General features: G+C 56.6%; 4 protein-coding genes across 12 annotated transcripts; 2 read left to right on the top strand and 2 right to left on the bottom strand.

Annotated features, from left to right (window-relative positions):
- Positions 1-12,691: 12,691 nt before the first annotated feature.
- Positions 12,692-34,725, top strand: SMTN (smoothelin). Of its 3 annotated transcripts, none has more exons than XM_082852640.1 (21): positions 12,692-12,787; positions 14,495-14,625; positions 19,259-19,407; positions 19,781-19,874; positions 19,961-20,039; positions 20,147-20,244; positions 21,155-21,475; positions 21,564-21,636; positions 22,249-22,320; positions 22,401-22,922; positions 23,108-23,280; positions 26,375-26,527; positions 26,614-26,689; positions 27,764-27,928; positions 28,028-28,090; positions 28,295-28,361; positions 29,263-29,436; positions 29,632-29,749; positions 30,428-30,579; positions 31,541-31,609; positions 34,422-34,725. In XM_082852640.1, the coding sequence occupies exons 2-21, from the start codon at positions 14,575-14,577 to the stop codon at positions 34,570-34,572; spliced, it is 2,820 nt and encodes a 939-aa protein (XP_082708766.1). In that variant the 5' UTR covers positions 12,692-12,787; positions 14,495-14,574; the 3' UTR covers positions 34,573-34,725. The 3 variants fall into 3 exon arrangements, with proteins under 3 accessions (XP_082708766.1, XP_082708765.1, XP_082708764.1); XM_082852639.1 differs by having other exon boundaries at positions 31,541-31,704; positions 34,422-34,557; XM_082852638.1 differs by having other exon boundaries at positions 28,028-28,361; positions 31,541-31,704; positions 34,422-34,557.
- Positions 34,726-34,904: 179 nt separating this feature from the next.
- On the bottom strand, positions 34,905-37,410 carry SELENOM (selenoprotein M). Its single transcript, XM_082852474.1, has 5 exons — positions 37,231-37,410; positions 36,003-36,038; positions 35,763-35,797; positions 35,323-35,401; positions 34,905-35,239 (listed from the first exon to the last, which is right to left on the bottom strand). The coding sequence occupies exons 1-5, from the start codon at positions 37,348-37,350 to the stop codon at positions 35,081-35,083; spliced, it is 429 nt and encodes a 142-aa protein (XP_082708600.1). The 5' UTR covers positions 37,351-37,410; the 3' UTR covers positions 34,905-35,080.
- Positions 37,411-44,418: 7,008 nt separating this feature from the next.
- INPP5J (inositol polyphosphate-5-phosphatase J) lies at positions 44,419-53,854 on the top strand (the record flags this gene model as incomplete). 6 transcript variants are annotated; one of them, XM_082853561.1, is made up of 13 exons in its annotated part: positions 44,419-44,632; positions 46,276-47,363; positions 47,715-47,828; positions 47,953-48,061; positions 48,273-48,389; positions 48,733-48,908; positions 49,305-49,416; positions 49,557-49,666; positions 49,803-49,986; positions 52,555-52,692; positions 52,841-52,918; positions 53,045-53,149; positions 53,348-53,854. In XM_082853561.1, 13 exons carry the CDS (start codon positions 44,528-44,530, stop codon positions 53,852-53,854), a joined length of 2,943 nt encoding a protein of 980 aa, XP_082709687.1. The 6 variants fall into 6 exon arrangements, with proteins under 6 accessions (XP_082709687.1, XP_082709688.1, XP_082709689.1 ...); XM_082853562.1 differs by having other exon boundaries at positions 44,422-44,632; positions 46,294-47,363; XM_082853563.1 differs by having other exon boundaries at positions 44,528-44,632; positions 46,276-46,337.
- Positions 53,855-55,248: 1,394 nt separating this feature from the next.
- On the bottom strand, positions 55,249-59,859 carry PLA2G3 (phospholipase A2 group III; the record flags this gene model as incomplete). 2 transcript variants are annotated; one of them, XM_082853080.1, is made up of 7 exons in its annotated part: positions 55,249-55,593; positions 56,224-56,340; positions 56,449-56,608; positions 57,203-57,510; positions 57,805-57,939; positions 58,194-58,326; positions 59,346-59,859. In XM_082853080.1, the coding sequence occupies 7 exons, from the start codon at positions 59,857-59,859 to the stop codon at positions 55,380-55,382; spliced, it is 1,581 nt and encodes a 526-aa protein (XP_082709206.1). In that variant the 3' UTR covers positions 55,249-55,379. The 2 variants fall into 2 exon arrangements, with proteins under 2 accessions (XP_082709206.1, XP_082709207.1); XM_082853081.1 differs by having other exon boundaries at positions 56,449-56,578.
- Between the last annotated feature and the right edge of the window lie 993 nt (positions 59,860-60,852).

The following is a 60,852-nucleotide window of genomic DNA, read 5'->3' as shown; positions in this document are numbered from 1 at the left end:
CTGCCTTCCTTCAGCCAAGAAGATGAGCCCTTCAAAATAGAGTCCCCTAAGTAGGAATCCAGCAGCATACAGGGCATTCCCTCCAGGGTCTCGAGTAGTTTCCTCCTTGGCAAATCACAGGCCTGGGTTCCCCAGGACCATCTCCCACCTGAGGAGCAGGCTGCTGTGGGCTGGACTCCCGCCCAGCTAGCACCCAAGCAAGAATCGTTAACAGCAGCTCAAGATTGCCGATTTTACTGCCCTCTCCCCAGTGGACCCTGGGGAACAACCATCCCCTGGAGACCACCAAGGCAGCAGCTCTCCTAGGAACCTTCAGGTTTAAGAGACACCGTCCCACCATTACCCAGTTGATTCCTGTGGCCATGCACCCAAACTATAATGTACACATGAATCCCCTGAGAATCTTGTTAAAATACAGATCCTGATGCAGTAGGTCTGGGGCAAGCCCTGAGACTCTGCATTTCCAACAAGCTCCTAGAAGATGCCAGAGCTGCTGCTCCACAGACCACACTTTGAATGCAAAGCTCCAGACCACAGGATGATCAGAAGGGTCTGGAAACCAGAAAACAATGTTGAGTAAACAGAAACAACATGAGTTGTTGGGTCCCCTCTTTCTACCTTGAAATTTTTATAATCTTGATACCCCTTCTGATGGCCTCCCAATAAAGTCCCCATTTAACTCAGGTTACTCTAGGAGGTTTCTGGTATTTGCAAACAAAAGAACCTTTCCTAATATCCAAAGGTAAATCCCCCAAGTAGGAAAGGGTGACTCTTCCTCATCCCATCGCTTATTTTACAGGCCAGTTCTTCCAGACCCACCACCAGAGCCTGGCTAGACCCACCTGCTTCTTAAAGGGACCAAGTCCCCTTTTGGGGGGCTTCTGATCATTTAAATCTCCTTCAACAACACAGAAGAGGTTTTTCAAACATTACCCCGGGGATTCCTCATTGCCCTCTCTCAATATTTTCCCAGAGACCTGAGGCTCCTTTGTGGGCTTCAGTCCCTTGATTGCCTCCCAGCCCCTAAGCTGTCTTGTGCATTAATTAGCTGGTGACTAATTGCTACCTAATTGCCAACCGGCTCCCACCCACACCTGCATCAAGGAGTCATGGGTATCCGCCAGGGAAAGGTCTTTTGTGAGTCCAGTGGTTCATTTTTCCACAAATTTGGGCTGAACTTCTTCTGTGGTACCAGGTCACATTCGCAGCCCTGGGGACTCGGTGGTGAGCAAGACAGACCTGGTCCTTGCCCTCAGAGCTCACATCTAGTAGGAGTCAAATAGCAACACAGGGACTTCCCTGGTGGCGTAGTGGTTAAGAATCTGCCTGCCAATGCAGGGGACACGGGTTCGAGCCCTGGTCTAGGAAGATCCCACATGCTGCAGAGCAACTAAGCCCGTGTGCCACAACTATTGAGCCTGAGTTCTAGAGCCCATGAGCCACAACTACTGAGCCCAGCCCATGTGCCACAAGTACTGAAGCCCGCGTGCCTAGAGCCCGAGCTCCGAAACAAGAGAAGCCACTGCAATGAGAAGCCCGTGCACTGCAACGAAGAGTAGCCCCCACTCGGGCTTCCCTGGTGGCGTAGTGGTTAAGAATCCTCCTGCCAATGCAGGGAACACAGGTTCGAGCCCTGGTCCAGGAAGATCCCACATGATGTGGAGCAACTAAGCCCGTGTGCCACAACTACTGAGCCTGCGCTCCAGAGCCCATGAGCCACAACTCCTGAAGCCTGGGCACCTAGAGCCGTGCTCTGCAACAAGAGAAGCCACCGCAATGAGAAGCCCGCGCACCGCAACGAAGAGTAGCCCCCGCTCGCCGCAACTAGAGAAAGCCCGTGCACAGCAACAAAGACCCAGCACGGCCAAAAATAGATAACTAGAATTTTTTTAAAAAAATGAGTAGCCCCCACTTACGGCAACTAGAGAAAGCCCAAGTGCAGCAACGAAGATGCAACAATGAAGGTCCGACGCATCCAAAAATAAATAAATAAATTTATTTTTAAAAATAAAAAAAAAAGCAACACATAAATTTCAGATAATAACTGCTATGATTTAACAAATAATAAAAATACAAAAGGATAATACAATACAGAGTAATGCCTGGAGCTTCAGATAGGTGCCCTGGGAAGGCCTTTCTAAGGAGGTGACATTTGAGTTGAGACCTGAATGGTACTCAGGAGCCAGCCAGAGTGATGATGAAGAGAAAGAGCTCTCCAAGCAGAAAGCACGGGGAAGATCAAAGGCTGGTTGGGAGGGACCAGCTTGGCCTGTCTGAGTAACACGCACTGCATCCTTTCAGCCCCCAGGGATTCGGGAGTCAACAAGCAGGTTGGAGCTGGTTGTAAGAATTGGAGCAAAACCTTTCCTCTCCTCTTTTGCAGAGGCTGGGGGTGAGGCTTACTCCACATGGCCCCACCTCCAATCATGATTGGTCAGATTTCAGGATCCTGATTGGCCTTTGATAGTAACTAGGGCGCTCTTTCTTCAAGGTTCCAAACTCCACAGTCTTATTTCGGACTTAGGGCGGAACCCCTCGGAGGGTCCAGTTAGGGAGCACGCGGCTTCCCCTGGGGAATCCAGGCCCAGGGCTCTGCAGAGAAACAACAATGCAGATTGCCATGTGAAATTTCTTGATTTTTAAACGTTAGTGATAAGTTGGAAAAGCTTTTTAAAAGCTGTGCAGGCCAAACACGTGTCTATAGGCAGGACCTGGCCCCTGCACACCCACACCCACCCCCCGCCGCCCGGGGCGGTGCAGTGGGGCTTGGCGAATGCCTAGTGGTAGAGGTGATGGACAGAAGGAGTCAGGAAGGACACTAACTACATCCTGGATTCTGAAATACCCTGCCCTGGAGGAGGGACTCGCTGCCACAGACACATACTGAGCACCTATTGGTGCAAGTCTCTGTGCTAGGTTGGGGGGTACAAAGCACATTGTGAGGCTGCACCCTCCTCCAGGGCAGGGGGTTGCCTACCGCAGAAGACCTGGGTTCCGGTCCTGCCTTGGCCTCCTGTAATTACCGTGAGTCCTTGGGTTAGTTCATCAGCTCTGGGATTCGGCACATAGCCTTATGTTGATAGCAGGTTAACTAAATCAGGTGAGGGCAGATGATGAAAGGCCTTGAATGTCTAGGTAGGGAGTTTGGGCCGGATCTGTTAAGGGGGTGGGAGCCACTGCAGGTTCTTGATCAGGAGAGTGATATTCCAAGTAAAATATTTTAGGAAAATGAATCAGGCCACCTGTGCAGAAAGAAGAGGGTCACATACCATCCAGGTGTGGTATAGTGAGACAGCAGCTGGGTTTATGCAAATAAGATCTTACCACCCCTAGCTCAAAAGCCTTCGGTGGCTCCCTGCAGCCCTCACAGCAAAGTCCTTCCTTCTTACAATGGTCCAAGTGCAGGACCATTGTCCTGGGTGTATGACCTGTGCAATTGCACAGGGCCCCATACTTAGTTTAATGATTTACTGTCACCATCTTGAAATTCTTAAAGGGGTCTCATGTTTTTGCTTTGCATCAGGCCCCACAAATTATGTAGCCAGTCCTGCCCACAGGGACTGGTCCCTGCTGCCCTCTCCCTTCTCATTTGCACCCCGCTTCTCCCTAACCCTTCAAACTCCAGTTGCTTTAGTCTTCCATCAGTTCCTGGAGGTTGTTCCTTCCTGCCTCAGGGCATTTGCACAACCTGTTCCTTACCTGGAACACCACCCCTCATCCCAAGACCAACTCTGTTCAGCAAATTTCTTCTTATCCTCCAGATCTGAGCATAATTACCTCCTGAGAGATAACTTCTCTGACCTCCCAGGATTATCTCTTCAAAAACAAAAGTTTAAAAATAATTTAAAGTAGGCCCCCAGTACAAGCTCCCATAGTGCCATGTGGTTCCCACTTCAAAGAAATGACCGTAATCTGTAATGAAAACTTTATATGGCGCTCTGTTCGCTGAGTCTGTCTCCACCTCCAGACTGCGAGCGCCATGATGCTCACGAACCTGTCTGCCTGGCTCCAAAGGGAGGCTCAGAGATGGGTTAAATGGGGTGAAAGGAGGGGAAGCCATATCTCACCCATCTTGGACCTTTCCTTCAGTTGGGCAGAAATTTTCATAATGCCCAGACCACACACCCAGTAGTCTGCTCTGGCCCTGGCCCTGGCCTTTCCCCAGCTGGAGCCCATTAGCTACAGACCCTCTTGCCCCGATCCCAGTGATGGGACAATCCTAGGGGTGGGTTGGGAAGAGGATGCATTTTACAGAGCCAAGCTTTAGTCTAAAGGAAGCAATAATGAAATAGTTTCAGACCTCTGACAGCAGAACAGCCATGGGTGTTTGGGGGCTTTGTGCTTGTAAAGGCTCGAGTAACATATCCAATTGGGGGAAATTTTCCTTCTCTTAACCAAGTAAATAAAACCATTCATACCACAAGAGGTAGGAGGAAGGGACAGAATTTGCACAAAACATAAAAATTTGTTGACCCTGGCAAGATGAGAAAGAGCATCATGCCTGCCCAGGTAGCTCACATTTATTAAGTAGGTGCCATGTACCAGGATCTGAGCTAAGCTCTTGACACACATAAGCTCCTGAATGCTCACCCTAACCCTGTGAAGTTGCAACTATTCCCCTCCCCATTTTGTGGATGAGGAAACTGAAACGCAGAGAAACTGGGTACCTAGCCTAATGTCACACAGCAGGGAAACGACAGAGTTGGGATTTGCACCCAGATCTGTCCAACTCCAGATCTGTTCTGAGCTCTTCACTACCACAAAACAGCTACTCATTTGGCTTGCAGTGTGGTTTTGGCAAATTTGTCAACCTCTCTGAGCCCCATAATCTGTTTTTTTCTTTTTCTTGAACCCATGCCCCCTGCAGTAGAGCACAGTCTTTTTTTTTAAAATAAATTTATTTATTATATTCACTTATTTTTGGCTGCGTTGGGTCTTCGTTGCTGCACACAGGCTTTCTCTAGTTGTGGCGAGGCAGGGGCTACTCTTCTTTGCGGTGCGTGGACTTCTCATTGCTGTGCCTTCTCTTGTTGCAGAGCACGGGCTCTAGGGCGCACGGGCTTCAGTAGTTGCAGCACGCAGGCTCAGTAGTTGTGGCTCACAGACTCTAGAGCGCAGGCTCAGTAGTTGTGGCATATGAGCTTAGTTGCTCCGCAGCATGTGGGATCTTCCGGGACCAGGGCTCGAATCCATGTCCCCTGCATTGGCAGGCAGATTCTTAACCACTGTGCCACCAGTGGTTAAGAAGCCCGAAGCGCGGAGTCTTAACCCCTGGACCGCCAGGGAAGTCCCAAGCCTCAGATTCTTCACCTATAAATTGCCCCTTATTTAAGCCACCCTGTGCTAGGTACTGCCTGACTCCTCACGGTGCCTGGTGAGGGAGGGAATGTGGCAGAGCCAATGATTTGTGTTCTTCAACCTGTTTCCTCTTCCTGGGCCCTACAGTTAGCAGAGTCATGTGACTACGCTCTCGCCGGTGAAAATTACATGTCATCCCCGGGCCAAGGCAATTAAGAATGGGTGAGTCTCTTTTGATTTTTAGTCTCCCTTTCCACATGCAGAGGATTCAGGAATGGATTCCAGGGAGGGCCTTGGGGAGTCACTGCCTGGAAGAGAGCTGCCTTCCAAGGCAGATGGGTTAGGAGACCCCTGACCTATATCAGACTTTGCATGAGTGAGGAATAAACTATCATTGGGTTAAGCCACTGAGATTTTTGTTTTGTTACAGCAGTTACCATTAATTGCACTGAATGAAACTGTATCAGTTATTAATTTCCATAATAATGCTGCATAACAAATCACCCCAAGACTTAGTGCCTTAAAACAGCAACCAGGGACTTCTGTAGTGGTCCAGTGGTTAGGACTCCATGCTTCCACTGCAGGGGGCACAGGTTCGATCCCTGGTTGGGGAACTAAGATCTCGCATGCTGCACAGTGCAGCCAAAGAAACAAAACCAAAAAACCCCACAAAAAACAGCAACCATTTAGTTTGCTCATGATTTCATGGATTGGCAATTTGGTCTGGGCTCAGCTAAAGGTTCTTCTAGTCTTAATTGGCTGATTAGCACAGACTCAGCCAGGACAGCTCATTCCTGTTCCAGTGGTCTCTCATCCCGGAGCAGGATAGCTCAGGCCTGTTCACACGACAGCTGGGAGGATTCCAAGAGAATGGGCAGAGGCTACAAGACTTCTTACAGTCCAGACTCAGAACAGGTAGTGTCACCTCTGCTGTATTCTATTGGCCAAAATAGGTCATATGGCTGAGCCCAGGTTCAAGGAATGAGGAAACAGGCTCTATCTCCTGATGGGAGGAGTTCCAAAGTCGCACTGCAAAGGGGCTTGCATACAGGGAAGCAAAGCACTGAAGTTATTTTGCAACCAAACTACTACAGGAGGTATTAGTGCCCCCATTTGAAACTTCCTTCCCAGGTTCAGGAAGATGAAGTGGCTAGTGAATGGAAGAATCAGGATTTAAGCAAAACCCGAAGCTCTCTTCATGCCCCAAGCTTCCCGTATGACTCCGAAAACTGGTCCTCTTTGGCCAGAAGGAACCTCCCCACTTCTGCTAGCTGAACCAGGAATCCAGCACCCTGGGCTCACAGGGAAGGGGCCCCCAAATCTGGATCTCATTCTGGCCTTTGGAAGAACAGGGCATCTTTTCAGATATTTGAGTCTAGGAAACACCTTGAACTTCAAGCCTGGAGAAGCTGTGACTGCAGTGACCTGGGGCTGGCGGAAAGACCTTCCCCTCCTGGCCTTTACACATCAGATGGCCCTAGAGACCTACTTCACTCTGTGACCCAGGCAGAGCCCACACCCTCTCGGTGCCTCAGTATAAGGATGCAAAGTGTAAAGAGAAAAGTGCTCAGCCTCTGGACTCACAGCACTGGGCTCAAATCCTGACTCACTTGCTGTCATTTCCTGGGCAAGGCCCTTGCACTCTCTGAGCCTCACATTCTCTTCTGTAAAACAGGTGTGAGAGAAGAGGAGTCCCCATCTTGGGGGCTGTTGTGCGAACTGAATGAGAGAATGCACAACATAAATGCATGATGTAAATGACCTACTACCCCCAAGGTGGACTTAATAGCTGGCAGGTGGTGTTAGCATCGTGTCAACCAAACCCCCATTTTACAGAGGAGAAAACAGAAGGTCAGGCAGGTGATGTGACTTGCCAAGGCCACACAGCTAAAGAGCAGTGATGTCATCAGTGATGTACTCAGGTCTATCTGATTCCAGAAGCCAAGGTCTTACCCTCTCTAGAGTCCTAGGTTTGAGTTGCCTCTTGCAGCCATGTGACCTTGGGCAAGTCCCTTTTCTCTCTCGGTCTCATTTTTTTCATCATCTAAATAAATGATGATCTGCCTATGATGCCTTGTGCATTTTCCTCAAATGGGAAAATACATGGAAAGTGCTTAGCACAGTCCCTAGGACAGATTTGTGTGCTCAGCAATGAGAGGCTGCTATAACAGTCAGGAGTAAGTTGCTTAACTCTCCGTGTCTCGGTTTCTCTATCTGTCAAATAGAGCTAATGACAGGCTTATCTCATTGGGTTGTTGTGAGGAATAAATGAGTTACTGTGGGCTAACCTCAGCACAATGCCTGGCACATGTATGCACGTCATAAGCACTTGCTATTATTTTAAAAGTTCAGAAACCTGTTCCAAGCCAGCATGAGATGATGGGGATCCCAGCCCCCCACTGGCTGAGGCTCCAGGCACTGCCTTTGTTACCATTCAGCTATTATTAGGCCCAGCGTCCTCATCTCAAATCCAGATGGGGAGCTAGAAGGGCGGGCAGGGCTGGGCCTGGCTGGCGGATGGCTGGGAACACTGCTGGGAGGCCGGTTTGGGTTTGGGCCCCACCCCGCCTGCCCTCCCTCGCCTGCAGTGGGTCCAGCCTCCACGTCTACACTTGGCTCTGAGGTCTGCACCAAACACTCCCTCCCACCGTGGCCGCCTCCTCTGGGAAGGTTCAGAGCATTTCGCGGCCTCAGCACTTTTCTGCCCACCCCGGGGAGGCCAGGCCTGCGTAGAAACTATGAATTGGACACTGCATGCCTCTGGAGTCTGCAAAGGGGTCAACCACCCTCCTGTCTAGAGGTCTTCATACCTACAGTGAGGCCTACTGGGTCCACCAAGGGGAAAGGGTCCACACAACTGGGTTCAAATCCCAGCCCTACCACCGATATGCAGCGTCAACATGGACAAGTGACTTCCCCCTGAGCCTCAGTTTTTTTATCTATAAAATGGGTATAATCTTAGCACCTACCTCACATGGCTGTGGTGATGTATAAATGAATGAATAGCACATAGTAAGGACTCAGTATGTGCTAGTTATTGTTATTTCATGCTTGAGTGTGCCAGGCCCTGAGGGGGAAACAAGGATTTGGGGAGGCTGGGGATCTGGGGTACCAAGTGGCTCTACCTCCAATTGCTGTGTGACCTGAAGCCTGTTCCTTGACCTCTGTGGAACTCAGATTACCACAAGGTGGGCATCTAGGACTCTATGATGCCACAATTCAGCTGCTGGGCTCACAAGTAGTTAAGAAATATGACAAGGCCCCATGTGGGCAGAGATCCCAAATGGCAGGGTACCATGGTTAGGAGCAAGGGTTCTGGGGAATTCCCTGGCAGTTCAGTGGTTAGGACTCCACGCTTTCACTGCTGGAGCCCAGGTTCAATCCCTGGTAGGGGAACTAAGATCCCGCAAGCCACGCCATGCAGCAAAAAAAAAAAAAAAATCAAGGGTTCTGGGTTCTAATCCTGTGTGAGGTGCTGGTGTGGCTTGGCCTTGTTGAGCCTGTCTCCTCTTCTGTATAATGATGGTTCTACCTCACAACATTCAAGCTGTGAGGTTCATGATAATAACAAAACTGCCACTCATGTGTTTTTATGGTTCCAACCCACTAGGCAGCAATTATACAGGGCCGCTGCCATAAGCCTAGATTACGCCAGGCATCAGGGGACTCCCAGAAGTGATAAGTCCAGGCCGGCCCATCCAGAACCCTCTCCTTTTTCCATGAGACTGGTCTCCTGGGGTTCATCACAACCCATTGGGCATCTCAGATCCCCTTCTCCTTCCCAGGGCTCACTTGCCTCCAAGTTTCCTACATTGAAGAGTCACTCCTTTCCCATCCTTCAGCACCTAGGGCCGGGCCCCCTTCTCCTCCAAGGCCAGAAGTTTATCTGACACTGTCGCTCAGAGAACACAGCAGCTGGATGACATCATGGAGGAGACAGCCTTGCCAAACTGGTTTGCCAAACAGATCCCCAGCCCCACTCCTGTGGCTGCTGAACTTGGGGGCCTCCAGTTCTGCCCACGAGGGAGAGGGCCACAGCCCTTGGATCCAGCCAACCCCAGCAAGAACCAGTTCTTCTCCTCCAGGGTCCCCATGCTCCAGCCTCGCCTACCTGACTTTTCCCCAGCAAAGTCCTCAGAGTCCTACCTGATTTCCTTTGCTCTCATGCTATGCCCTCTCCAGGTTGCCTTTCCCCACCCCTTCCACATGCCAAACAGCAAGTGAGGGCTTTTTCTCCACAACTTTTAGAGTCCAGATACCATCTCTCCCCCTACCCTCACCAGGCTGTGAGACCCCAACAGCAGGCCCAACTCCCATCCAGCTCTAACCCCTCTACCCTTCCCACTGCCCAGCAGGCTCTAGACCCCTCATAGGCCCAAGGTCTTGGCCTTGGCTGGCCTCACAGCCACTTGTGAGCACATCCCAAGGTGGGGTCTCCCTGAAAGTCTTGGAATTTTATGTTGTCTAGTTTGGTGGGGAGAGGGCTTAGAAAGCTCAGGCCACAACTCCCCCATCTTGCAGATGAGGAAACTGAGGCTCCAAGGGGAACAAAACTTTGCCTGGGCTGGAGCCAGGCCTAAGACCCATCACTCCTCTTGCCTCCTGACCCAGGACTGGACTTTCTCTGCAGGACACCAGGGAGGGGGAGGGGAAGCCAGGGAGATTCAGGGATCTGGCACTGCCAGCTTGGTAAAAATATTTATTCTCAGACTGAGAGACTGGAGCAAAATATTACCCTTGGCCCCTGAGCTGCTCCAGCTACTCCCTACTCTGCCAGTCCAGGGTTGGACCTGGAGAAATCTGGACCCTTTCTGGGAGGGCCTGAAGTGAGCCAGTCCAAGCTCCTCATTTTATAAATGGACAGACTGAGGCCCAGGCCTCCCCAGTGCCCATAAGACATGTTCACCCTACTCACCTGTCACTCAGGGCCTTTCACAGATGGAAGGTCTTCCATCCCCATTTCCTGCTCCATCCACAGCCCATCTCTCCTCCTTTTCCCACTTACAAACCTCCTGGCCTTTATTCACACTGTCCCCCTGCCACTAATACTCTTTCATGTCTTTCCCCCTCTTCTCTGTGGGATGGATTTCTTTGCACCCTTCCTCAAGGATCAGTTTGCTCCTCCTCTAAGAAGTCTTCCAGGATTTCCTCCATCCTAGAAGCGGCAAGGTGGAGGAAAGGGGCTTTAGCATGGGGCAGAATTCCACTCAAGTTTGAATGCCATTACCAGCCAAGGTGCCTTCACCTCCCTGAGCTTCAGCTTCCACCTCTGTAGAATCCGGGTAATACTTATCTTGCACAGTGGTCAATTTGCATGCAACTGGTGCTCAGTAAACACCAGGACCCTCCTCATGGGACGTTTACTCCTTCCTGTGCTGTGGCTGCAAGCTTCTCCAGAACCACACCGGGCTGCCCTTTGATCTTTGTTTCACCACCATCTCGTCCCACCCCTTTCAGATAGGAAGGGAAAGCAAGTAGGTCTGGAGGAGGACCCCAGCCCTGAGGGCTTGATGGAGGGGCAGGACCCATGCTTATCTTCAGTACTACCAGGAACTAGTGAGCGCGTGTGTGACACAAAGTCCGCTCTCAGAAACTCACCTGTGCCGTTCCTCCCTCCTGGGGGGTGGGGGCAGAGCTAGTACGAAGCAGGCCATTCACTGGAGCCAAGAGCCGCCACTCAGGTGGCTTACGTATGTCCCGCCCCAGGAGGCTGTTCCAATGGGCGCGCGAGGTTTGAATAGGACCGAGTTGGCTTTGCAGGGCGCTGAACCTTGTTCTGGAGAATAAGATGACATCTAAGTTGGGAATTCCCTGGCGGTCCAGTGGTTAGGACTCAGCTCTCACTGCCAAGTGCCCAGGTTTAATCCCTGGTCGGGGAACTAAGATCCCACAAGCCACGTGGCCAAAAATAAATTAAAAAATAAAGTTTATTAAAAAAAAATGACATCTAGGTTAACCAGAGAGAACCTACATAGGGCCTTCTCAGGAGAAGGGGACCTCGAACTAAAGCCCCAAATTGGGCTCTGTTTGCTCCTCCTCCCGTGTGACCTTAACAAGCCCCTTCCCTCTCAGAGTCGTGGTTTTCCCATGTGTAAAACGGGACCACCTCTCAGGGATGTGGGGATGCAGTAAGATGACACCTTTAAAAGAGTCTCAGAGTGGATACAGGCCCTCGCTCTAGATGGGGGCAAGGTGTGGTAGTGGGTGGTCACAGAGGATCTGGACAGTGGGGCTGAGGGGCTCTGCTGGAGCAACAGGCTGAAACCACTTCCCCACAACCCCATATCACAGTGGTTAAAAGCACAGATTCTATACTCAGAAGGTGCTGGTAGGAACCACAGTTCCACTACCTATCAGCTGTTGTCCTCAACTGTAAAATGGGACAGTAATCCTGGGCTCAAATGGTCGTTATAGGGACTATATGCCTGGTACATGGCAAGTACAAAAAAATGAGTCTATATTATTATTGTTATTATTTGACAGACAGGATTCCAGACCCCACCTCCCAGGCTCCAACTCCCTTTGATGTCCATGGAGACCTTTGGGAGGCACCCTGACCTCTATCACAGGGGACAGAGTGGTTTTCTCCAGTGGGTCTGAGCTCTTGGGTCCCCTGGTTGATTCCTCATGCTGTCTTGGGCATGTTGGCTCTCTCTGGGTCTCAGTTTCCTCCATTTGTTGAATTCTGGACTTCGTGTTCCCTATTTAACTCCACAGCGCTGCAAGAGGCCGACGCTGAGGGGCTTGGAAGCGAGAAGCATGACAGATAAGGTCAGTATCTGTGCAAAAGTGTGTCGGCTGGGGAAGGGGAGCTGTGTGATTGACCCTGCTCCATCTGAGGTGGTCCCTGAGGTACTTCAACGTAGGGTCAAGGTGCTGCCGGCCACTTAGTCCCTGCTCTGAGGTGACCCGGACCAGGTGTGCCGAAAGCAGCCTGGGGACAGCGGCCAAGCCAGGGCACTGAAGCGAGGAGGGGGCGGAGTCGGGTGAGGGGACAGGGTCTCACGAACAAAGAGGAGGGCGGAGAGGGACAGTCCTGAAGGCTCCGCGAATAGTACGATCCCGGGCCACTTACCGCGGCTTTGGGCGCCCTCCCTGACTTTGGCGCAAAGCTGCATCCTCCTGGTGACGCCCACCCGACCAGCGAAGGCCGCTTGAACAGTGGCCCCAAGACTGCAAACCCCTACAACCTAGGCCCGTGAGGGGCGGGGCCTCTTCTAGGGGCGTGGCCGTCAAATTGAATTTCCCCAATGGGGCACGAGGGTGGGCGGGATCCTCCCCAGGATTGGTTGGCGCCATGGCGCGGGGCGGGACCCGCGGGGCTGCTGGCGCGGCTGGACGGGCGGCGCTTGCAGAATCCCGGGGACGGTTGCTGAGCGGGCTTGGCATCCCGGTCGCGGCGCCTTCCGCCTGACCGCTCCTAATCCATCTGTTGGATCCCGAACGACCTAAGCTGAGCCCGTGCCGGGCGGGCGGGCCGGACTAAGAGGTGGGTGTGCGGACCTCCGGGCGGCAGCAGGATCCCCGACGGGTCCGAGGGTGGAACCCGGATAGGTGGACTCCCAGGGTTATGGGACTCCTGAACCTGGGAGCCCCCACCCATCCACAGGGGCTCTAACCCATGCGATAAAGTTCTGAGGCCTGGGGAAAGGACGCTCACGGACCTCCAGGAGGCTCTACGACCCTCAGGGGTGCTAGTCTGTGGGGGCAGAAACCCTGAGGAAGCTCCTACGTTCCTCTGAGACCCCTCGCAATCTTCGGGGACCTCACACTGTGTGACAGGGAGCCATGGAACTGGAGTGGAGCAGCGGCAGGAATCCCTGAGGAGAAAGAGACTTCCCTGGGAGTCCTAGATTCTGCGTTAGGGACCCCTGCCCCTCAGAAGACATGGGGGAACTCAGAGTGTCCACAGAACCCAAGTCTGGTGATTGCTAAGTGAAGGACCCCAGCAGAGGGCGGCTGGGAGGTTGCTACCTGTCCGAGCCTACAAGGATGGGAAAAGCAAGCAGCGACTTGAACAGGCAGAGTCCGAAGAACCCCAACTGTGTGGACTAGGACCTTCCCCAGACCCATTCACTGGATGGGATGACTCGACAAGTGACTGGGGAGGGGGAAGGGATGACTGAGTGATGAATCAACAGGAGCGGGGGCAATCCAGGGGCCATTTCAGTCACCATGCATTAACTAAGCACCTACGGTGTGTCACGCTGTGGGCCCTCAAATTCCAGAAAGATATTAGGGCTGCAGGGGGAAGGAAAGAGCTACACTGGGAGGCTGGGCCAGGATTTAGGGGGCCATTTTGATAGGCAGTGATAGAGCAAGAGGGAGTGTCCTGAGCCCCTGAGGGCACTTTGGAAGGGGACTTCAGAAGCTAGAGGTGGCCAAGATTAAATCCATTCCCTGCCCTCTGGGTCTTTGGGATCCTCCTTCCCCCATGACAATCCTCTGGTCTCTCCAATCCTGTTTGCCTAAGTCCAGAAGCTGGACGGATCAGTTTCTGAAGGCTCTTCCAGCTGAATTGAATTCTAAGTGTGTGAACTGGCAGGAGGAGCGGGGTGCCTGGACACCTGGCTTCATGAGGTCAGGGCAGTTGGCATCAGGGGGAGGGTGGGAAAGGGAGGAGTGGAGAGGGGTGTGTACAGAGGGCTGTCCTCAAGAGTTAGAAGACAGAATGTTACCTCCAATGGCTTAAGTTACCTGGGGGAATGAGAGTGGCAAAGGCAGCAAGGACTTGGATATGGGTTTAGCCCATAGCCAGAGGCTGAGCTTTTGGGGTGAGTGGGGGCTGGGCAGGCCCTGGGGATGGGTGGGTGGGGCAGGAAGCTGTGGAGTGTGGTGGGCATCCCCTGGTGGTGAGCACAGCTTGGGTGGGCCTTACTGGGCCCTGGCTTCACAATCCAGGTCCCTACCCTCCCTGTTTGATGCTTAGATATGGCAAGGGCCCAGCTTAGGCCACTCAGCAAGCTAGCAGTCCAGCTGGCTGGACTGGAACCAGGGACTCCTACTCTTGGTTTGTTGAGTTTTCCAGCACACTACTCTAGGGCAGAGGGCACCTCCCAGCCAGGAGTCACATCACAGATAAGGATCAAACACCAATGGATAATCATGGCTTAGAGGGGGAAACTGAGGCACAAAGCCCAAGTGCCTGTGGTTTCTAGAGGCCCCAGAAGGCCTGATTCATGTCTGTCCCCTGCAGAATTCCCTGAGCTGGTGTCAGCTGCCAAAGGCACTGGGGAACTCACCAGGAGGGGACGGACGGAGCTGGGGGCCAGCAAGATGGCGGACGAAACATTAGCTGGGCTGGATGAGGGAGCCTTGCGGAAGCTGGTAAGTGGTTCCATTATCCCTACTATGAGGACAGACAAGACAGGCCAGAGAGGCAGGGCCTGTCCAGGATACCTCTCAGCTGACAAGAGGAGGTGATGGGGGAGGGCGCAGGAGAAGGGCTCCGGGGAACAGGGGTAGGCCTGTTTCGCGTGGCCGATGCAGAGGCCCTGGTGGCATGTGCTTGTCCATGCCAGGTGCTGAGGCCTTGTTCCTCCCAGCCCCCCACTGCCACCACCTGTTTAAATAGTAACTGGTAAGGACTCACCCATGTGCAGTCACAGGTGTGGGGAGGCTGGATTTGCCTCTCTCAAGCAACAGCCTGGGCAGTACCCACCCCTGGAGGCTGGCCCAATGATAACAGTAGCAGCAATGATTAATAAGCCAGGGCACAGCAGGGAGCAGTCTGGGCGCTAAGCACACCATCTCACAGAATGGTTACAGTAGCTCCAAGAGCCAGGAGGATACTGAGGCTCAGACAGGTGAAGTCACCTGCCCAACGGCACCCAGCTCGGAAAAGGGTGTGCCAGGATCCAAACAAACCCCAAAAGGGGTCATGGGGGACCAAGAGACCTGGATAAGCCAAGTCCAAAAGAGCCCATAGAGAGAGACAGGCCTTGGGGACCCTTATGAACACTGTGACTTCTAATCTGTCATTTTTCCCACTCTGAGCCTCAGTTTCTTTATCTGTAAAATGGGAGGTGGGGGGAATGTGTGTGAACATAATATCTAGGTCCTACAGTTGGCATGGGGATGGAATGAGGCATGGGCCCAGATCTTGGCATGGAAGAAGGATGGGCCCACTCTATCCCCTTTCCCCAGCTGCTTCTTGAAGCCCGCCCTCCCCCCCAACACACATATCATGCACAGAGAGGATGTGGGGCAATATAGCAGGGCAGGCATGTGCCCACCAGCAAGGGCAGGGTGCACTGGAACTGGAAGAGGGGCCAGAGCTCCGCCCCCCAGCCCCTGACCCTTGTCCAGCGGGTAAATTAAAGATTTACCTTCCCTGGGAGAAGGCAAATGACCCACCCCACCCCCATACCATTCCTCTGGAGGCAGGGGCTGGAGCCAGCTAGCTCAGCCCAGTCACTGGGCAGTGCCCAGCCACTGCCATCATCTACCCAAGGCACTCGGCCTCTGTGTCCTCGGACAGCACCTTAGACTTTGGGTGTCTGCCACCGCCACAGGCGCTGTGTGCAGCCTGAGGGAGATGGGTTTCCAAAGGGTCCCACCACGTCAGCTCGACCTCCCATCAGGAAGTTAGAATCCTAATGTGGGTAGTGGAGAGAAAGCCAGGCCTTTGCTCATCCCCTTCTCTAGGGGTCCACTCTGAGGCTCAGGGTTCTCCAGCCGCCACCCCCCACCCCATGCGGGTTTGGGTGCTGGAAAAGGGTTTCAGAAAAGCCGGAGCATTGGCTGTAGTCCGCCCCCCCCAAACCCCGGCCCCCTCCCTGGGAAAGGACTAGCAAGACCCCGCCCCTCGTCTCGGGACCCCGGAGGTCTTTCCCATTTCGGGACCGGGGTCCTCCACCGCCGGGCGCCCGCCATTACTGCGCCCCAGCGCTGCCGAGGGTCCCGCCCCGGGCGCCGGCCTCCTGGCAGGAACTGAGGCGTCCGGAGCCGGGTTCCTCCCCGCGGGGCCGGGCCTTATAAGGGAAAGCTGACCCAAGCCCCAGCGTCCGGCCGATCTGGGGACCCGGGGACCCGCTCCCAACCTCGGCTCCTGCACATTCCTGCGAACAGGAAGGGGGGCTGTGCGGGATGGAGACACCTGGGGACACGAGCACCACGTGCTCCTCCGCCACATATAGGGACGCCCTCCGCCTCGGTCCCGGGTTCGAGATCGAGCTCTGACACTCACTAGCTGGGTGACCTGTGAACCTGGGTTTCCTCTCTGTAATCGGGGATGTTAAAGCAGGCGGAACCTGGGCGGCTTCCTGTCCTGCTGGCTCCTGGCTGGGCGCCTTGCACCGGGCTGCGTGGGAGAGGCGTGGGCGGTGCAGGCGGCTGCAGTCGCGGGGCCCGCGGGCCTTCAGCGCCCCCTGGCTAGGCCACGCTTCACTGCCGGCCGGTCCCCCATCGGTCAACTGGAGGAGCTGGGACTGAGCGAATGCCTGGAAAGTCTCCTCCGTAGTGCTGGTGGGGAGATTGAGGCCCAGGAAGACGCCGGGGCCTGTCAGACGCCCCCAGCAGCGAGGGTACAAAGTACCCGGAGGCCCGGCCCCCCGGGAAGAGGAAGCACCCTCTTTCCTCCCAGGAGAATTTCACTGGGCAGTTTCGGAAACCCCCCCATCTCCTTCCCTTTCCCCCAGTGGACAATGGCGCTTTGTACTTCCTTCCCTCCCAAGAACAGCCCCCTCCACTCAGGATGGTGGGGCCTGAGAGGACGGGGAACGCAGGACACACATCAGGGACACTGTGGGCGGACCTTTGTCTCCAGGCCCAAAGGGAAGGGTCATGCGGGAGGGTGACCAGTGGGATGAGGTTGTCCATTCCACAGCCCTGCCCCACCCACTCGGGGGATCAGACAGAGGCTCCCATTTTCCAGAGGGGGACGCTGAGGCTCCCAGGGGTTGCAGAAGTGACCAAGTTCCCACATCAGGCTTTTTTCAGGGAGGAGAACCCCATCTCTGGAGCCCAGGGGGTTGGGAAGGGACACACAGGAGACAAAGGGCTAGTCATTGCATCTCTGAGCCTCTTTACCCTCTGCACAGGAGGGTCTGGACCAGCTGTCCCCTCAAGCCCAGAATCTCCTAGTGTACCACAGAGGGCTCTGGGCCTGAGTCAAGGCCAGGACTGAGGGTGGGAAGGTGAGCCTTCTCCACCCCCCCACATGATAGGCCCCCTTAAGCCCCAGGGCCTCTCTAGTCCAGGCTGGAAGGGTCTCCAATATAGTACAAGGATCTTCAAGGTACCCACCATAGCAGACAGACCCCAGCCACAGAGATATCCTCAGCCCAGGGAAAGCCCTGGAGTCATGGAAACCTGGGTTCAAATCCTGGCTCAGGTCACTTGACCATAAGCAAATCACTTCCCCCTGAGCCTCAGTTTCCTCATCTGTCAAATGGGAGTAATAAATTGCCTAGGGTTTCTGTGAAGTTAGGACAAGTAAGGGGCTCAGCACAGGATCCAGCACATGGTTTCTCAGTAAATGTTACAGATGCCTCTGGGTATCTTGTCCTCACTTGCCCTCACTTCTCTCTCTCCCATCCTGACTGGCTGGAACCAACCATACATAGCTCCGCAAGGTGGGGGGGGACCCCAAGTCACTGCCGCCATCCTCACCCACTGCCCTAAAGGGAGGCCATTGTCCCATCTGACAAATGAGATGTTAACCAAGACCAGGGATGTTAAGGATATGATCCTGACCACCCAGCCAGGACTGGATTGGGGCTGGAGCCAGCTGGGGGTCCTGGCTTGAGCCTTCCGGGAGCCCTCCCATATCTCCTCAGGAATGTGAAGACTGAAGGCTCCCTGGAGGGCTCTGTCACTTGTCTCTACCCTCTTCGGACTGGGACAAGTGAGCTCATGGCTAAGCTGGGCCAGCCCACACTCCCTGCTGAAACCTTTCCCCCTCCCACCAGGCTCCCCTGTAGGTCAGGAAGGAATGATGGGAGAAGAGACTAAAAAGGAAGGGAGTAGAGGGCCCAGGGCCCACCCCGGCATGACTTGGGGGTGGGGGCGGAGGAAATCACTTTGCCTATACTTGCTCCCACCTGGCGCACACCCACACTGGAGGCTTATCTCTGCCATTATCTTCCTGGAGGCCCTGGGCCTGTCCTCTCTCCCTTGAGCCACAGAGGCTCTGTAGGGGGTAGAGGAGTGAGGGGGGCAACAGCATTGGCTGACTGCCCAGAGAAGGTGCCCTTTCCTGGACCTGGTTAGACCAGCCACCCCCAATTTCCCAGGGAGTGACAGGCTAAGAAGCTGGTGGGAGCACCTGTCCCCCATGGACGCCCTCTCTAGGGCCCTGGGTGGACCCTAGTGCACCCAGGGGTGTTGGCCCTCCCACTCTGAGCCCCGGCCCCTTTGCCCCTTCAGTAATGGCTAGAGCAGGACCAGTGCAGAGAGAACAACAGCCCCCAGCCAGGCAGGGAGCTATGACTCCTGAGGGCCTGCCCCTGCCTCAGTTTCCCCATCTGTCCAGTGTGGACGAGGCTGCCACCCATCAGCAGGGCTGTGGTACTTTGGGAGTCTCTCGTGCTCACAGCTAGATTCCAGCAGCCCAATCACCCTTCCCTCCCCAGGGACACTGTTAGGGGCCCATAGGATGGCCTCCCTCCTCCTGCCACGACTCCCTGGTTCTTGGGGGTTTGATGAAGGGCTCTAAGAGGCAGGAGTCGAGTCACAGGAATGAGCGCCTGACTTGGCACCTGGCACAGGTGGGTGGTTGCTGGCTGCCCACTCTGTGAATCTTAGTCCACGGTGGGCTGTCCAGAAGCCCTCGCTGCATGATCTGAGTCTCCCCCTGAGACCAAGTTTGGGTGGGCAGGCAGGCACATGACGGGCTTCGGGCAGAGGGAATGGAGACAGAACACTCATTGTGCCCCAGGCCAAGCCGTGGGCGGCCAGTGCCCGCCCTCCGTCCCTGGCAGCCAAAATGACCTGCCCCTCACCACCCCTTGCCCTGCAGCTGGAGGTCACAGCAGATCTAGCAGAGCGGCGGCGCATCCGCTCAGCCATCCGGGAGCTGCAGCGGCAGGAGCTGGAACGTGAGGAGGAGGCCCTGGCATCCAAGCGCTTCCGTGCCGAGCGGCAGGACAACAAGGAGAACTGGCTGCAGTGAGTGGCGAGGGGTTGGACATGCAGGTGGGGCTGAATGTGCCAGGGCTCAGCTCGTGTTGTGCAGGCAGGCATGAGCCATGTGTCTGCTGCCCATCTGGGTGTGCAAATGGCAGCGCAGGCACGCATTTGGAGTACACAGGGATGTTGGTGGGCACGGACCACATGCCGGTCATGGTGTCCTGGCCACGCCCATGTGATATTAGCGCTCAGGTCCATGGGCGTGCGTGTGCCAGCGTGTAGCCAGAGGGTGTGCACAGCTACCTGCCCCTCTGCCAAGGTTCCAGGTACCCTGTCCTGGCCTCTGCCCTCAGCCCACATCCTCTATGACCTGGCCCTGGCAATGGAGGTTATAGTCATGGTGTCCCTGCAGCTCTCAGCAGCGGAAGGCTGAGCAGCAGGCTGCTCTGGCACGGCTGGCAGGACGGCTGGAGTCCATGAGTGATGTGGAGGAGCTGACCACACTGGTGAGGCCTGGGCCAGGGCAGGGGATGGGGGCAGGGCAGGTGAAGACCTGGACTCCACATACCCGTGGCCCACCCCTCACCTACAGCTGCGAGGCGCTGCTGAGTACGAGGAACGCAAGCTGATCCGAGCCGCCATCCGCCGTGTACGGGCCCAGGAGATTGAGGGTACGTGCCCTGCCCTGGCCCCACCCCTGCCCTGCTGCATGCTGCCCCCAGCAACGCCTCACCCTGACCCCCTGCCACTCACCTGACACTTCTCCCTTTCCCTCCAGCCGCCACATTGGCTGGAAGGTTGTGCAGCGGACGTCCCAGCAGTGGCTCAAGAGAGGACAGCAAGGGGCGGGCAGCACACAGGCTGGACCGGTGTGAGGTAAGGGGTGTGGGCAAGGTCCTGTGCCCATGGACGCCAGCAGCACAGAGCGCCTATGTGTCTTTGCTAGATTGGTACTTAACTGAGGGGGCCCCCAGCTTGTGTTTGGGGGACAGTGGGACTCTGTCAGGCCTCTGCCCACTCTCCCAGGCAACTTCTAGTCACATGTCTCCACTCCAGAGTTTGTCTCTACCCAGGCCTCCCCCGCAAAACCAGCTTGTCTACACTGCTCCCAGGTTCCTGACTGTCACTCATTACCACCCTGTTGACCTCCCTGCTGGCCTCCCCGCTTCCACACCTACCTTCCATCCCCACACTGGCCATCCAGCCTCCACTCAGCAGACAGAGGGATCTCCCTAAAATGAAAATCAGACCCTGGTACTTGCCCAGCTTAAACCATCTGAGGCTGCCCCTCCCCCTCCGTACAGCCCAGTTCCTTACCTTGGCTTATCAGGTCCTGCTGTCAGGGGCCAGTTTCGGCTCTGTTCTCCAGGGAGTGTGGGTGAGAGGTCGGGTCGTGCAGGTTCCCTAAGTGGCCAGCAGAGGCCGCTGGGTCCCTGGTCCTGGCAGGACTATCCACTAACCCCATAATTAACCAGGCAGAGGCCAGGGGTCAGGGGCCTCCACGCCAGAAATTGATTAAGTCTGGGAGTCCCCAGCAGGTCTCCTGCTGTCCCCAACCCCTGCCATTAGGATCTGGTCATCTCTGAACTGCCCTTGACTAGGCAGTGCCAAGAGGTTGGGAAGTGGGGATCAAAGACGGCCCATGGTGTGCCAGTGACCGTGCTTGTGCAGATGTGCCTGCAGGAAACCGTGTCCAGCCCCTCTGCTTTGCATGCCCTGCCCTGGGTGCCTGCCAGCCTGGAGAGCCTTGGCCACATCCTGTGGGTCTCCCACGGGTCTCCCGCAGGTGCCAAAGCCAGAGGAACAGGAGCAGCAGGCAGAGGTCCCAGAGCCAACTCCAACCCCCAGTGGCACCAGCCATGACGTGACGACAGTGACACTACTGCTTCGGGCCCCACCTGGGGGCACACCCAGCTCACCTGCCTCAGCCGACAGTTCACCCCCCACTACCTCTCCTGAGCCTCCACTGGAGCCTGCCGAGGCCCCACGCCCTGCCACTGAGGCTCTGGGTGGCCCCAAGCCACCTCCCAGCCCGCCCAGGGCTGCCAGCCCTGAGCCCCAGGAGCCTCCAGCCACCCCCAGCACGGAGGGGCAGGTGGTCAACAAGGTGAGTCTAGATGAGGGACAGGGATGCTAGGCAGGTGAGCTCCCCAGTCTGGGAGTCAGGCCCTGCCCATGCCGTGTCTCCCCTGCAGCTCCTGCCTGGCCCCACAGAGCCCCCTGCTGCTGATGGCCCTACCAAAGGTCCCTCCGACACAAAGAGAGCAGGTAGGGTTCCAGCAGAGATAGCTAGGGGCATCTGCCTCCCTGGGCCTCCCCTTCCCTGCCTGGAAAATGGGTTCTTGTGCCTAGATGGCTCCAGTGCCCCTCAGGTCCAGGCAGGCTCTGACACTCCTCCCACTGCTCCTGAGGTGTCCCCACCCCTCCCCACCCCCCCCACTCCCACACCCATGGCCAGAGGCCTCCCTGCAGCCTTGAAAGGCAACAGACCTCAGGCACATTCTTTTCCCCAATAAGGGAGTGCGCCCATCTCCCAGCTGGAGCCGTGGGCAGTGCTGGCCAGGGGGGTGTCCACCATCCCCATCAGCAGGGAGAATCTGGGCACCCTTCCTCCAGCCCAAGCCTAGCCCCAGCCCCCAGGAGTGTCCAAGTTATCCCGGGGTCAGGGAAGGAGGGGCCTGTAAGAGAGACGCAGCTGAGTGGGGAGGCTAGGAGCTGTGGGAGGTGCAGGATGGTCTGGGGAGGCTGGGGAGGTTGAGGTGCAGGAAGGGGTTGGGAGGCTGAGAAGGTGTGGAAGAGAGGACTATGAGAGGTGGACCCCACCATCCACTCTCCTCTCTCTGCGCCCACATGGCTGCCACCGCCTTCCCATGCTGCCAGACCTGGCTGGCCCTCGCCCCTGCCAACGCTCCCTGTCTGTGCTGAGCCCCCGCCAGCCAGTCCAGAACCGAGGTACTGCCAGTTCCCACAACCCCGGGCTCTGGGCAGTCCCTGTCCCATCCCACCACTGACAGCCCTCCTGTCCCTTCTAGAGCCCACCCCCCTTGCCAGCGGACCTTCCCTGTTCCAGCGGGCTTGCTCCGTACGGGACCGTGTGCGCAAGTTCACATCCGATTCTCCTATGGCTGCTGAGCTCCAGGAAGGCCCACTCCGGGCAGCCCTAGGTCCCTCGACCCCTGCAAGGCTCCCAGGCTCCTCCCACATCAGCACCACCCCTGCCTCCTCCTCCAGGGGCCCCTCCTCACGGGGCCCCAGTGACACCTCCTCCCAGTTCAACAAGGATCAGCGAGGAACAGCCCGGCCCCTGGCCCAACTTCAGAGCTGCCCCAGGGAGGAGGGCCCCAGGGGGCGGGGCTTGGCTGTCAGGCCCCTTGAAAACAGAGCAGGGGGGCCCATGGCCCGCTCAGAGGCGCCCAGTGCCCCGCTAGCCGTGGCCGTGGGCACTGCTGAGCCAGGGGCCAGTATGAAGACCACATTCACCATCGAGATCAAGGATGGCCGGGGCCAGGCCTCCACGGGCCGGGTGCTGCTGCCCACAGGCAACCAGAGGGCAGGTAGGCCTCCCCGCTGCCTCCCCACTGATGGGGATGACTGCCTGCAGCCACCCAGCTCTGCACATAGGACAGATGCTGTGGTCAGGGCTCAGGGTGTCTCCAAAGGGTGCACTGGGCGCCATCAACCTGGACTGGAATTACCCTCACCCCACCTGATCCTGACCATAGTCCTTCTCCCTATCCAGAACTGATGCTGGGGCTGCGGGCGCCCCCCACCCTCCTTAGCACCAGCAGTGGGGGCAAGAGCACCATCACGCATATCAGCAGCCCTGGGAACCTGGCTCGGCTGGGCAGTGTCACTCACGTCACGAGCTTCAGCCATGCCTCCCCTGGTAGCCGAGGAGGCTGCAGCATTAAGGTGAGCCCTTCCTCACCCCACCAGCCTCACCATCAGCCGCCTCATGTAGACTGCTTCAGGGTGCAGGGCTCTCAGGGCTCCTCTGCTCTGCTCTTCCCCTACAGCACACACAGGAAACTGAGGCCCACAGAGAGAAGGTGACCACAGTCCACAGACAGTTGGTGGCAGAGCTAAGGCCAGACCCCCACCTATCAGCCACTAGACATGTCAGAAGCTCACTCTGTACTGGCCTTAAGCTTCCCACATGATGATCTCTGGTCCTTACTCCAGAATTGGTCGGTTCATTCCTCGTGAACAGATGGGACAACTAGACTCAGAGAAGGGTAATAAGGGCTTGCCCCCCTCTTCCTGTAGCAGCCCCAGTGGCCCTGCTCCCAGCCTATACTGAACCTCAGCCCCAAGGTGCAGAGCCGTTCATCTGCTCATCCAAGATCAGCCTGGCCCGTTAGGAGATTGGAGATTAGTGATTACCATCTGCGTCAACATCTCGGGGTGGGGGTGGGGGCCTGGGCAGAAGCACTGAGGGGGGACAGGCAAGGGGGTGCCAGTCAGGTGAGGCAGCAGCCTAGCAGGTGCCACGGGAACTGAATCTGCCGCACCCTTCCATTATTCATTCTGGAGCCCGGGATCAGCTGGCTGGGAGCTCAGCCTGGGAAGGGTTCCCCAGCGGGCCGCCCAGCTGCCCAGGTAATGGCCTCTGTGCTGTTCCAGGGGCTGAATGGGACTTTGAGGTGAAATGGCTAGAGCCAGCTTTGGGCTTTCTCAAGGGTGATAGGGAGAGGGTGGGGGCAGGAAAGCACCCTTCACCTCACAGAGCAGGACCTAACTGCTCTCTGCCAAGGGAGTGAGGAGAGGGTGGCTGAGGCCCTTGGGGTGGATGGGAGGTGCCACAGGGAGCGCCAGGTATGACCACCTACTTGCCTCAGTTTCCCCAGCCAGAACCAAGGGGAGGCAAATCGTGTGCCTGTAATGCACTTGCTCAGAGTCTGTGGTTGGATCTGAGCACGAGAGGCAGGCAGAGGACATTTATCTCAGGGATAAGGCACTTGCTACTACAGATTGCTTGAAGTCCCGCCTCTCTGTGCCTCCATTGCCCCCATCGGTTCAAAGCTTTCTAAAACAGCATGGCATGAGGGCAGAGGACGCAGGCTCTGGAGTCTGGCAGACTGGGTGCTCACGGCTAATGCACGTGGTGGCCCAGACAGGCCCATGCCTTACTCCCTGCCTCAGTTTCCCCACCTATGGGGCATGGGGCCCTGGCCTCGGCAGTCCTTCAGAACCTGTGCAGACTTGCTGTACTGCCAGTCTGTGATCTCTGCAGGGCCAGGGCCAGGCCTGGCGGTCCGCCTGCTTGGGCAGGCCACCCCTCCCCCACTGCCCCCTCCAGAGGGAGCCCAGAATAGGTTTCTATTTGGGCTACAGCCCCAGCTGGCAGGTGGCGGGCTGGGAGGCCAGCAGGGGCGGGGCAGGCCCACTGCCCTTGCCTTCGCCCTCAGGCCAGCTGCAAAGACTGACTCTGCCAGACAGAAGCAGCAGTCCCTACCACTGCCCCCTTCGTCACCCCACCATAGGGCCCCCACCATCACCATGCCGGGGGTACCGGGGCCCAGGTCTGAGCTGGCCGCAGCCCTCGAGGAGAGATTGGGCCGGGCGTTGGAGGAGCTGCGGGCAGTGGCGGAGGCAGGCCGGGCGGCAGTGACCCAGGCAGCTGAGGCAGCTGCCTCGGCCGTGGAGCCGGTGGCCCGGGCAGCTGAAGAGCTGCGGGCGGAGACAGCAGCGCTGAGCCGGCGGCTGGATGCGCTGGGCAGGCAGGTGGAGGTGCTGAGCCTGCGGTTGGGGGTCCCGCTTGTGCCTGACCTTGAGCCCGAGCTGGAGCCCAGTGAGCTGCTCCTGGCCGCTGCGGACCCTGAGGCCCTCTTCCAGGCGGCCGAGGATGCTGGGACCCCTGTGGCCCACCCGCCTGCCTTCAGCACCCGCCGCCGCTCCTCTGCAAGCCCTGCCCACAGCGGCAGTCTCGTAAGTCCTTACGGGCTGCAGGGAGGCGGGTGGTTTTGAGCCAGGCTCTGCCTCTGCTCAGTGACCCTAGGTGGCCTACCACCTTCTCTGAGCCTCAGTTTACCTGTCTGTACAGGGGACTGGGGCACTAGCGCTCCAAGACTGAGGCGAGATGGTGCCCTGAGGCACACGTGGCGGCTGCCCTGGCAGCCCCTGGCCGGGGCCCAGCCTCCAGCCCCACCCCCACTCCCTGCCCCTGCCAGGCCGAGCCTCCCTGAAGCAGCTGCCACCTCGGCTCTCCTTACTCTTACAGCAAACAGAGAGGCCCTGCCAGGAGGGGAGGGGCTCTGATAGTTGGGCTGGGGGCTTGTCTGCAAGGGGCTGGGAAGATGCCCTGGGAGGGGTGGGGGGCTAGATTGGGGTTGGAGGCCCCTTAGGGGGTGATTCATGCTAGGGGCTGTGGGGAGCCGGGGCGAGCTTCAGAGAGGACTTGGCTCTGGGCAGCCCCGGTCAGACACCTGGTCAGGAGCCTATGGGCCCTGGTCCAGCTCCCTTGGTGTGTTGAGGGCGGGCATGTGCTTGCTGCCTGGGCACTGGCCCAGGAGGACCCAGGCTTTGGGAGCAGGCAGGACAGAGCACAGCCTGCCTGGGAGGGGGCTGGGAATGAAGCCGCAGAAGGAACTCAGATTCAGGAGTTAGGCTAGCTTCAGCTCAGATCCCAGTCTGCATCACACTTATAGAAGGACTGTGAGCAAGTCATGCAGCTACCCTGAGCCTCAGTTTTCCCTTCTGTTAAATAGGGACAGTAAAATACCTAGTGTTCATACAGTGCTCACCACTGAATGGAAATCACCATTATTGCCTCCCTTAATTGTAATAAGACAGTTCTGGGTACATGGGAAGCCCTACAACAAGGCTCTCAGTACCTCTTCTGTGAGCCTGACATCAACATGGTCATCCTTGGGCAGGCAGTCCAGCTGGCTAGCGGCATTTCAAAGGCTGTGCCAGAAGCCCCAGGGCCTGGCCCCCTGTACTTTGGGGCATGGTTGGTTTCATTTACACCCCTGCTTAAAGTCCATGCCCTCTCCGCACCACACAGATGGAGCCAGAACCAGCAGAGCCCCCCTCTGCAGCAGTGGAGGTGGCCAATGGCGCCGAGCAGACCCGCGTGGACAAAGCACCAGAGAGGCGGAGCCCTCTGAGCACCGAGGAGCTGATGACCATTGAGGATGAGAGTGTCCTGGACAAGATGGTATGGCCAGATCTGGTGGACTGGGGGTTGGCAGGGGCCAGGGCCAGCAGGCACCAGATAGGCAATGACAGGGACTCTGTCTGCAGCTGGATCAGACTACGGACTTTGAGGAGCGGAAGCTCATCCGGGCTGCGCTACGTGAGCTCCGACAAAGGAAGAGAGGTAGAGAGCCCCATGCCCCCCCAGATCCAGCTGCTCCCCTCATTGGGGTACATTTGTGGACACTCCAGCTCAGTAACACCCTCCCCACCTTCTTCTCTAGACTCAGCTTCTCCTTTTCTAGACCCAGCTCTTCCCTTGCCTCCTTTCCCCAGATCCAGCTGCTCCGTTCCCTAGCTGCTTCTCTCCCGCTTCCTAGACCCAGAACCAGCTTCTCTTCTCCTTCCTAGGCCCAGTTACTCTCTCCCCCAGCTACTACTCCTTGCTTCTCCAAGTTCTGTCAAGTACTCCTTCCCTGAATCCAGATACTCCTTCTCCCAGCTGCTTCTCTCTCCTCAAGGTCCACCGATGACCACCTTAGCCTCTGCTTCCTCCCTGCTTCCCCTTCCCTGAACACAGCTACTTCCTCCCCAGACCCAGCTATTCCTTCTTCCAGATTCTAGATTCATTTGCTTCTCCAGATACTCTCAATTACTCCCTCTCTGGATCTAGCTGCTTCCTGCAGGGCCCACGGATGGCCACCCAGCCTCTATGCCCACCCACCTGCTTCTTCTTTAGGCCCAGTTACCCCCTTTGTCAGCTTCTCTCCCAACTACCCTTTCCCTGGATCGAATTGCTTCTCAGATACCTACAATCACTCCATCCGTGGATTTAGATATTTCTTCCTCTAGCTGCTCTTCTCCCTGCTAAGACCTATTTGAAGGCCCGCTCAGCTACTGCCCTCACTCAGCTTCTCCTTCCCTGGCCTCTGCTGCTTCCTCCCTAGATGGAGATACTCCCTCCGGACTCAGCTACTCATTCCCACAGAAACTCCCTTCTTGGACCCAAATACTTTCCCTTTGAGTTCAACTATTCCATGTCCCCTTGTTTCTGAGTGCACCACACCCCGCCATTCCCTCCCAAGTTATAGCTACCCCTTCACCCCCAGCTACTCCTAGAGAGGACCGTTGTCCCCTGTGTCTTCAGTATTGCTAACAAGTTGCCCTCCACCCCATCTGTGTGCCCCGTGTGCCCGTGCATATGTGCTTTGTGGGCGATGGCGGCCTTCTGGGCATGCGTGGGGCATTCCCCGCCCAGACCAGCGGGACAAGGAACGGGAACGGCGGCTGCAAGAGACACAGGCCCGCCCAGGGGAGGGCCGTGGCAACACGGCCACCAAGACCACCACGCGACACAGCCAACAGACAGCCGATGGCTCAGCTGTCAGCACTGTCACCAAGACCGAGCGGCTCGTCCACTCCAGTAAGGGGCTGAGCAGAGATCAGGGCTCAGGGTGGGAACATGTCTACCTTGCTGGACCCTGTGCCCCTCACACCCTTCCTCTCATCCCTGCCCCCACAGATGATGGCAGACGGACGGCCCGCACCACCACGGTGGAGTCAAGTTTTGTGAGGCGCTCAGAGAGTAAGGCTGCCTGGCGTCTTCTCATGCCTGCCTGCCAGCCCACCTTCCTCAAACTCTCTCCGAACTTCCATCTGTGTGTCTCTCTGTCCAGCCGTCACTTTCTCTTCTCTGCCTGTGGCTACCTCCATCCCTCTACCAACCTCCCGCCCCATCTCCCACATCCAGCCCAGGACCTCACCCTGCTCCCCTTCCCCTTTCTTGCAGATGGTGGTGGCAGCACCATGATGCAAACTAAGACCTTTTCCTCTTCATCATCCAAGAAGATGGGCAGGTGAGCACAGGTACCCACTCCCAGACCATGGAGGAGTCAGTGTCTCAGGGGACCTCACTGCACACCCATTCTACAAGAGGGGACACAGCCAGGGAGGGGCAGAGTGGGAGTCAAACCACTCCTGCTTGCCTTGCCATCTCACCTAATTCTCAACCGCACCATGGGGGAGGCCAGAGATTTGCTCGGGGTCTTAGAGGAGCCTCCCCACCACACTGAGCTGCTGGTGGCACTGCCACTTCCCAGTGTCTACAGACCATGTCCCATGTCACAGAGCATCTTTACATCTTAGCCCCATGAAGGTGGGATACACCCGATGTTATAGAGCATTTTGGGGCAGGTAGGATCAGAATTCAGGCTGGGAACCAGAGGGGTCCAGGAACTCTGAGTCAGAGACTTATATTCAAGTCCTTGCGCTGCCCCCCATGCTCTCTGAAATCTAAGGCCAAAGGCCTCTGTTTCCTCATCTTCAGTGGAAGTGGTAAGAGCCCCTCCATACTCTTGTGAAGTTTAAAATGACACATAGAAAAGGCTCAATAGACACTAGCTATTATTATTATTACCATTACTGTTATCACATTGGTTGTCATTATTAGTTGATAGAACCCAGAATCTAAGCTCACCTGTAACCTGACAATACAATGAGCCTTCGCAGAAAACTCCCCAGGGTCCAAGTCTGTTGAAAAGAGCTTGGCTCCCATTTTCTTGTCGTTTGAGCCTCAGTCTGCTCTTCTGTAAAATGGATGTGATGAGAGCACCGCCCTTGCTGGCCGGCGTTGCCGGTGGTGAAGATACCGCAAGAGAGTAGGATCTGGAGTGTGACAAGGCCCCTCCCTTGACTCGTGGGGATCGAGGCTCAGGAGCGGCCCTCCCCGGCCCTAACAGTGGCATACCCACCCCTCAGTATCTTCGACCGAGAGGATGAAGCCAGCCCGCGGCCCGGCAGCCTAGCGGCGCTGGAGAAACTCCAGGCAGAGAAGAAGAAAGAGCTGATGAAGGCGCAGAGCCTGCCCAAGACCTCGGCCTCCCAGGCGCGCAAGGCCATGATTGAGAAGCTGGAGAAGGAAGGCACCGCGTGGTGAGCAGCAGTTGGCGGGGCGGGGCCGCACGGGGCGGGGTCTGGGCTGTGGTGGGCGGGGCCAGAGACGAGAAGGGAGCGGCTGGAGCTGTGGGGGGCGGGGCCTGAAGGTAAAGAAGGCGGGGCTGGGGCCTACTCGGTGGGCCGATGGAAGAGGCGCCCCTTGTAACCCCGCTCCCGACACCACCCCCACAGCAGCTCAGGCGGACCCCGCGCAGCTGTGCAGCGCTCCACCAGCTTCGGTGTCCCCAATGCCAACAGCATCAAGCAGATGTTGCTGGACTGGTGCCGAGCCAAGACGCGTGGCTACGAGGTGAGCTCTGTGAGACCAGGTGGCCAGGCGAGGGCCTCCTCACCCTCACAAGGCCCCAACTGCAGCTGTACCCTTCACAGCCACCATGTCTGGCAGAGAAGATGGGAATTCCTCTTCTGGGATGAAACAGGCTCAAAGGACACATAACATGCCCTACATTCCAGGATAAGTGATTAAGGGGCAGGGCCTAATGAGGGCCCTTGGATGGTGGGCACAGTTCAGGGCCAGACCCCACCCTTAGAGTCCCCTCCTCATTGTTCTGTCAGAGGCACTGGGTAAATTTCTGTACATAAGGGAAGGAGTGATGAGGGCATGACTATGGCCTTAGCTGGGTGGTGCTGTGCCTCTTGGTCACTCTGTCCCCCTAAGCAACAGACACGGGAGTTAACAAACTGAGTTGGAGGAGGCTACCTACTGTGCAACCTTGAGCAAGCTACAGGGCCTCTCTGAGCTCAGTTTCCCTAGATCTGGATTACCAAAACACTGGAGGGTGAGGACTTCCCCAGTGGTCCAGTGGTTAAGACTCTGGTTAAGACTTCCACTGCAGGGGGCATGGGTTTGATCCCTGATTGGGGAAGTTCTGCATGCATGCCTCATGGTGTGGTTAAAAAACAAAACAAACAAAACACTGGAAGGTGGAGGACATAGAGAGCTGACCAGTCTTCCCACTACCCATAGCATGTGGACATCCAGAACTTCTCCTCGAGTTGGAGTGACGGGATGGCCTTCTGTGCCCTGGTGCACAACTTCTTCCCTGAAGCCTTCGATTATGGGCAGCTCAGCCCACAGAACCGGCGCCAGAACTTCGAGGTGGCCTTCTCATCCGCTGAGTAAGTGTGGGTCCCAGCCCTGCTGGTGTCAGCTGGGCGTCTGGGGCTGGGCATCTGGGCCGGGCCCAGCTGCCCTGAGGCCCCCTGGAGCTGGTCAGCTGCACTGTCATTCAGCGGCTGAGACCCCCTTCCCCAGAAAGCCCCCATCCTCTTCCATCCCACCCACCTGTTGCTGAGCGTGCCAGGTGCCCACCGGAACGAAGGAGCCAGAGGCCCGCCTACCAGCCCGGGCCAAGGCCCATCAGGTGGCCCTGTCCATATCCCCTCCATCCTCCCTCTGCCCCCTTCTCCCTCTATCTCTCCCTTTCTCTGTCTTGCTCTCCTCCCACTATCACCAGAGCTTCCTGCTCCCACGGGATCCCGGCTGGAGATTCCAAAAGGAGGATCCTGGCCCGGGCACCGTGCCCGCCCAGCCTATATAGGTGTTGCCAGAGGCTTATATAGGACATCAGCAAGCCCTCCACTTTGGAATCGTTGCCCCATCTGCTCACCTCACCCTCAGCACCCTCCTCCATCTGTCTTCCTCTATCTTTCTCTTTCTGGTTTCACCCCGGATTTCTTCCTCTTTCTCCTCCCTCCACCTCCTCTCACGCCTCCCTCACCCCCCCTCCCTGGGGCACGGCCCTCCTCTCCAACCTCAGCGCCAACGCCATCGCCCCCACCCCTTGTTCCCTCCCGCTTGCCCCGAGAGTTCTCTGCACCTGTGACTGATCTGGCCCCCCACCCCTGTCTGCATTGCACACCATTAGTGATGGGTAGTGAGCGGCACGTCCACAATGGGGAGGGGGCATGCGGGGGGCTGGCAGACTGCAGCACTGAGAACGTAACTGAACTCATGTCTCTGTGTGTGTGTATGTGTGTGTCTCTCTGTTCTCCTCCCCTCTCTCTTTTCTGCCTCTTCCCCTGCTGCCCCGCTCGGGCCCCGCCCCCCTGCCCCTTCCCGGCCCCCTACCCTCCCCAGGACCCATGCGGACTGCCCGCAGCTCCTGGACACAGAGGACATGGTGCGGCTTCGAGAGCCTGACTGGAAGTGCGTGTACACGTACATCCAGGAGTTCTACCGCTGTCTGGTCCAGAAGGGGCTGGTAAAAACCAAAAAGTCCTAACCCCTGCTGGGGTCCCACGGTGAGGAATGCCGCCTTGCTCCCCTGTCCCATTACGCTGCCCCGCTGGAATCTGCTCAGTGGGGCACAAAGAAAAGCCAGGGAAATGGCAGGAGTGGGGGTGGGGAAGCAGGGGGACCCTGAGAAGAGCCAGAAGGAGCCAGGCACGGCCTTATCTTCTGTCCAGGACCTCACAGGCAAGGCTATTCTCCTCAATGGGCAGTGATGAGCCAGGTGGGCAGGACTGAGATGGAGGAAGCCCAGGAGGCCATGGGATCCCCGGGGAGACACCCGACCCAGCTGGCAGGTCCAGGACAGCTCTCAAAAAAGTGCAAACTAAGCTGGCATCTGAATGACAAGTTCAGGCTTAAGGAGAGGGAGTCCCAGGCAGAGGGATCAGCCAGTGCACAGGGGTGGGGTCGAGGGAGGTGGAGGGCATGGCACACCCAGGAAGGGAAGGAAGTTTATTTAGTCTGGATGTGAGGGGGAGGAAGGGGTCACAGTCAGGAGTCTGAACTTCCTTCTGAGGACAACAAGAGTCATAAAAGGTTTTCAAACAGAGAAGGGATATATGTGGTCTGGTAGCATTGAAGAACAATCCTTGAGTGAGGCCTGGATGAGGGATGGGGAGGGAGGGGATGGACTAGACAGTTAGAGAAGCTTAAGCGGAGGGGTGGGGTTTTTGATGGACCCACTGGGGAGGGAGAATGAGGGTCAGGGAAGCCTCCCAGGCCTCCAGTTTGTGCACTGGGAAGTTGGGGGTGCCATGCTCCAAGTTGAGGAGCTCAGGCGTGAGGCCAGTTTAATAGGAAGTTATTTCTGGTGGGAGTCCTGGATCCCCAAGCCAGCTGTGGCATTTCCTGTCTGGTCATCTCACTTCAGGGCCACAGTAGAGAATTCAGATCCTGCGCTAACTGCCCATTACAGACCAGGAGCTCAGAGGAGAGAGGTGGGCTCAGAGCGTGCCAGGGGTTGTTAGGTCAGAGCTAGGGCCAAAAACTGGAACTCCAGACTCCCCACCTTGTGGCTGTTTTCCTTGCCCCATCACTTTTCCCACCCATTTTGTAGGGAGAAGAAAAGACGAAGGCCCAGAGGGAGAAAGGGGATTGCCTAAAGTAATGTGAATCAGGGACAGAGCTAGCAGTGCACTCAGATGCCCCTTGGGGCCTGGAGCCATTGTGGGGGGCAGCCCACACGTGCACACATATACTCAGAGAAGCTGTGCAGGTGAGGGAAAGATGGGCTTGGTGCTGTCTCCAGGTCATATATGGACTTAGGAGCTGCTGCCCAGCAGGCCAGCCTGGAGGGAATGGGGCCTAGTCCGGCCCTGTTCCAGTTGGAAAGTGTGACTCAGCCGTGCTGTTGCTCGAATTGCCTGGTGTTTGGCCTGTCACTGGGGCAGCAGGAGCCCTGAGCCGTGAGCCCCGGTGTAAACAATGGCTTTATAAGGTCTCCAGGGAAGACACCAGAGATGGGAGGGAGCTCCACTTTGGGAGAGGCCAGGATCCCTGGGGAGATAGCCACAGCTGGAAGAAGCTGCAAAGAGAGGCCGCCTCTTCACCATAGTACAACTGAAACAAGCTGGGGCAGAGACAACCTCAAGGGCACATAGCACCTCAACAAGAGAGTCAGAAACCTCTCACTCATCCTAGGTGCTTCCAAGGACTCAAATGAAGCAAAGAATGACTATACTATTGCAGAAAAATGGGGAAACTGAGTCACGGGGCAGGGTTTTCTCTAGCTTCCACAGCTGGCCAAGAGTAGAGCCTTGACAGAAACAGGTCTCCTGCTTCCCAGGCTTCTTCCCCAAAGGAGTCCTGGTGAGCTGAGAGTAGGCCCCAGCCCTTACATTGTTTGACATTGAAGGTCTGACCTTGAAGGCACAAGATGGAAGGTAGTCCTGGGCCCTTGGGTGTCTTGGGAACAGGAGCAATTCCTGCCCTCGTGCCTTCCTTGCCAAAGGAAACTCACTTAACAACATTGACAGTGCTAACTGTCATATATATGCCAGGCATGGCACATGGGAGGGAGCAAGTCCTGCCCCTGAATGTGATGTAGTTGGTCCAGTTCGTATTGATTGGGACACTCATCTGCTTCCCCTGCTCTACCCAAGTGGGTAATAAGAGTTAAAGAACTGTCTCTCAGACATACACACACACCTCCCTGGCCACCATCTCACACAGCAGGGATGTCCCTTGAGGCAGATGGGGGTTCTCAGGCTGCTCTGCAGGAGGTACCAAGCCAGGGAGCTGGCAGATAATCCTGGGCCCAGAGGGTCACTGGAGTGGGTCCTGGGTGCAGGGAAAGATTTGAGGCCCCTTGGGTACAACGGCCCAACTGAGAGGCTTGTGCCAGCTGGAGTGTGCCATTGAGGGTGAGAAGGAGGCGGCCCTCCAGAGAGAAGTGGGTGGGGTCTGGAGTGAGGACCTCCCCCGGGCTAGGGGTTGAGACCCCAACCCTGCGCTGGGTCTGCTGCGCCTGGGCGCAGGGATGGGGCAAGGATCTCCTCCTTAATCTCCACATGCCTTGGCCTTGCTCCCCACAGAGGTGCCTCCAGGCTTGGGTGGCTGGGGCCTGGGGCTTCTGCCTTCCTAGAAGGCTTTTCCCCCATTCAGTCGATCAGGAGTCGAGTTTATGGAAGACCAGCGGGCTGCGGCGTTGTAAAGACCTCTGGGTAGAGGGTCGCCCCAAGAGTCAGGGCCGGCACTGACAACCACCCCCGTGCCCCCCTCCCCGCAGGATGCTGGTGGACTGCGTACCCCTCGTGGAGGTGGAGGACATGATGATCATGGGCAAGAAGCCCGACCCCAAGTGCGTTTTCACCTACGTGCAGTCGCTCTACAACCACCTGCGGCGCCACGAGCTGCGCCTGCGCGGCAAGAATGTCTAGCTTCCCCACCGCCCGCAAGGCCGCAGCGGCAAGCTGCCCCACCATCCAGGCACCGTCCCCTCCCTGTGCGCCTGCCCACCGCTGCCCTGTCTGTCGCGACACCTTTCCACGCATACACACACAGCGTTTTGATAAATTATTGGTTTTCAACGACCCTGATTCCTCTCTGCCTCCCTTGGGGGGCTGAATGGAGGGCAGCTGGGTAAGGTGTGCCCACGTCCCCACTCTGGCAGCCAGGCAGCTGGGGATGCGCGGTCTCCTATGGGTATTCGGGGAGCTCTTATTCCTCACCCGCCCGCATCAAAGAAGGAGTCGAGTCTCGCTGAAGGCGGAAGGGGATTTAGTGGAGCTGGGAAGGGAAGAAAGAGGGTTAGGAGGGACCCCCGCAACTCCATCCCTGCTGGCTCGGGGACTGGGCGTCGGCCCTCAGCGAGGGTGGTGCTCCCGGGCCGCTGAGCGCTTCATTCTGTCCCCAGGGCTCAGGCAGGGTGGTGCCGCGTCCCCAGACCTACAGGTCAGCGCGGTCAGGAGCGCCTTCGGCGGGCCTAGCGGGCGCCCGCAGGTACTCTGGGGGCACAGCCTCGTCGGGCGACGCCTTGCGGTAGAAGCCGAGCTCCTGCACCAGCGCGTTGATCTCCTCGCGAGTCATGTCGCTGAGTGGGATTCGCTGAAGCAGAAGAGGGGCGGGGTCAGCGCGCCGGGCCCCACCTCTCGCCCCTCCTCCCCACTGTCCACCTCCCCAGGCCTCACCTCCAGTTCCTCAAAGCGTTGGCCCAGCAGCACGAGCTCCGGGTCGGCCCCTGGGAGGTGTTTCATTACCAGGTTGTGGCTGGAGATGGTGTTAAGGTGGGTAGTGGTGGGCGGAGGCAGGTGGGGTCTCCTGGGGACTTGCCGATGTGAACACTACCTCGTCTGCCCAAGCAGGGCAGGGATACCCATTTACACGTGAGGAAATTAGGGTTCGAAGAAGTAAGGGGGTCTCCTCTCTGTGCCGGTGTCTGTGGCAGTCATCACTAGTCAATTTCTCTTGCCAATCCAAGACCACCTCAGAATTCGCTGGGCAGCCACTATCAATCAATCCCACTTGTTAGTTGAAGACCATTTGTCATCCCTATCTGTGAAGTTAAGTGGAAGGAGATTCTTGCAGATACCCTCCCCTTTCTCCCTCCCCAAGAACAGAAGGAGGATACTAGAGTGGGATGTCCTGGGTGACGAAGGCCTTCACCTGGGGAGGAACCAGAACATCAGACCCCAACCATCTCCAGGTACCAACAGGAAACTGAAGCCCAGTGAGGTCACACAGCAAGCAAGGTGTAGGCTCCTGACTCCCAGCCCAGGGAACCTTCCCCACCCGGTCATTGGGACCATGTTGCCCACCCCCAAAGAGGCTCAGGGGGGACAGAACTGGGGATCCCTTCCTTCAAACTCACCTCCTTCAGGCGATTAAGCTGTCATCCCCCACATGTCTGGAGGGGAACAAAATGGCATAGGTCAGGAGTAACACATCTACCCTCACCCTCATTCCCCAGCTGGGCATTGGATTGAGCTGTGAATTACTCCCTGGAACAGCAGTTCCTAAGATGTGGAAGTGGAGGCCCCTTGTGGGTAGAAGGAGGAACTCTGTACAGATGGGAAAGCCGAGGCCCACCCACACCAGAGGAAAAGAGGAGCAAGACCAGAAACCCAAAGGAAACTTACCAGCCTTGGGGCTCTTGCCTGCACAACTTACTGACTCTTGACCCATGCCCAATGCCCAAGAGAAATGATCACCCTACCCCCTCAGGCCATAGAGACCTGGACCTGGTCTTTGGCCCCTAGAACCTCAGGGTGGAGGCAGACCAGAAGGAAACAGCTCAGAACTTCCCTGAGAGGCCCTATTAGAGACACCTACCATCTGGTCCCTACCTCATCCGGTGCAGAGCTGGCTCTCCCTGCCACCTGCAGCCTAGCCCTACAGACCATCTGGTTGCTTCCCCAACAAAGGAGGCTGGGAGGGCCCCTCCCTGTACTCCCTGAAGGGGAGTCCAGACCCCAGAATTACCATTCTAGTCCTCCCTCCTCCCCGCCCTCGCCACCCCCCTAGCTTTTTTCAGGCAGAAAACCAAGGCCCAGAGAGGGTCTGTGATGATCCAAGTTACACAGGGACTTTGGTGGGGCATTTCATGGCAGGGGAGGGTGGGGGGATTGCTGAGGAGTAAGAGTGGTAAGGCAGTTCCCAGCCAGGTGGCAGGGAGGCTCCCAGAAAGTCTCCTGTCTCCCAGGCAAAGGGAGTGAGACCAACCAGAACTGGGGTGGGGAGGAATTCCAGGAAAAAGAGAAGTGATGGGGGGATGGGAGGTTGGACTCCAGAGGACAGATTTGGGAAAGTCATAGGCCGGAAGAAGTTAGGGGACAGGGCCAATGTGTCTGGGGCCCAATGTCTGGCCGGATGGGGAACTGGGGAGGGTTTCAGATTTCCAGGCCTCAAGATCGGTGGTCTCGGGCTTCCACGGTGGGTGCTGGGGCGTTCTGGGGCTGGGGAGTGGGAGGGACAGTCCTGGTGCCGAGGGGGACATGGGAGTCGGGAGGGTCCTGGGTCAAAACGGGCGGTGATTCCAAAGCCAAGGGGCCACGGGGTTAGGGGTCGGTGGTGCCTAGCCTGGGGGCCGCCGCACTCACCTCTACCCGGCCTCGGGCCAGGCCGTGTAGACGGTTCCAGTCGGGCCGGAAGGCGGTGGTGGCGGCCGCGACTGCCGCGAGGAGCAGCAGCAGAGGCGGCGAAAGCAGCGGGAGGCGCATTGAAACCCGGCCGAAGATGATCCGCAAGCTAGAGGTGAACCGTCCGGCCACTGCGCCACGTCTGGGCCCGCGAGCTGGCCAGGTCCCTGCTTGAGGTCCCACCCCGCTAGGGACCACGCCCCCAGCTCTCGGTCTCCGCCCAGGGCCTGCGTGGGGGCCGCCCGCGCTCTCCCGGCGGGGTTTGGGCTCCTCTCTGGCCCTCAGCCCTTTACTTTCCCAGCCCCGAGAGTGTCCACCCTCCCTCTGCTGACAGAGAGCATGGACGCTCCGACAGGATGCGGCCAGGCAGTGCCCCCTCATGCCGGCAGGGGGCGCGGGCGGGATGCGGACGGACACGCGAGTTTCTGGGTCAGACACCCGATTTGAAGATGGGGAAACTGAGGCCTGGGGAATCCTTTTTTGTGTTTTTTGTTTCTCTGGATGAAATTCCGATCTGGATTTCAATTTCCTGAGCACACGTGTGGCGATGGGAATATTACGTCAGTGCTGGGAGGATAAAAGGGTTAATACACATTAGAAAGCTCTTTAGAACAGTACCTGGCACAGTACCTCAGAATGGCCCCATGAACTCCGTTTTACAAGTTAGGTAACAGACTCAGAAAGGTAAAACAATTAAGTTGTGGATCTGGGATTTGAACCTAAAACATGCCTGTGTTCATCTCACCAAGACAAAGATAACTAGATCAGCATCCTACTTCCTCTCTTCAAGCCTAAGGCAGACACAGCACATTGATCACAATGCTCTTTCCCACCGAATCTAGCCTGGGACTCAGAATCCTCCTCAACATCAAACCAAGGCTGCATTATGACCAGTTTTGCCTTCCTGGGCCCCTTCCTTTATTAAAAAACATATATTAAAAATTGGATTTTACAACTGCTTTGATTTAATAAAATGAATGTAATCCAGGCTGGATTCATGATTACTTATTCATTTTTTTCTTCCGATTTTAAAGGAAGTTAAAATTAAAATATTTTTGTGGACCCCTAAAAGTATGATGGGCCCTAGACACTGAGCCTAATGGAAAAGTCAGTTCTGCCCTTTGTTCATACCCTGCTACCTCCCATTCACTGACTTGATTGTGAAGATATAATAATAATAGACTTAGGGCTGTTATTTAATATCCATTCTCTATAAATGCATGAGGACACAATAAATATAATTGGTTCTATCCAGATTATTGAAATGACAGGCTATGTCTAACACTCTGTTTACTGCAGTGGAAGTGGGAATTCATCCAAGCTTTCTGAAAGGCAATTTGACACAGTAAATCAAAACCCTTAAAAATATTTCTTCTACCCAGTATTCCACTTCTCAGAATTTGACCCAAAGTAATCTTCAGAGAGGGAATCAATTGTTAGGTCAAGATGTTTATCAAGACACTGTTTATCATGGTGAAAAACTGGAGAGAAGACAGAAGCATGTCACAGCAGGGGATGAGTTAAATAAATGGTGATACCTCCTTAGGGTAGAGAACCAAGCAATTGTTTAAAATGATGCAGCATACTGTTGAATGACATGGAGAATGTTCATAGTTATGGTATTAAATTTTTTTAAAAAGCTATGAAACAGTAATATCAGCTGGGAGTTGCGATGCTCTGGGCTGCAAGTCAGAGAAACCTCAAGTTTAACTGGCTTAAACAATGAAAGGAATCTGTTAGCTCAAATAACAAAATAGTCCAGGCAGGGAGGGCTTCAGGTGAGGTTTGATCTGGTTGGTAAAGTCACCAAGACCTGATCTCTTTCCATTCTGCTTCTATAACATCAGCTTATCATTAGCCCAATTACCTTCATGGTGTCAAGATGGCTGCCGGTAGTAACCAGTACCACCACAGACTTCTTCATTCATATCTAACCAAGGGGAAATCTTTTTTTTTTTTTTTTTTGGTAAACTTCTCAGGAGAGAAAACAAGCTTTCTTTCCCAAAACCCCCAGCAAAAGTCTCCTTATATCTCACTAGGTCCATCCATGATCTAATCAAGTGTCTGGGGAAATGCAAATGCTCCCTGGCTTAACCAGTTGGGACCCATTCCTGAAGATTGTCAAGGATATGAGCTGCAATGGATGTATGGCGGCAACAGAGTAGCCAATGGATTTTATAAAATATGTATATATAAATACATACGCCTTCACCAAAAACCATAATCTAAAGGAAACAACCCAAGAAGTCAAAATGGTCATCTCTTGGTAGATGAAATTATAGGTGAATTTTTTTTCTCCTTTACAATATTTTTCTGTGTTTTCTATAATAAACATGTGTTACCTAAACACAAACAGTAACATTTGTTAACAAAAAGAATGGGTCATATGCCATGGGTTCCCTCTACCCCACCCCACACCCCAGCAAGGGCCTCAGATTGGCTGAATCCAGAGGCCCCGTGGAGCCCATGGCTTTTCTGCTGACAGAGCCAAACCTCAGCACCCCATGGGCCCACGCTGTTCACTGGACAGGTGCCACCAAACCACCCTCATTGCATTAACCGGGACTCTGTGTCCTGGAGGGGCCATAGCCTGGGCTGCTGAGTGTTGACTGGCCAGCTAGTGGAACTGATGGTAGTGACTGGCCACAACAGTACCAGGAACATTCCGGCATCAGCAGTCATGGGAGGCCCAGGATCTCCCAGAACAGATCTCTGCTCATAATCCATGCCTTTATGGGGCAGTTTGTAATCTAGGCCAGCAGCCCTCCTCAGGTGGGGCTGGGTTTGGGGTTTAGTCTGTGATAAAGCCAGGCTCAGACAAGGTCAGGGTCAGTCCTTAGCCTATGCCCAGGTTCAGAACTGAGTCTGGGGCTGGAGTCAGGGCTCAGTAAGTGACTGGGATTTGGTCTCCGTATGTGACTATGTTCAGGGCTCAGCCTTTGACCAGATTCAGCGCACAGTCTGAGGTCAGGGACTAGTATGTGACCAGAGTTGTGTGACCCAGGGTCAGAGCTCAGTTTGAGACCAGCGTTCAGTCAATGATTAGATTCAGGGCTCAGTCTGTGACCAAGATCAGGGCTCAGTCTGCCACCAGGTTCAGTTAATGACCAGACTTGGATCTCAGTCTAGACCTGGGCTTGGGGCTCAGTCTAAAATCAAGGGTTAGTCCAAACCAGGGTTAAAGTTCAGTCTGTGACTGTGGCTCAGTCTTAAGCTAGGATCAGCCCTCGATCTGGGTCCAGAATTGAGGTCTCCAGTTGGAATCAGGCTAGGTCAGGCTTGGATCAGGCTCAGTACTTGACCAGAACCAAGGCTCAATCTAGAGCTGGGGTAGAGGCTCAGTCTTAGTGTGGGATCGGGGCTCAGTTAACACCAAGATTAAGGCTCAAGCTGGATCTGGACTCAGGGCTAGGGTTTAGTCTGGCTCTGTGCTCTGTTCTGAGCTCCAATATAGAAGTTTCTGGAGACCTGGGCACCAAGGGCAGGTCAGCATGCAAGAAAGGAGAGGCCCCAGGCAAGCTTCTGTCCCTGCAGTAAACCTCTCTTTGCCTGCTGAAGCCAGTTGTCCTAGAGCCTTCTAACCTACATGGCTCTGCTGCCCGAGATCCCCTCAAACCAGAATAAAAATAGCCATTCATTTCAGAGCAGCTGACAGCGGGTGCCAGCCTGCCTGGGAGGAGGGGAAGCTGAGGAGAGGAAGGAAGGATGTTTGAGCTCAGGCCCCAGCTGTGTGACCTTGGGAAAGTCACTCTTCCTCCTTGAACCCATTCCTGAGGAGCAGAACGGGAGGTGAGGATGACACATGCCCCAGAGGTGAGAACGAGGGGAGAGTGATATAACATGTGGCAGTTGGTACCAATAAGGAACTCTGGAGTGAAGCCTTGGGAGGAAAAATGCTCCTCCAGGTCCTATATACTTTCTCCTCCAGGAAGCCCTCCTTGATGCTTACCTCTTCCACCTTCCCACACTACCCTGTAGCACCCTCTATGTCTCAAAACATTTCTCAACTAGTGGCCACAGTGTGACCTCCCTCACAGGTGACCAGCGAGCAAAACGAAGAGGACAGACCCTTCTGTACCATTACCATCCTCGGGTGCCCCTGGGAGGTGGATCGAGGAAGAGGAAGAGGAAAGAGGAAGAAGCACGTCTCTCTCTCCCTTCCCTACTTCTGGGGGATTTACTCTGAGCCAAAGGGCCATGAGGGCACGTGTCCAGAGTTTGCATCCTTTCACAGCCGGAACCTTTCATACTCCATACCTTTGCACCTGCTGCTCCCTCTGCTTCCCGGGGTGTTTCTTCTCTTTTCAGTTTGGCAATACAGATTCTCCTTCAAAGAACAGGTTCAACAGGAACCTCTGTGGGGGAGAATTATCCACCATCTCCCTGGGAACCCCATGCTCTGTCCCCTGCTGGCTGTGTAATCCCTAGGCCTCAGTTTCTTCCTCTGTCAAATGGGGATCTTATTACCAACATCACAGGGTTACTATGGAGAGTAACTGAGATAACCCATCAACCACCTCCTTTCCTATCCCTGACCCGAACAGCCTGGAGGGTAGCACTAAGATTTCTAGGGTGGGGCAGGAAAAGATGTACTCTCTGCCTCAGTACACCACCCCCTACCCCCAGGAGCGAGGGAAGGGAGGGAGCCAGGAGGTGTCTCCGGAGACAGCCACCTCCAGGGGGGTGGTTCTCCCTGGCAGCTGCCCCCAGCCTGCCACCCTGAGCCCCAGAGCCTGTTATCAACCTCCTTAGTCATCACACCAGGAGCTCAAATATAGCTCTTACCCTGTTCTCTTCTCAGCCAAGGTCCACCCCCTGCCCCCTTCCCCTAGCAAGGCCATGTCTGGGTCTCAGAGCCCCTTTTCCTTCCCCCCGACCCAGGAATGCAACTATGCTGGGCCTCAGTTTCAGCATCCTCCAAATGGGCAGGTTGGAATAGATGATGATGATGGGGATGATGATGATGATGATGATTGTGGTGGTGGTGGTGGTGGTGATGGTGGTAACTCCAGGGAAGCTGCCCTTACTGAGAGCTTGCTTGTGCCAGGCTCTGTGCTAAACTCTTCAGATGTATTATCTTGTTGAATTCTTACAGCAATCTTGGAGGTATCTACTGTTTTTATCTGCCTTACACAGACCAGGAATCTGAGTGACTCTTCAAGTAAATCAGTGGCAGAGACAGAAACAAAGTCCCCTGAAGGATCTGAGCTCAGGGAGGGGACATGGTGGAGATCCTGGCTGCCCCACTGGGGCAGAGGAGCCCTTTGAATACTTATTTGCATGACATTTGCCTGGTTTCTCAAGGACATTGATGCCCCTGTCTCAGCCCGGATGGTTGAGCCCTAGGACTGCTTCCAGGGACTTGGATCTGTCTCCCATCACTTCCAGGATTGCAACAGAAGCCAAGTACTCTTGGGGGCCTCAGTTTTCCCATCTGTAAAATAGGAGTCAGAGGGCTAGGCAGGGTAAGTTCAAAATTTCCTCCCACATCTGGTGGCCTGAGCACCACCACCCTGTTCACGCTCACTTCCTCCCTCACCACCACCCGCATCTTCACCTCCAACTCCACCACCACCTCTTCTTCCGTTAACATAACACCCCCACCACCTCGTCTGCCCCCATCCCTCCTCCACTGTTACTATAACCCCCATCTCTTCATTCTAGCACCTCCACCATCACCAACCTTTGTTATCATCTCTACTATTGCCATCACCATTACCTCCACTACCTCTTCTATCACATCCATCCCACCACTATCACCTCCACTTTGCCAGCACTGTCACCTCACCACCACCACCAGCACTGTCAGTCCTCACTTCCATTATAATTACATACATTATCATCTCCACCCCTTCGATCACCACTGTCGTTACCTCCCCCATCACCAACGTCATCACTTCCACCATTACCACATTTCTACCCCAGAACCCTAATATGGCCTGGGTCTCTGCCCCTGCAAATTCCAGCCTCATAGAGGTGCTAGCCCAGAAACACAGACTAGACTCAGAGACTAGCAGAGGTGGGAAGCCCATCCAGGAGAGGGAATGAGGTATCTGTCCACGTGACTTTCATGCAGGGGACCACACCGGTCCATGAGGATACAGAGGTGACTGTTGATCAGCAGGGAGCTCTGGGCACAAAACTCTGATCATTTTCTGCCTAAACTGAGTGAGATCATTCCTCTGTAAGCAATCAAGCAGCTCTGGAGGAATCAGGGTTTCAGGGACTGCTTAGCAAATAAGAGTGAGAGTGGGGAAGAGGCAGAAGCAGAGCCCACAGCTATCTCCGGCCGTATCTGAACCTGTCACTCATTCACTCTTCTCACTGATTGATTGATTCATTCAACAAACACTTCCCTAGGTCTGTTGGAGACCAGGCCCTATGCTGGGTCCCGGCTAAAGAAGTTCCCAGACCTGTTTTTGACCCTCCTGCCAGTCTGTTCCCCCACTGCTGGGCCTTTCTCCACCCCAGTTCCCTTCCCCCAGACATCCCAATTGACTCTTGTGGTTCCTGGGTCACTGAGGCTCAGGGGACCTCCCCAGCTCACCAGGTGACCTTGAGCAAGTCTCTCTCCCAAGCCACACCCAGTGAGTCTTGGAGGAGGAAAGCTGAGAGGAGCTGGGCTGGGCCTGGCTGTGAGGACATCCAAGGGCAGGCTCAAGGTGTCTGCAGAAGAGGAGGGGCCAGTGCTGAGGTTGAGATGGGAAAGACTCCAGTTGCTGGAGCCTGAGTGTCTGGCTCTGGGATGGGAAGGATAGAGCCAGGTGAGGGGCGGGCACCAAGGCCTGAAAATGGGGCAAGGGTGGGGGCCAAGGCAAGCCCTGAGCTGGCAGGGAGTCAAGAAGGTCACAGGATCAGAGCAGGGACTCAGGTGTCTCTGAAGCCCTGGAGAGGGGGCTGACCTCTGAGCTACCTTACCCTCAGGTGTGTCAATGCCCCTCCCTTGAGCAAGGGCTGGCCAGGCCTACTGGCTGGAGGGTGGGAACAGAAAGACAGCTTCCACTATGCTGCCAGCTGGGACCTGTGCCAGGCCAATGGACCCACTCCCCCTGATTCCTCCCCCACCATGACCATTCCAGGCTCAGCAGCCAGTCCCCAGGGGGTAGGCCACCTTGCCCTGGCCAGCTCTATGTTGGGAAGTTGGTGCCTGTGTCTTTAAATTCTCAGCAGGTTGAAACGGCTGATGACATCACTGGTTCCCGGGAGCTAGCGGAGGAGCTGGAGCCCAAGGGAACCCAGGCTGCTGGGGGCTGCAGACATGGAGGGCCAGGGCATCAGTGGCAGCGGGAGGCCGGGGACCCAGGCTGGCCTGGGCCCCCTGCCCATGCCCCATGGGATTTCCCAAACTGGGGCACCCTCCAAGGTAAGACCCCTAAATCCTAGTTCCCCCATTCCTGATCCTTAATCCCACACACCCCCACATACTGCAGGCACCCTGGTGCCCCAGCTGAGGGGCTGGTACTCTCCTCTACCCACCAAGCAGGGACTGGGCAAACAGGGTACCCTAGGGGCTGAGGGGGTAGTGATGGGACAGTCAGAGAGAGATGGAGTTAGCTGTCTCCAGGACCTCCTGGGAAAGCCCTGGACCAGGTATCAGGGGACCCAGCTGTGCTCCAGCTTTGCTATGTGACCTTGGGCAAGTTGCTTGTCCTTTCTGAGCTAATGCAAAATGAGGAGGCTTGTCCCTGAAGACTGAAACTGTGACATCTGGGATGTCTAAGTTGTTAGTGCTGGAGGCGGTGTGTGTTTGGGGTGGGGGTTTGGAGTGGGACACTAGGAACCAAGGAGGATGCCCAAAATGCAAGCCTCAAAGATCTGAGTTTGGGGACAGAGGTGGAGGCAGAGTTTCAGATTCTCTGAACCAAGCAGGACACGGGATGCAGACAGAACTGCATCTCTGGAGGCAGGGATGGGGCCACCCCAGGGTGAGTGTAAACCTTCGTCTACCCTCCCTGGCAAGGGACACTTTATTCTGACTTCTGGAGACAGGGGCATCAGACAGGGACAGATGGGAAAGGAAGAGGAGGTCCTTGCAGGGCCCCACACCCCCCACTCCACCTGCTGGACATAAAGAGGATACCTGCTTGCCTGTCCTCACAGGTGGGGTGACAACGGTAAGAGGGTACAACTTGTGCACAGTGGTGCGGCGCCAGGATCAACAGAATCCTGGACTTGCTCTGGGTGTTAGAATCACACTTGGGAGGAATGACTATTCCATGGAGCTCAAATGGAAGCCTAGCAAATTTTGGCTCGTACATGCAGAGGATATGAGACCTAGGCTTCCCAGGATCAGGTGTGGCCAGGGATCCTTCACCAGGGTCCTTCATTTTAAGACAGGGAAACTGAGGCCCTGGGCAGGGAAGTGCTTGCCTAAGGTCACACAGAGCTGGGCTGGGAATCGACATGGCCAGTCCCAACCCAGGCTCTTGCTCCTGCACGGAGCTCTAGGAATGGGTGACGAGGACAGAGAGGGCTGTGACCAAGGAATTGGGACGTGGCGGGGGGAACCTGAGGGTTCCTGTGTACTGTGGAGGAAAGGGGGTGGTGTTTAACAGGCTGGCCCCAGGGTGTCCTGAGTGGGAAGATCTGGGGGGGTCAGATCAGTAGCCCTTGGCTAGGGGAGCAGCAGGGACTGCAGGGGTGGGCGGTGCTCAGGGAAGCTGACTCCAGCCACCCAACACTCCAGGGTGGCCAGGGAGTGGGTGCCAGCCAGGAAGGCAAGGAGAGCCCTCAGGTCCAGGCTCACACTCTGCCTCCTTTGAGTTGGGGGTCTTAGTTTCCCCATCTATGAAAGAGGTGTCACAGGTGAGGGAGGGGATAGGTTTCCATGTCCTGTTTCCTCCAAAAGAGAAGCTGATTCACAGCAGAATGGATTGAGGTAAGAAATTAGGAAGAACTTCCTCAGAAAGATGTGCCTTTCTTAGCTAGACAGAGTCTGCTGGGGTCTATATGGAAGTGGAGGCCTGGTTAGGGTTGACTCTGAGTCTCTGACTTGTCCTATCCAAGATGGACTCACGTTTTCAGCTCTCAGCAAAGGAGAATGCAGCACCAGTATGCTCGGAACCAAGGTTGGCTCTGACACCTGTGGGGCCACCAGCAGCAATGCCACCTTCCTCAAAGGGGCCAAGCCTGGCTCTGGCGTCTCCCCGACCCATCCTGGCTCCAATGTCTACCCCTGGAGAGCAGAAGACAGCTCCTGCGCATCGCAGCTCCAGACTGGCTCCAACACCTGTGGGCCATTTGGTGGTGTCTGCCTCGGCTGGGCCGAAGCCTCCTCCAGCTACCCTGGGGCCCAGGCTGGCTCCACTGTCCAGGGACCAGAAGCGGGTGCCACCTGCCTCCATGGGACCCAAGCCAGCCCTGGCTGCTTCAGGCCTGAGCCTGGCCGTGGCATCTGAGAAACAGCCCCCACAGCCCCCCTCCAGCTCTTCCCCTGTGCCCAGTCCAGTTCTGTCACCCTCTCAGGAACAGGCCCTGACTCCAGCATCCATGACATCAGCCCTGGCCTCTGTGGGATGGACACCAGCTAAACAGAGGGATGCCCCAGCCCCTAGACCTCTCTCCCCTTCAGAAGGGCATCTCCAGCCCCCCACTCAGACATCTGGTCCTGTGGGCTCCCCATCCTTGATTCAAGCCCCCCCAGACCCTCGGATCTCCCCCTCCTTCAGAGCCCGGCCTGAGGCCCCCCGCAGCAGCCCTGAGGATCCTGTCCTGTCCCGGACACCACAGACTCAGCCCCTGGATGTGGGCCAGGGTCCTCCAGAGCCTGGCACTCGCTCCCCCGGACTTCTCTACCCCACCTTCCGGCCAGGGGCCCCCTTAGCCCAGACTGTGCCCCCACCTCTGCCCAAGCCACCCCGATCTCCCAGCCGCTCCCCCAGCCGCTCCCCAAACCGCTCCCCGTGTGTCCCCCCAGCTCCTGAGATGGCCCTCCCCAGGCCTGGCACCCAGGGTGCCGGGCCTGGTGGGCATCTGAGCCCCAACCTTCAGCCCAGAGAAACCCCAGCCCCTCTTACCACCTCCTCTTCTACATCCACCTCGTCATCCTCCTCTTGGTCAGCTCAGCCCACCTGCAAGAGCGACCCTGGCTTCTGGTGAGGGGCCCTCTCCCAAGACATTGCTGGGGCTTGAACTCTAAGACTAGCCATCCTTCTAGGGTGGCTTACCCTACTCCACCCCAGCTGACCTCCCTGAGGAAGATTCCCTGTGGGTGTTAGGCCCACTCTGGGGCCCTCGGAAGACAGCATCCTCTCCTAAGGGACTTGCCTACCCCGCCTCAGTTGATCTCCCCTGGAAGTCTGGTGGAAGGGACCCTGGGCCCACTGTGGGTCCTTCTGAGGGCTTATACTCAAGCTTATTTCCCCAGAAAAAGCCCTGTGGGAGGGAGGTTGAGGGTAAGAGAGTGGTCCCCAGTAGTAACCCCTTCTGTACCCCCACCTCCCCAGGATCACTGTGGTCACATGGAACGTGGGCACCGCCATGCCCCCCAATGATGTCACATCCCTCCTTCACCTGGGCAGCAGCGATGACAGTGACAGGGCAGACATGATCGCCATAGGGTGAGGGGACAGGGCGAGTAGACTCCCTCCTGAGCCCCTCCTGCCTCCCAGACCCTCTCCCACGGGAGGGGTTTCTAGGGCGCCCCCCCCCCAATTCCGAAGGCCGCCTCACAGTCCCCCACAGGTTGCAGGAAGTGAACTCTATGATCAACAAGCGGCTCAAGGACGCGCTCTTCACCGACCAGTGGAGCGAGCTCTTCATGGACGCACTGGGGCCCTTCAACTTCGTGCTGGTAACTCCTCCCTCAACCCCCGGGCAGGTGGAGACCCCTGGATTACTCGGCCCTAGCTCTGCCTTGATTCACCGTGGGGCCCGCTGGGCCTCGGTGGCCGGGTCCATGAAATGGGAAGATGGAAGAGCAGACCTTTAAGAACCGGAAAAGGCGAGGGCGGGGGCGGGGGAGTTGTGTCCTGTCTCTCAGCCTCCTCACGCCTCTGCTGCAGGTGAGTACTGTGCGGATGCAGGGCGTCATCCTGCTGCTGTTCGCCAAGTACTACCACCTGCCCTTCCTGAGGGATGTGCAGACTGATTGCACGCGCACTGGCCTGGGTGGCTATTGGGTGAGCGTGAAAGCGGCCTGGGAGGGTACAGGGCCCTAAGGGATCCGTAGATTAGTCCCCGGACCCCCGCGTACTGGCAATATCCCCTCCCCAAGCTACACCCCTTACTCTGAGGCCTGCCTCTCCCCACCCACCCCCACCCACCCCCACCCCTCGTTTTCTAGACCCCGCCCCTTTCTGTCCCCGCCCCTCCTATTGTTCCACTCCTTTCCCTAGAACCCACCCCTCTCCACACCTCCACGGATCCTGGGCCTCACCCGCTGACCCCGCCCACCCTAAGCCCCGCGGGCCTCACCTCCTAGCCTAGGCCCCGCCCATAACCCACCCAACCTTGTTTCCCAAGGGCAACAAGGGTGGAGTGAGTGTGCGACTGGCCGCCTTCGGGCACATGCTGTGTTTCCTGAACTGCCACCTGCCGGCCCACATGGACAAAGCGGAGCAGCGCAAGGACAACTTCCAGACCATCCTCAGCCTCCAGCAGTTCCAGGGGCCTGGAGCTCAAGGCATCTTGGATCACGAGTATGGGCCGGGGCGGGACCTAATGGGGCTTGGGCGGGGCTAGTGAAGGAGGGGTGGGACTCAGGGGCGAGGCCGGTGCGCCTAGTGGGGAGAGGCGGGGCCTATGGGGGTGGAGACCACCCCCACTATAGCTAGGAACAAGAAAGCTGGTAAGTTTGATGGGGAGGTGGAGCCTGCAGGGTGGAGCTTTGCTGAGGGGCAAGGCCTTGCTAGGGGTCGGAACCTAACTTCTAGGTCTACACCCCCTGCTGCTCCGTGGTGGGCTGGCGGCCCTGCAGCAACCCACCCACCCTCTGCGTCATCACTAGGAGCAGCTGTCGGGTTGGATGGGGGCAGAGAAGGATCTGGGCTGGGCTCTTCACCCCATGGACCCCGCTGACCCCCACCTCCGAACAGCCTCGTGTTCTGGTTCGGGGACCTGAACTTCCGCATCGAGAGCTACGACCTGCACTTCGTCAAATTTGCCATCGACAGCGAGCAGCTCCACCAGCTCTGGGAGAAAGACCAGGTGGGGAATCCCAGCCTGGACCCCAAAACCCCAAGCACACAGAACATGCCCTAGGACCACCTGTACCCTAGGCTATGGTCCTTGCCCTCACCTGCCCTGCCCAAGCTCTTGTCCAATTCTGTGCTTCTGGACCCTCACAGCTCAACATGGCCAAGAACACCTGGCCCATCCTGAGGGGCTTCCAGGAGGGGCCCCTCAACTTTGCGCCCACCTTCAAGTTTGACGTGGGTACTAACAAATATGATACCAGGTGAGCTCAGAACTGGGATGAGAGGTGGGGATGTGGGCTGAGGTCTTCTGGATAAGGGAGACAGGAAAGAGAGACAGGAGGCAGAGGTGCCTTGACCCCCAACCCCTGATACTCAGCCTACCCTTGCCCACCGCAGTGCCAAGAAGCGGAAGCCAGCCTGGACAGACCGTATCCTGTGGAAGGTCAAGGCTCCAGGTGGAGGTCCCAGCCCCTCAGGACGGGAGAGCCACCGGCTCCAGGTGACCCAGCACAGCTACCGCAGCCACATGGAATACACTGTCAGCGACCACAAGCCCGTGGCTGCCCAGTTCATCCTGCACGTGAGTCCTGGCCTCATCCTCCCCGCATGACATCCCCAGGCCCAGCTCAGCATCCCACTGCCCACCGGTAACCCCTTAGACCTGCCCTCAGCAGCATCCACTTGTCACAGCAGACTGGGAGTGGGATTATGATCTCCATTATTTATTTATTCTTGGCCATGCCATGCGGTATGTGCGATCTTAGTTCCCGGACCAGGGATCGAACCCATGCCCCCTGCATTGGGAGCTCAGAGTCTTAACCACTGGACCACCGGGGAAGTCCTATGATCTCCATTTTCAGGTGAAAAATCTGAGGCCCAGAGACACAGCACCCCTTGCCCCGGGTCACATGGCTACTAAAGGGAAGGTTAGGATTTGCACCCTGGCTAGTCTGATTTCAAAGGGTATACCTTTTCCACTAATCTCTAATTCCCCTTTTCTGAGAAAGGCTAGGGCAACTTATGTTAAAATTCACATATATAATAAGACCAGCCACGAAAATATTTACTCAAATCCCATGTAGCATTCATTCACATTCATTTATTATTTTTTTACCATCTTACCATATGTGATGGGGAGGGGGAGTAGAGATACGAAAAAATACAAAGCTAAACCCTATATAGTTACTATAAAATTTAACATTGTGTTTAGGATTTTTTTAATTATAAATTTTTATTGATTTATGTATTTATTTTTGGTTGCGTTGGGTCTTCTTGCTGCGCGCAGGCTTTCTCTAGTTGCGGCGAGCGGGGGCTACTCTTCATTGTGGTGTGCGGATTTCTTATTGCAGTGGCTTCTCTTGTTGCGGAGCTCAGGCTCTAGGCATGCAGACTTCAGTAGTTGTGGCGCATGGACTTGGTTGCTCCATGGCATGTGGGATCTTCCCACACCAGGGCTCGAACCCGTGTCCCCTGCATTGGCAAGTGGATTCTTAACCACTGCACCACCAGGGAAGCCCCTGTGTTTAGGATTGGGGCTCCTAGCTGCCAAAGGAAAAAGGGGAAATCCGAGAATGTCAGAACTGGATCTTAGAGACCATGTAGTCCAACTTTCTGTTAGTGGGGTAGGCATGCGCCCCAAGTTGCACACAGGCTCAGCAGCAGAGTGGGGTGGAGCCCAATTTCCAGTCCTGAAACTCAACTCTGGGCTCTCCGATTCTCTTGATCTGATAAGAGCCCAGCAGACCAGAGAATGTTTTCCCTGCTAACTTTGTCATATGGTCAGTCAGAGGGACAGTGGCCAATGTCCTCAGCTGGGAATGGAAATCTGCCCATGTCTGGCCTCCCATGACCTTTGGTAAAAGCCTTGGGTGTGAGGTTTAACCCCCAATCAGGGACCTCACCTTGAGAACCACTCCTTTTGGGTGCCCTATCCTTCCCTCCTTATCTAGAACACTGTCTCTTGTAAAACATTACCTGTTGAGCACCTACTATATGCCAGAGCCTGCGTAGCCTACTTCATGTATGTCATCCCTTTGAATACTGTGGTAGGCCCTGAGGATGTCTAAATTCTCCTCCCAGTTTTACTGATGAGAGAAACAGAGGCTCAGAGAACTTAAATCTCTTATCCAAAGCAACACAGCACAGGACTCAGCAGGAGTTTTGACCCCACAAGGCCCTAAAGGGTATTTCCAAGAGCGCAACCTGGCCAGACCTGTTGTTAGGAACCCACAGGCAGGGAGAGGATGTGCTGGTTTCTTCTGGAGCAGCTTGGCTTAGAAGCTGAGGAGGGAGAGAAAGTTGAAACCAGATAAACAGGGGAGCAGACAAAGCCTGAGGCTGGCACCACCGAGTCTTTCCCTGAGGGACAGAGGTGAAGCCAATACCCTGGCCATCTGCCACCCCAGCAACCCCATCCACATGGTGAACCCCTGCTCAGCCTGGGGTGACCCTGGGAAGAGAAGATTCTTTTGTCTCCATGGACTGATGACAAACATGGTTAATAGTGGTTCCTTAATACAGGTGGGGAAACTGAGTCTTACTTAGCCTGATGAGGGGCTTACCTGAGGTCATGAAGCAGGTTAGTAGCAGAGCCTGGACGGTCTCCAGCCATCTACCCAGAGCTCTTCTTGCCTGCTCATGGGTGTTCACTTTACTCCAGAATATCCAGTGCATCATGGGACTCCTTTGTTAGCTTATAGGCAAGTCATTCATTGAGCACCTACTGTATACTGAGAAGTTTATAGGATGCTTTATATGGTATCTCATTGAATCTGCAGAGCAACCCCAAGAGTTAAATAAGATCATCAGAGTTTAAGGACAGGAGCCCTTCTATTCAGAGAGGTCAAGAAACTCACCTTGGGTCACACTGCATAACAATGGCAGAGCCAGGGCCAAACCCACAGTCTACTAAGCTTCAAAGCTGTGTTCTCACTCACTCCCTAAGGAGGCTAAGGACAAAAAGAGCCCTGAGCTGGGAGGCAGGAAACCTGGCATTCATCCTAGACCTGTTCTTCCTCAGTTTCCCAGCCTGTGCAGTGGCTTCAAAGGCCCTTCATCTCAGCCAATTTGTGCCGACGCAGGCCCAAGGACCCTAGGTGCATAGAATGCTAGAGGGTCTCCCCTGATGTTGCCCCCTGCCCCTGGGCAGTTTGCCTTCAGAGACGAAGTGCCGCTTGTGCGGCTGGATGTGGCGGACGAGTGGGTGCGGCCGGAGCAGGCTGTGGTGAGGTACCGCATAGAGACGGTGTTCGCCCGCAGCTCCTGGGACTGGATCGGCTTGTACCGGGTGAGACGGGCAGGGGTGGTCGGTACATCGGGGAAGGAAGGGCCTGAAGGGGCAGTCAGGGACCCATGTGGGGTCCCTGGCTTCCCCAGAGTTTAAGGCTGCTGGGGTCAGACCTTAGGGGTCACGACCCTGATTGCTCTCGCCCCAGGTGGGTTTCCGCCACTGCAAGGACTACGTGGCTTATGTCTGGGCCAAACACGAGGATGTGGATGGGAACATCTACCAGGTACTTAAGGGGAGCGGGAGAGTGGGAGGAAGTCCCCATTGCCCTTGGGGGCTCAGGATTCAGCTTGAAGGGTCCTGAGGCTGCCTCCCTCACCCCAACCTGGGCCTAAACCCCCTGGCCCACCAGGTGACATTCAGTGAGGAGTCACTGCCCAAGGGTCACGGAGACTTCATCCTGGGCTATTATAGCCACACCCACAGCATCCTTATCGGGGTCACTGAGCCCTTCCAGGTAAGTAGGCCAGGCTGCAGGGTCAGGGGCACCAAAGGAGTATTCACATGCCTCTACAGCTTCTACATTCTGTTCTGTGACCTCCTACAAGTATCCTGACCTTCCTGGGTCTGCCAAGGGGGAGGGCAGGAGTGGTTCCCAGAGGCCTCAGTGGCCGGCTGGGGAGAGGGGCACCCCAGTGACCAGCCTTCCCCCCAGATCTCACTGCCTACCTCGGAGCTGGCCAGCAGCAGCACAGACAGCTCGGGTGCCAGCTCGGAGGACGAGGATGACAGCACCCTGGAGCTGCTTGCATCCAAGTCCCGCAGCCCAAGCCCTGGCAAGTCCAAGCGGCACCGTAGCCGAAGCCCAGGTCTGGCCCGCTTCCCCGGCCTCGCCCTGCAGCCCTCGTCCTGTGAACGCCGTGGCACCAGCCGAAGCCCCTCGCCCCAGAGCCGCCGCCTGCCTCGGGTAGCCCCCAACGGGGGCAGTGATGGTGGCAGCCGGGGCAACAGTGAGGAGGGGCCCCCTGGGCTGCCTGGGTCTTGGGCCTTCCCACCATCTGTGCCTCAAAGCCTGGGGTTGCTGCCTGCCTTGCGCCTAGAGACCGTAGACCCTGGTGGTGGCAGCTCCTGGGGACCCAATCGGGAGGCCCTGGCCCCCGACAGCCTGTCTCCCAGCCCCCAGGGTCAGCAGGGCCTGGAGGAAGGGGGCCTGGGGCCCTGAGGGTGAGGTGGGCAGGCAGGCCCAGGTGGCCCCCTGGGGCTCTGCCCCAATCTTCTGCAAACCCACCTGCCTCCCTCCTGCTGCTGCTCCAGCTTTATGTGCACCTGCCACTCTGTTCTGGCCAGGGGTGGCCAACTGGGGTCCCCCAAACTTGGTCCTGGCACCTCAACTGTGACAATCAGCAAACCCCTATCCCAGCCCCCATCTGGGATGGGGGAGCAAACCTAGAGGTCATCAATTAGGAATTAAATTCTCCAGCCTCACTCCTGACTTCTTCCTAACTTGTTAGCAGTCTAGGGTTGGGGGCAGTCAGAGGGACTAAAGAGATGAGAGGATGACAGATCTGACAGTTACCAGGCACCAGCTGTATACATTACACATGCCATGTCCTTTAAGCTGGACCACAAGTTGTGGTGTTGAGTTCAGTGTAGTTCTTAGCTCCATTTCACAGGTGAGCAAACTGAGACCTCCAAGAGGTTATGTGAACCTTTAAAAATCAGATGCCTAGGGCTTCCCTGGTGGCGCAGTGGTTGAGAGTCTGCCTGCCGATGCAGAGGATATGGGTTCGTGCCCCCGTCCGGGAAGATCCCACATGCCGCGGAGCGGCTGGGCCCGTGAGCCATGGCCGCTGAGCCTGCGCGTCTGGAGCCTGTCCTCCGCAACGGGAGAGGCCACAACAGTGAGAGGCCCGCGTACCGCAAAAAAAAAAAAAAAAAAAAAAATCAGACGCCTAAGCACAGTTTGGCTGTGTGCTGGAGGGAGGGAACATTTACTAGGTGCTGAGTGCTGTCCGTGTTGGTTCGCTTAATCCTCAACAACCCTGTGAGGTAGGTCCTGTTTACACTCTGCTTTTTCAGATGAGGAAACTAAGGCTCAGAATGAAGGAGGTCTCTTGCTTAAGGGCACGGGGGAGATCTGAATTTAGGTCTAGGGCAGAAAGAATGGGCCAGGGCTGGGCCAGGAAGAGCATAGGAGCTGTTAAGAGAAGGGGTCCCCTGGGGAGGTGAGTTGGGAAGCCCCTTTCTAGCTTCCGCCACCCTGGATTCAGACACAGGCACTTCTGTGACATCCCTCATTCCCCACTGGCTGCCCTAGACCTCAGCAGGCAAACGCTGGGGCTTCCCTGGGCAAGTTCTTGAGACATGCATTAATTTTGCAACATAGACATATATGTACCTCCTCCTGGTACCTCCTGGGGCTGCTGCAATGTTACCTTCTCCCCATTCCCATCTGGATGTTAATTTCTCTGGGAAGGCCCAAGCCTGGGGCAGCAGAATGAGCCTCCTGAATACCACATCCAAGCACAGAGGGGTTGTGTCACCAGCCCAAGATCACCCAGCGCAGCAGGAGACGTGGTCCAGCATTTGGGTCTTGGCCCCCCCACCCTACCCATGCAGCCCTCTGGCTATCCACAAGAGCCCGTCCATGCTTCAGTCTAACACGTGGAGGGGAAGCTGAGACCCCCAGGGCCTAGCAAAGCCAGGGACGAGGTCCAGTCTTGTGCCCAGGAGAGCTGGAACTGAGGTCACTGGTTCCAGGATTTCTGCTGTCCTTCAGGTCCTCCGGCTCCCTGGGTCAGCTGCAGACACCGGTCATAGAATGACATGGGGGCCTTTGGGTGCTCTGAAGTCCATGCCTGCCTGTTGTCTGTGCCTGTCCCCTGGAGCTGGAGTTGCCTCTGCTGAAGTTGCTGCAGGTGCCGAGCTGACACCTTGATGGCCCTGGGGTCTTTGGAACAGCTGTGAGGAGAGAAAAGTGGGGCAGGTGGTCATAACTGCCAAGAATCCCACCCTACTCTGCAGAGAGGGTGACCAAGGCCCAGAGAGGAGCAGGGCTGGGGCTGGGAGGGTGGGAGGCTGTTACACCTAGTAGGGGGCAGGATAAACCTGGGTTGGCACCCAGAGGCCCAGGTTCTGCCACTAGCTGGCTGCAGAAACCTGGGTCAGTCTGGGCCTCAGTTTCCCTACCTGTGAAATAGGAAAAGTAACAGAGTTAGCTTTGAGAATCAGAATTGAAATGAATTGTGGATTATGGGGTAAGAGTTAAACAGGTGTTTTACTATGTGTCCTGCAGGCCTTGGCCTATGTACGTCACACACGCCACTTCCTTGGCTTCTACCTCCATTTTATAGGTAAGGAAACAGGTGTGGAGAGGTTATTCAGCTTGCAAGGTCACATAGGAAGTAAACGACAGAGTTGAGATGCAACCTACATGGACCAACTGCAGAGCCGAACCCAGGGATGATGACAGTGGAGCTCAGAGGTCCCCTGACCCCCTCCATCACCCTCTCAGCCCAGGTGCACAAAGGGAGCAGAGGCAACCCACCCCTTGGGAAGTCCCCCATCCCTCCTGGCCCTGATGTCACTTACCCTTTGCCCTCAGCACAGTCCAGTGGAGGGGCCAGTTTGAAGCAGGTCATGCCCAGCAGCTCCCAAAGTATGTTGGCGCCCACAGGTGGGCTGTGGAGCCTCAGGAAGCGTGCCAGACTGAGGGCAGAGGCAGACTCAGGCTGGGGCAGGGCCTCATCAGCCAGGTGTCCCTTCCCAGTGCCTGGCATCAGGCAGCCCACCCCCAAGGGTCCAAGCAGGCCTCACCGGCGCGTGCAGTTGCAGTGGAAGAGGGGTTCACGGGCATTGTTGAACAGCTGGAACTTGGTCTTCTGGGGCCCGATCTGGTGCTCACACTGGTCCAGGCGGCGGAAGCCGCGGCAGGCCTGGCGGGCACCTGGGGGCAGGTGTGGTGGTGAGAGGAGCCCTGTCCGATGCCCACTGCCATCCGGCACACATGCTCTGTCCCACACACACAGTGTCCCTCCATCTCATGCCCTTTGTGCCTTCAGAGTGCCTCACACATAGGAGACGCGTGCACGTGCACACACACACACAGAGCAGTGCTGCCATGGGGAAGCCCAGAGAGTCGAGAGTGGTCAGAAAAGGTTTCCTGGAGGCAGAGGCTTCTAAGCTGAGGCTGGAAGAGGGGAAGAGTCAGGGAGAATTCTCCAGGCAGCAAGAAGAGCATGTGCAAAGGCCCAGCAGTGGGAGAGAGCAAGTGGCTTTAGAAGAACCAAATGAAGTTTGTGGAACTGGAGTTTCGACTGGGGAGTAGGATCTGCAGGACCAGACTCGACAGCCCCTGGGTGTTGGGACATCATGGTGGGGCCTCAGCGAGGAGTGCCATGGACAAGTTTGGAGCTTACAAAAATCCCTCTGGCTGTAGCACGAGAGAGGTTGGGAGACCCCAGAAGGAGCTCAGAGCAGGAAAGGAAGCAACACAGGGGCCCCCCACCCTGAACAGAGTCAGGGACACCTCCTTACAACAGGAGCCCCCAAGGTTAGGTTCTGAGCTCACCTTGAGGTTTTAGGCCACGCCATAGTTCCTGGAGGCCTGAATCAGTGACCTCCAGCTGGACTATGGAGGCCACATCAGGCCCAGGGGAGGCCACAGGGGCCTGGAGGGCTGTGGCATTGGCTTGGCTGGGGTACTCGGACTCTTTCTGCTGTGCTGGCCACTTCTGAGGGTGCTGAATCCACCGAGGCTTGCTGGGTGCTGGGTTCTGAGGACTGGGAGTCAGGGGGATGGCAAGGGAGCTCCAGGAGGCATTGTAGAAGGTCCTGGGCTGGAGACGGGCGAGGGATACAGAGCCATATGTTCTACACCTGGGAGGTAGCACATGGTGGCAATTGGTAACCCAGAATCCCCCCTCCCAGAAGTCCCCAGGTTCATCTCCATGGAGATCAGGGCTCTGCCAGTCCTACCCCTCATCCCACATCCCACTGGGTCCTGCAGGGCACCCAGGGAGCGTCTGCATCCTGGGCCCAACCCTGAGGAGAAGACAGGGAGGACGAGGCATCATTCCCTGGAGGACAGACATACAGAAAGGCTTCCCTCCCAGGCTTGGAGCCCGAGCTCCCCACTGGCTGGGAAGGGGCTCGAAAGGGGCAGCCACATACCCGCCCCACCAGTACCACTCCACACAGGCCTCCTGGTCCTCCAGGACGAAACAGGGGATCGCCAGCACGTTGAAGAAGGCCACGCCCACGATGTCAGAGATGGAGTCCCGCTGGTTATGCAGGCACTGCTGGAACCTGTCCCAGAGCCAGCACTCAGGTCCCTGGACCACAGAGAGCTACTGGCTCCTCTCCCAGACCACCTGGTCACTACCAGCCAGGTGATTTGGGGTCCAAGTGTCCCCTCTCCTGTTAGGCCTCAGCTTTCCCACTGCACAGTGGACTCCGGCTGGCTGATCCTTTAGGATTCTATGGAATCCCAGACTCTGCACCAGGTAATCCCGGTGGATAATCCCACCCCAAGTTCCCAGCCCTCCCTGCCCACCACCAACCTGGCATCACAGTTGCAGTGGGAGATGGTGTGGAGTCGGTAGTTTCGGATGCCATAGTTGTACTGGAAGGGTGAGACAGTCTGTGGGCAGCGGTCGTGTTCCTGGCAGCAGAGATCGGGGCCCTGGAAGACTCCTGCAGGGAGCGGAGGGGGCACCAGCTCAGCAGGGTCGTGGGCACCACATGCCGGCTATGCCCTCGTGGTGTTGGGAGCAGAGACCTGGTTCTCATCCCAGCCCTGATACAGATGACCTGGGTGGCCTCAGGCCTCTCCCTGTGGGACTCACAGTTCCAAAGCTTGAAGAGAACACCAAGGTACAGCCTCTGTTGGGCAATTCCAAGTGCCAGGCAGCCCACCCAGGAACCCTTGCCCATGGAAATATCTTCCTCAGGTGAACTGGTGTCTGCCTCCAGAGTTCTCGGGCTCACACCACAAGTGAAACTCCAAAGTTATGAATGTGTGTGGAATGGAATGGTAAACAGCAGGGTGCAATCTCGCTGGCACAATGAGGCATTGTCAGGATGCCAGCCTGCTCCAACTCAAGTGCCAAGTCCTCCTCCCAGCCCTCCACGTGCATGCACTGACAGCTGTACCGAGAGTGCAAAAAAGCCATGCATGTTTTTCACCACCTGAGCAATGATGCCCTTTACTGAGCATCTCCCAAATGCCTGGCACTTCCCACACCCAAGCACACAGCAGCCCTGGGAAGGAGGTGTCACGTTTATTGTACAGGTGAGGAAACAGATTCAGAGAGGGGAGGTGACTCGTTCAGCTCGGAAGGGCTGAGCTGGGATTTGAACCCAGGCCTTTGGGTCTCGGCGTCCCCTCCACTGGGCACCCTGTGCCCATAAAACCTCCTCTCGGGTAATGTTTTTTTGGCTCAGCCGACCCTGGATCCACCCCAGCCAGCCTCCTTCCTCAGATGGTAATTAATGAAGCCTCCCAGGTGTGAGTAGGACCTTTCCCATCTATAACCACATTCAAGCATCCCATGATGAGATTTATGGTCACCCCATTTTACAGATAAGGAAATTGAGGGTCAGAGTGGTTAAGTCACTTCCTCAGGACACACAGCCTGGGAGAGTGGGTACCAGGGCTAAAGGCTGCATTTCCCCCCCGCACCAGCCCCCCTGTCCACACACCGATGGCTCACCCAGCTCCGAGGTGTTCCCGGCAGAATCCCCAACTCCACACCACAGTGTGCCAGGCATGGTCCAGCCTCTCTTCACCCGCTGGTTCCCCATGCCAGGCGCTCCACTCTGCCCTGCTGCTCGCTTCTCCCTGGTCTCTGCTGGACTCTCGGCAGGCCCTCTGCAGGCCTCCCACTGACGCTTAAGGGTGGCCAGGGATCTCTGCAGCTCAGGTCCAGGGGTGTGGATGAAGGAGTCCCGGGTGATCTCACCAGCACAGAGGGTACTGAAGGCTGTAGTGAGCTCTGGCTCATCCTGCCGGCTGCACACCTGCAGCCTCCCGTGCCCATCCCAGCGGGCATGGAACAGGGCTAGCCCCTGGGCATCCTTGCCCAAGAAGCTAAGGAACCCCAAAGGGCTGCCAGAGATGGGTCTGGCCAAGTGGCAGGAGGTGCTGTGCAAGTGGAGGGCAGGGGAGCCCCCCAGAGCTGCCCCCAGGAAGTTCAGCACCCCCAAGAGCACCACCAGAACCCCCATTCCGCCCTGGCCCAGCCCAGTCAGACAAAGCCCCCGGGAATCCTACCCTGGTGGGCCCACGAGGCAGCAGCTCTGTAGCTGAGCGGAAGCGAGCCCAGCCGACCCGGTGCTGCGGGGCCAATGAATGGAGCTTTGGGAGGAGTAGGAAGGAGGCTGGAGTATGGGGTGATCTGGGGCTTGTAACTGAATCCACCGGCTGGGCAGGCCGCTGATTGGCTGAGGAGTACACTGGCCGGGGCCCACGCCCCCACTTGGCCTGCCTTTCTCCACGCCTTCCAGTCACCTGCCACCAGCCTCGCCTGGATGGGGACGGTAGGAGCCAAAGCCCTGGGCCCTGGGGGCAGGGGCCAGAAGGGGGATCTGTATCTCCCTGGGGAGGGAAGAGGGTCTGGGGGCTCAGAGGAGGCTCCTAGAACTGGTCATCCCCCCATCCCAGGGATGGCCGCCAAGCCCACCTCCATGAAGCTGGCAGAGAGCCACGGGCTTCTGCCAAAGCTGGGTAAAGGAGGTAAGGGCAGGGCTGGGGCTCTGTGGCCACACCCCTCCCCAGGGAGGCTCTGAGGCTTCTGGGAAAGGGAGCATCCATCCCCCCCACTCCCCCCACCCCACCCCCACCCCCCATCCCCACACCCCACACCCCCACCCCACACCCCCACCCCACCCCACCCCCACACCCCCACACCCCGCCCCACCCCCCCACTCCCCCACCCCCCGCCCCCCCCACCCCCCCCACCCCCGCCCGCCACCTGGATGCTCTCCCTGCCCAGTCCTGCTTCTAAGAAAGGCACTCAGCATATTCAGGGGACAGTGCCCCAGGGCTCCCCACTTCCTGGGACTCCAAGCACAGGCATGGCCCGGCAGCAGCCCTCCTGGTCTGATAGATGGTGTAGACACAGCCAGAGCAGACTTTGAAGGCAACACTGGGGCTTCCCTGGTGGTGCAGTGGTTACGAATCTGCCTGCCAATGCAGAGGACACGGGTTTGATCCCTGGT

The sequence above is a fragment of the Leucopleurus acutus genome (genome assembly GCF_964270905.1).
Source record: "Leucopleurus acutus genome assembly, chromosome: 13".
Classification (NCBI taxonomy): domain Eukaryota; kingdom Metazoa; phylum Chordata; class Mammalia; order Artiodactyla; family Delphinidae; genus Leucopleurus; species Leucopleurus acutus.
This window is presented reverse-complemented; position numbering and strand designations above follow the sequence as displayed.

Bases quoted from the DNA above. Each gene is read 5' to 3' on its own strand.
- SMTN (XM_082852638.1), top strand. From the start codon at position 14,575: ATGGCGGACGAAACATTAGCTGGGCTGGATGAGGGAGCCTTGCGGAAG. The intron at 14,626-19,258 runs GTAAGTGGTTCC...CTTGCCCTGCAG, and splicing joins AGGGAGCCTTGCGGAAGCTG to CTGGAGGTCACAGCAGATCT. The intron at 20,245-21,154 runs GTAAGGGGTGTG...GGTCTCCCGCAG, and splicing joins ACAGGCTGGACCGGTGTGAG to GTGCCAAAGCCAGAGGAACA.